Source organism: Lactuca serriola, chromosome 6, assembly GCF_051521515.1.
Source record: "Lactuca serriola cultivar US96UC23 chromosome 6, Lser_US96UC23_V15, whole genome shotgun sequence".
Classification (NCBI taxonomy): Eukaryota; Viridiplantae; Streptophyta; class Magnoliopsida; order Asterales; family Asteraceae; genus Lactuca; species Lactuca serriola.
The window spans coordinates 12,993,195-13,065,283 of NC_136413.1; the positions used below are offsets into that span (position 1 = coordinate 12,993,195).

The 72,089-nt window shown below is 34.8% G+C and overlaps 1 protein-coding gene across 1 annotated transcript; it reads right to left on the minus strand.

The window, feature by feature from the left end:
* Positions 1-22,344: 22,344 nt before the first annotated feature.
* Positions 22,345-23,741, minus strand: LOC145058561 (AT-hook motif nuclear-localized protein 24-like). Its single transcript, XM_079006452.1, has one exon. The coding sequence runs from the start codon at positions 23,406-23,408 to the stop codon at positions 22,539-22,541; it is 870 nt and encodes a 289-aa protein (XP_078862578.1). The 5' UTR covers positions 23,409-23,741; the 3' UTR covers positions 22,345-22,538.
* Between the last annotated feature and the right edge of the window lie 48,348 nt (positions 23,742-72,089).

The window sequence follows — 72,089 nt, forward strand, 5'->3', positions numbered from 1 at the left end:
CCAGCCGCGCAGGTCCCGAGTTCCAAATTACACCAACATGGGGTGCTCTCTGATTGTTGCGCGCGGGTGCCCGCGCAGCCGTTGCGCGACCGACCCCCAGCCGCGCAGATTCCGAGTTCCAAATTACCCCAACATGGGATGTATTCTGACATGTGCGCGCGACTGCCCCCCACCTGCTCAAAGTTTGCGAGGGTACCCGCGCAAATATGTCATTTCATAAGAAAATTTCGATCCATTTCATATGCGTCCTTTGCGCGACCAAGCTTTCATCCATGTGTATTTAGGCGGCCAAGAACTCCACCAACACATCATTGTGCGACCCATGTGTTGCTTCCATACCGTCCTCACGTGCCTCCTCCATCTTGATCCCGGTATGATCCTTCCTTACTCTCATCCTAAGCATTGAGGACAATGCTTAATTTTAAGCTTGGGGTGAGGTATTCTTATATTTTATTTTTATTGCATTTAGGTTGTATATAGTTGCATTTAGAGTTAGTCATTTAGGGCATTCATAAAAATTGCATAAAAAATTCAAAATTTTTTTTTGCATATTTTGTTTATTTCTTTTCTAAATTTCATACTTTTTAGATGCATTCTAGGTTAGGTTCATGCATTTTTGTTCTCTCTTGTCTTCTCATCCCTACAGGTACCATAGCGCTGAGTCATAAGTATTGAATCATAGATTGGTCCCGGGTCTTGATATGGAATTCCTTGTATTTGATGAATGGGACACGTTTTGAGCCTCAAAGACCACTTTGAGACCGCTTGTGTGGGGGTCAGATGCAGGTAGCTTGATTGGGTCTAGGTGCGGAGGGATGTGGTTGGTCATGCCAATGTGTGCGAGCAAAGACTAGCCCGGTAAGGTATTTTGAAGACATTGAAGATATTGAAGACTCGCATCTTGGTTTTGGAGGGAGTACCCCTTAGTACTCCCGAGTCTCGTCCGAGCCTTGCTTAGTTAGATTCTCACCACCTTTTTAGGATAGGTTATCATTTTTCTAGGGGTCTAGAGTAGATAGTTAGATAGATTTTGTTTATCACACCTTGCATTGAGGTGCTTGATGAACTTTGAAGTGGGTCCCCCAATTCACATCTTTTGGGACCAAGTCTTTTTGGTAACACCCATTTTTGAGTGATTCCCCACCCTTTTTAGTTGATCTTGGCACATTGTCAATGATCATTAGGTGTTCATATTAGCCTCCATCTATCACTCAATTTTCACTATTGGAGTCCTATGTTACTTGGTGAAATTCCTTAGACCTTCCAAGAAGCAACACAAAGAATGAAGAAATTTGAAAAAGTGAAGACAATAAGAGCCTATTAAAGATGATTCAAAAAAAAAACAAAGAAGAAAAATGAAGAAAAAGAGCAACACACAAAGAAGAACAAGGTTTCAAGTTCAAGACTTATGTTATATATCTAGTTTTCAAGAAGCAAAAAAAAAGACCCAATAACAGAAGTTCAAGATTGAAGATTTAGGTTGTTAGGTTTAGATTTAGGTTAAGCAGAGTTTTTATTATTTTATTTTATTTTTGATTTTTGGTGAGAAAAGGCCCCGACGATGAGACGGTAGACTGTAAAGGACAGTACAAGGGAGAAGCCTCTGAAACCGGATGTTTGCCCGGAGGCCGTGCTGCAAAACCCTATTTTGTTATTATACACTTTGGCCTGACAAATGTAGGAATCATAGTGTGTGAAGAGGCACCTTTCCTTCGTGCACTATGGTCTACATTGGTGATTTAAAGTGCCCCCACTGGACGCATCTCTGTTTCCTGTCTTGCACACTGCGACCACATCCAGCCGTGATTTATTCGCCCATCAAGTGGTTAAGAATGTGGTTTATGGCTCTAAAGTGGGGAACATTTTGAAGATGCGTAGGGTCCATGAAGGACTAATTCTGACCATGTTGACTGATGTTGACCAAGTTCTATGGTATCTTTCTTTTTTCCTTTTTAGATAGTTCATCCCGAGCTCATTTTTAGTCTTGTTCTAACTTGAGGACAAGTTAGGTTTAAGCTTGGGGTGATTTGATAGCTTATTTTATTAGTTTATTTTTAGATTTTTAGATCTTTTTATCATTAATGCATTGTAATTTATTTATTTTTCTTTAGTATGGATCATACCGGGTGCTTGTTATGTTGCATGAGATATTTTGTAGGTTTTTTGGTGCTTGTTACGGTTGCTGGTTGATTGGAGACGGGCTTGGTGGGCTCCCGATGCATTATTGGGCTTAGCGGAATCAAAGAAGAAGAATTGGGCTTTGAAAGTTATTGGCTTGGATTATTTGGGCTTGTGAAGATGGATCATAAAATTCTAATTTTGGGCTTGGAGCATCCATTTGGTGGCTAAATGATGATTGGTGGACTCAAATTACCTGGCCAAAGGGGGGACCAAAGGAATCTTTGGTAGTGGAAGGGTGGAGTAGTGGCTTGATGGACCAATGACAACACAACAACATTTGCGCGGGTGGAATTTTCGTTGCGCGGGTACCCGCGCAACTGCCCAGTTTGGGCATTTTGGTCATTTGGCTCACCATAACTCTTAGGGATTAGATCTAGAGGCTCATTAACGATTTTCCACCATTGGAGACCTGCAAGAAGCGATTTTGGGAGCTAGAAACCATTTCCTTTCATCTTTCCAAATCTTAGGTAGTTTCTTTATGCAATTAGATTATTGTTCTTGTTACTTTGTTGTCATGAGTGGCTAATACTCTTATTTGGTTGACTTTGGCTGAAAACCAATGAATGTTTGTGGGTTTTGAAGGATTTATGTAAATTATCAATTTATTCCATGTTTATGATTCTAGTTTGCAATTCTTATGCTTATTTGATGCTTTGATCATGAGCTTAGTATTTGATTGAGCAATGGTTGATTTATTTCATTGATTTTGCATTGGATCATTGAATTTATCTAGAACAAAGGCTTTATGATGGTAGAAATCATCTCTAGCTTATGAATCATACCTCCTTTATGGATGTGTAAGCATTTGACATCCTCTAGGAATTGGGGATTCCTTCATTCTTAAGGCTAATTGATTTCTTGGGATTAATTGCTTCAATTGATCCTTGATCTTAATTAAGAAGGTGTGTTGTGGGCTTCCCCAACCTCCATACTACCTATGAGGAATCTTGGCATATCATGCTTTATGATTGCTATAACCAATTTGGGATGAAGGATAAGCTTTGTATTAGATCCTAATGATAAACACACAAATGTTCATTGTGTTGAATTGCCAGTTAACCAATTATTCCCAACCTTTGAGCATCTCATCAACTTGCTTAATTGCAAGATTTATAATTATTCAAGTTCTTTTAGTTTTCAAGGAATCAAACACCCCCCCCCCCCCCCCCCCTTTTAGTTTAATTGTAGTTAGTTAGATTAATTTCACTAGTTCTATTGAATTGCATTGGTGATTGAATACAACTATTTCCTCGAGGATCGATACCCCTTTTTACCATTATATTACGTTTATTTAGCAATCAAAGGGTGTAATTTGCTTGGTGGGCTTGACATCCCACCAAGTCTATTTATAGCACAACTACGTGCCACACCTATTGTGCATGCCACACATACTTGAGATGTTGCTTCTCCTATTTTCTGCCATGTTTCGCAGATATGGCGGTACACGCCCCACCTTCTAGAAGGTGCGCACAGTGCAACCCACATGCGCGTGACGCTTCTCGGAAAATTTCATAAAATTGTATTTTCTTCATACGAGCTTTGTTTTCTACGTTCTTTATATCCCTGGAAAGCTCTCGACGAGATTAATAACTTTCAGTTAGACTTCGTTCCCTAATTTTGATTTATTTTTAAAGTTATATTTTGAACATGCTTAGATTTTATATATATATATATATAGGTTCCGTTGAAATTCTGAAAAAAAATAAAGATATTGAGATTCAACTTCGACCACACATTTCTCATTTTCCACTCTAACGCTCTAGCGTACCGACGCGAAAGGAGAATTATAATTATAAATGATTATACAGTGTTATTCATTCATTTTTCCTCCCCACCTTCCCCACCACCACAACCGCCACTACTATCATTATCGTCACTTCTGTCACCAACCACCCCCTACCACTGCCACCTCCGTCACCAATACCACTGCCACCTCCGCCGCCACCAACCACCATAACCATAAATGATTACTTAATCTGTGAAAAGACATATATGTATAATCATTTATAATTAAACATATTGTATAAAGATGTATAATTATATATGATTATGTCTCTCTACCTTATAATCATTTATGATTAGACATACCTTGCTGTTGTCGATACACTAGAGTGTTAGAGCGACATATGTGAAATATGTGGTTGATGTTGAATATCAAAATCTTTATTTTTTTTAGAATCTTAAGTACATTGTTCCCTATATATATATATATATATATATATATATATATATATATATATATATATATATATATATATATAGGAATGAGTTCTATGGAAAACAAATAACTAGGGCAACATCTACCGGAACCAATAATCAAATGGCACGTGTCTATTTCTTTCTTTACAAGTAATGTATTGTGGAAGTTATTGTTGAAATGATGTGTTGTTATGTTTTCATTGGTTCAAATATGTGTTGCCTAATCATTCATTTTCCATATAACTCTTCCCTATATATATATATATATATATATATATATATATATATATATATATATATATATATATATATATATATATATATATATATATATATATATATATATATATATATATATAAAAGATCTTTTGCGAACCAATATTTTCATACGAACTCCACAAACTTTTTCGTGTAAATTTTTTTAGCAAAAAAAAGTTCTTTATGGCATTAAGTCGGTCATATAGAAATGCACTCGTAAAAAAAACTAATAATAATAATAAACAAAAAAAAACAAAATAAACAAAATAATATTTCGAAAAGAGTGTGCGCACATGCATATATGCATTAACGTCGGATGTGCATTTCTTCGTCAAAAATAACTAACATAGTATATATTTTTTGTGTCTTATTTTTTATTTATTATTATTATTATTATTTTTGCGAATGCAATTTTATGACCGATTTAGTGTCTAAGTCATTTTTTTGCGAAAAAAATTCACACCAAAAATTTCGCGGAGTTCGAATGAAAATATGGGTTTATATATATATATATATATATATATATATATATATATATATATATATATATATATATATATATATATATATATATATATATATATATATATATACCTTTTTTAGATGATATAAGTACACAATACATAATTTTTTGGTATCGATACGATACATATGTGTAATAACGGGCATTGTAGGTATCTATGTCAAAAATATACTTGATGGCTATAGAGCTATTGATTGCATGTTATTATATTCCTGAAATTTCCGTGAACATTATCACCACCACCATTGAAATACCATTATTCCATGATCATCACATATCATAATTTCAACTTCTGAATTGAGTGTGTGCGTGCATTTGTCATTGTACAATATATATTTTTTCTTCTTAATTAGTACATGTATTGGAGGGTACACTTGAAAATTGATGTTATAGAGGAAATTCTTTTATGAAATTAAAATCTAGAAACAAAATAACTTAATGTTGAGTTATTTTGCTACATTTTAATTTATATTATGAGAAAATTACTTAAGTCACCCATAATCAATTCAATATAAACAAGAGCTACATTAACCTTTTTTGGAAATTAACAAAATACTTGTTTGTTGAATATCAAATCCAATAAACACGCAAGGAAATCGACAAATAATACTGAAAATTATATGTCGATTAGTTACGAATAATAAATTAAATTATTATTAATATGATTATAAGCTTCGTCCAGAAACCAGATCGATCATTCTCGATCTAATTGTTAGAAAAGTATAAGAAGACTGTACTGTTATTGGATGAAAATAAACGTAAAATATTAAAGTAAAACCAACCTGCTTTGTAGTTGATCGAGATTGTAGAAACCTGCATAGATCGGATTCTCGTCCTTAAAGGTTTTTACTTTGCTTCTATAGGTTGTAAGCAACAGAGTAAAACCCTAAGATTTAATGCAGACTTATCAGTTTTCCAACAACAATAAAAAACGATAAACACATAGTGAATACTTGGAAAGCTAGAAGAAATCGCCAAGAGAGGTAGAGAGCTTCGCAATTCTCAAGATTTAAATGGGACTTAGGAGGTCCTATTTATAATGGACAGAAACCCTAGAGGTTCCCAAAAAATTGATTTAAACCTGAAGCCTATATGACTTTTCCAAAGGATTCTAAAAGGTTTATAAAGAGAAAAGGTTTATAAGCTCACAAAATGTTTCTTTCCACACCAATATGAGATAGTAAAAATTTGCCAACTTGCAATATTTTCCCTATAACTTCCAACATTTTTTAAAGCCAAATGAAACAATATTTGACTACTAGCCACATGAACAACAAATAACAATGAAAAGTATCATAGTCGTCACCACAAATGACCAAAAGCCAATGTTGAGTTAATGAGTTGTATGTGATTACAGATTGTGCTAATCATCATTATTGAGATTTAATAATGTGGTTTTGGTCTTGAAAAAGAAAATATAGGTACGAGTCAAAGGGGAGCTATCTCTTGAGGGGTTTGAGGCACATTTATAGATGTCCACATGGTGGTCTCTATATCCTAGATTTCCGGAAGGCAGTATCAAAAAGCGAGATTTTTAGGCTGAAGGGTGTGGATATAATATTGGCAGCGGTTCGTCATCTCAACTACGAGGAACACCGGTCCTGGTTTACGGTTCCCACCATGATAAGGCCGAGCTTGGCTACTTTCTACCACATCTTTCTCCTCTCTCTGTCTCTCTCTCTCTCCAAATGACTATTTGCATATATATATATATATATATATATATATATATATATATATATATATATATATATTACTTTTTAAAATTTTATATTCTATAAATAATCACAACCTTTATCGTTTTCAACTACACCAATATCTTTATTTTTCTGTAAATCATTTGAAGATGTTTTCATCTTCGCCTTTCTACACTTTTTTATGTTTTTTTTTGTGTGTGCTTGTGTTTTTAAGTGTGTATATTTTTCAGTTTTTCAGCTTTAAAATTTTTATATAATTCTATTATGTGTTTTTTTACAATTAATGAAAATTTAAATTTTTATTAAAAATTAAATTGTTAAAATAGTTAGTATGGCATGTCATGGTGACTACATGTATGACATTGAACCATCAAATTATGAAAAAATAAAATGGCACTAAGGTGAAAATAGAGAAAATATAATAAGAATGGCACCACATCCTACACCAAAAATAAATTCATGAAAAGACTTTACATATTCTAGATGTATGCAAGGATAAGGTAGCTTCACTTGGGAAATCCAAGGGTCAGGGACGAGTCCATAAGTCCAAGACCAAATGTCTAGAGGTGGTCCAAAGTTAAGGTTAGCTATAGGACTCCAGCCCACTATTCTGTTTGTAAGCGTTTCATAGGCTTTCCCATGGTTTCTTGTAAACCTTAGTATCGGTTTTGTATCACATTTATAAAGAACTATTTAATTACAAAGCAACTGATTTTGTCGTAAAATAGTGTTATTTTGGTGATTATTTTAATTAGTTACATAAGTGCAAAAAGTGATGAAAAACAATTAACATTCCCACAATAAATTGTAAAGAGATATGCCAGATCCTTAATTCGTGAGTCGAAGATATCTGAATATTAAAGAAGGTTCAAGGCAAAGTAAAAGATTTAATCGGAAAATATTTGTCAAAATTGTTATCTAATTTTTGGAGGAAATAAAATGATGGACAAAAAAATAGGAAAAAGAAGAAAGGAAATTGGAAAGGAAAGATGTCAAGGAAATAACAATAGGCCGAAGCCCATGCTTAAAGTTAACTATAGTCAGATATGCCCCAACTTTGAATAATTTAGTCTTCAATAGATATGATCCGATCTATTAGACGAGCTTTCCCAAGGGTTGCACTATGGCTACTGCTGATTCTTCCACGTAGAATTTTAATAAATCCACTGAAATTATAAGTGATTATAAGTGTAATGACAACTATGTCTTCACTAAAATTTGTAGTGTATTTTAATTAATTTTTTTTTTCTGGATGCTGATTATCATGAGCCAATTATACCAAAAAACATTCCATGAACAGTTTATACATTTTTTTTTCTCTTTACATCTTATTTAACCGACATATATATTTTTAAAATTTCACCTCTCATTTTATTACCGAACTTTTTTTTCCTTGTGTAGTTATTTTTTCTCTTTGCTCCTAATTTAAGCCTATGGTTTGGTCAAAATTGCACGTTTGGTCCATAATTTTTTGTTTGCACTCGGATCGACCATGTTGTTTGATTTTGTTGCGTTTTTCGTCATTATGGTTTGGTCAAAATTTCACATTTTGTCCCTAACTTTATATATGTAAGTGACGAAAAACCCAACAAAATCTACCCATAGAGACTATCTAAGTGTAAAAAAGAAAGTTAAAGACCAGACGTGTAATTTTGATCAAACCATAAAACGATTTTAATAATTTACTTTGATTTATTTTAACCACTATTTTGGGCTTTTAATTTAACCACTCTTTTATTTTTATTAACTTATTTCTTACAAGTTGGATTGAATGGAAGGTGATACATAAACATTCTCATTTGATTGGTTGTTTATATGTTTGTTATTTGGATTTAACGGAAACCTAACCAATTAAATCGACCCAATTAAACCTGAAAACGATAAAATCGATCTTTATTTGGATTGGTTTCGGTTAATATTTTGAAATTCGAAAAACTAATCAAACCAAGTCGAACAATCTGATAATCGATTAAACCGGCTGAATAACATTCCCTATCATAATCAAGGAATTATTATATTTATTTTGATATTCACAATAAACATAATCATATCCGTCAATATTATAATTCCATATTTAGAATCAAAGGGTATAATACACAAGAATCATAACCTTTTTTCATTAAAAGGGCCAACCTTTTTTTTATTAAAAAGGGTCGGTAAAAATGACCAAAAAACATTATGGTGGCTTAAAGAAGGGGTATAAACTATAAAGTGTCGATGAAATGTTTTTATTGGTATAATTAGCTTACAATGTAAAAAATACTCTATAAATTTAAATGGGGCATTGTAACGACCCAAAAATCATAAAAATCAAAATTTTTCAAGAACAACTCATTTCATCTGTAAAGTGTATATAAAAACATTGTTTCAAAAGTATTATTTAAAATCAGAGAATCCCAAGATCCAATGTCATAAAAACAGGAAGATGTGCATGATCATGTCTTCACTTTCCCACGATCCTCTAAAGTACTTGAACCAATAAATTGAAACAGTAAGTCAAAGCTTAGTGAGTTTCCCCAAATTATTCTCACACAACACAAAAAGTAATAGCATGCAAATATGAGCCTTCAGCTTGACTGGACTGTCTCACAGGACCTATAACCTATCTGGACCACACAGGGCCTACAGACTATCCAGATCGCTATCCATGCCTTCGACATGACTGGATCGCCACACAGGGCCTACAGACTATCCAGATCGCTATCCAGACCTTCGACCTGACTAGATCGCTTTGTAGGGCCTACAACCTATCTGTACCGCCCCCGGTGTCTTGGCCTTCAACACAAAATAGGACCGCCTCAACCCAACCACAATATGTCGACATAAGCAAATACAGATAATACATATCTACCAATCAGCCACATACTAGCACGATACTATCCTATAACCAGTATAAATAATCTAGTGGGCCAACATTGGTGCCTTCGACCCACGCGTACAATGAGGAAAACTCACCTATCAGTCCGACGAGTAACAGAAAAGTACACAACATCGAGTACAACTCTAACACAACCTCTACTAATTATCTAAATGAACTCGGTGACCTTAAGCTTAGTTAATAATCCTAAAAGACCTAAAATACTCAAACTACCCTTAGGGCAACGTTGGTCAAAAGGTCAAAGTCAACAAACTAATCGAGTCAACCTAGCCGAGTCCACCCAGCCAAGTTAACCCAACCGAGGACGCTGGACGTACTCCTCTTGACCAAGAAGTCGAGGGTTTGAACGCGTACGCACAACGTACCATTTGGTACGCCCAACGTATGTACCTGGTCACCTCAACCTCTTATTAAGGACTTAATCCATCAAGTCCTTACGTCAAAATCAAGATCTAAGCCCAAAATGACATTATAAATCATAAAGTTTTCAACTTTATGAATTTGCGTGGCTAGAAGTGCATAATACCAACAAACCCTAACTTCTTAATCCATTAGGACATCCTAGCACATGCATGGGGAAGGACTAAGATCCAAGATTACATTTTTATGGTTCCTTATAACTCCATCATGGATAAAGTTTCCAATGAGAGAATAACTTAATAAAAGTTAGTAACGAGATAATATGTTGCAGAATAGTATGTTAATTTCAATGGATCTTTGTTAGCTCAACAATAAAAGTTAGATTGTGGAAAAGTAAGGAATGTAAATAGCATCAAGTTATATCAATAAGGATTAAAAAAGTAGACACTTAGTTGAATCGTAACATGGTTTACATGCAAACACAAGTTAGTAGATTATGAACAACATAAGTGAAGAGGGACTTGGATAAAGAATCAATCTGATAAATTTTAGATAGAATAGAGATGAAGAGATCTTATATTGATAAGTTTAGAGTTGGTACATAAACATGAAATGGAACCCTCTATTTATAGAGGTCCAAAAGTTACAGGGAAATAATAAACAGTTATAAAGTGTCTGACTTCGGTGACTCTAAAGAGTACACCTGACAATACTAAGTTTACACGAAAGCTGACAATTACAATCTTCATGTTCACATATGTCTTTGGGTCTTCATCTTGTCTTCGGGCTCCAAAAGATGACAAACAATCTTAGAAATCTCCTCTTCGGTTCACAAAAGCATTGGGTCTTTGGGTCCATTATTAGCCGCCGAGGGTCACTTTTTTGTTTCAACAATTTCCCCCAAAGTGATCTCGCAGCTAAGTTCTTCATTGATTGAGCTTGAGAAACTTGATAAGGATCCACCAAAATTTCCTAACTTCAAAAAGCCATTTGATCCTCCTGGTAATTTTAAACTTCACCTCTTCAATGGTGTGTTTGGATCTTAAACTACAGTCAAGGTGATCTCCAATTGTTTCTTGGTTAAACGATGAATGGCCGTGATTGGGATCAAGAACTTTGGAGTTGATTGGGACTTCTTGTAAACGATCCCAAGCTTTGGAAAATTAGTTCTACTGAGATTCATATCTTCATAACCCTCAGTGATTGTTGGAACAGGTTCAAAGGGAGGGAAGTCAAAATTTTGAGCAAATATCGGGTGGATTTCAGCGTCTATCTTCCGAAGTCGCATACCAGTGCGTTAACAAATTCACATGCCCTTTCAAATGCAACCTTCATCTTTGGATACTTCTTAGCTTTCAGTTGGAATACTTGGACAATTAAGAAAATTTCCATTGGATTCATAAACACGAAGTATGCTTGTGTTCTTATGTAATCACACCCTCTACAGGAAATGGTGTATTGAAAGAATTTACTTTTCATGAACCTTCTGGCCTTGTAGGTCTTCACTCCTTCTTCTTTATTATTCGACCAGATGTTTTCAAACTTATCACCATGCCGGGCATGAAAAAGATTCAGCCTTTCAAATTTCATGGGAAGTATTCGATCGTTAGGAATAGTGAGCTCAAAGGATTGAAAAACATGGAAGTATTTGGAGTTGGGTGAGATAGTAACATCCTAATACCCATCATGAGGCGATTCTGCATAAGTGAGACATGGAATGTAGTCTGAGTCCAAGAGTCTTTGGGTAGGATTCACCCATGAGTTAACCAAAGTTTCATCAAAAATGGTGTCGAAGCCTTGGGCTCTCCATATTTCATCTGTAAATTTTGTAGCCCTCCAATCTTGTTTTCTTTGAACTGTGGCTGGGGAATCATCAGAGTGAATTGATGAAACATCTTTCTCTAAATTTTGCAAGAGAGGATGAGTTTGAGGTGGAGGAAAAGTAGGAGGTGTTGAATATCGAGGAGATTCATGAGGAGTTGGGTCTTTGATGTACTTTGAAGAAGATTAATGTCGAGGAGGAGTGTTGGATTGGTTTACCGAGGGAGTTTTTGACTTTAAAGAATTTAAGGATGAAACAATTTTAATCCTTATTCCCTAGTTTAGATCACTTCCCCCTTTTGAGGAAGCAAGCTCCATCTGCTCCTCAAACCAAGCTTTTAAATCGCCATGATTTTAAAAGGTGGTATTGAACTGGGTTTCCATTTGAGCACTCACATACTTTTTGGTCAACATTTAAGGATTGAAAAGTGTTTGATAAATTCCTTTGGTAAGACGAAGGATTTCATCAACACTTTCTTTTTCTGTATGAGATCACCTTAACCCTTTGATAGTGTCTTGAAGAACTGAATAACTTGTTTCATAAGCCGTGTGAGTCTTACTGATGAGTTGTTGAGACTTGTTTTTTTTGTTCTTGTATGGCTTTCTGAAGCTCGTTCTTTAGATCCTTCACCTCGTCAATGGGAGTTGTGGCTTTAGGGATGAACTCCCGATGATCAATAGTTCTTTGATTATCCAGCTGACGAATGCCTATTTCCAACCGCAGAAGCAATCAGTCAGTAGAAAATTTCTCTCTTGTTTCCAAGGCTTGAACTCTATCGACTAGTGATTTCTGAGGTGATTTTTGGTATAATCCGGTGTGTATACGTCCAATGTAAAAGTATACATCTATTTTCCGACGTTTATGATTGGTTCCTTGGTTCCTTGTTAATTATGATTCTCTATTGAACTTCATCATATATATATATATATATATATATATATATATATATATATATATATATATATATATATATATATAATTTACTGTTATAAAAATTAAAAATGGATCGGAGAATGTATTAATTTGTTTGTTGGCATATATAATTTATTAAGCAATGTAAATTATGATTTGTTTATATATTGGCATATATCACTTATTAAGCAATATAAATTATGTCAAATCTTCCAACACTTTAAACAATCTTACCCACATCACTTTTTAAACAGATTGTTTTGGAGTTCCCAGAAATCATAAAAAAAGTTACTTCCAAGATGCATTACAAACCACAATACAGTTGTCCCTCGTGCAATTGATACCCACTTCGCCTCCATATTTGTGTGTGCATCACTTATAAAATATTCATTTCTTTACATTGATACCATGAAAACTTTGATTTCTAAACGGTCTAACGAAATCAACCCTCCTATTTTTTGAACTTGACAGACATATCTTATACTCGGTTTACTACACATATCATACCAAACTTTTAAACTTAATTTATTTTTCAAACTTTTTTCTAAAGCAAACCAAAAAAGAATTTAGCTTATAAGATAACTTTCTTAAAAAACTAGTTATTCTAACTTTGGAACTAACTTATTAAGTTTTATTTTTCAATTCTCTAAGTATATGCTTTATTGATTATAAAAAACTTAATCTTCCACCTTCTACATTATTTATATAGTTTAAATACTTTTCAACTAGTTTACCAAATGTTTTTTTTATCGATTAACAATTAGCATTATATCTATTAACTTACTTTTCAGCTAACAACTAACATTTTAACAAGTTCATCGATATATAAGAGATAGTTTAAATAAAAACAGTAAATAAAGTGGAGACGTGAATACATTATTTTTATGTTATTATTTTGCTCTAAATGTTGTATATGTATTATTATTGTAATTCTAATGTGAAAATTAAACGTATAATTATTCATATATTAATTACCGAATAATCACATATGACTATATATATATATATATATATATATATATATATATATATATATATATATATATATATATATATATATATATATATATAAAAGATTAGTGGTAGTATAATAACATAAAACTAATAGATTCATGTGGTCACTTTATTTGTTGTGTTCATTTGAACCTACACTACAAGAAAAGTTGGCAATAGCGGCGACACAAGGAATTAGCGGCAACATGTAATTGACGCGTTACATGTCACCACTAATGCCTTGCGTCGCCGCTATTGCCCACACAGTAGCGATCCACGTCAAATGAACCCTGTCTGTTTAATCTGTATTCCATCCAACAGTTGTAAAGGCCTAAAAAAATGCACTGACTTTTCCCTCCAGGGGTGTCGCTCCTAATGCCTCTTTGTCGCCGCTAATAACTAGGCGTCGCCATTAATACCCGTTGCCGCTATTGCGTTGCGTCATATAACCCCTGTCTTCGTTATTTCCTGTATCGTCTACCTCTTTCTCTTAGAAACCTCTCCCTACGCTCCATTCCGATTCCGACCAAGACCTTCTGCCTTGCTGCCACACACTTGCCATCGACTAGACGTTGATTACCGGCGACAGTAGGTTCTATACCGATGTCCAACGACCAAGTGAGGGCAACACAACTACATTAGGAAAAGTTAAGCAATCTAAGGTCGAATTCTTTCCCTAATTTCTATTATTCTTCTGTTTTGATGTTAGCTTTAGCATTGAAACCTGTTAATGTTTTCTAAGATTTTGTTTGGTTAGTGATTTTGAGGGCAACCAAGTCCTTCTGTGTTTTGATGTTAGTCTATGCATTTTGAATCATTATATATGTTTTCTCAGATTTATGCAACCTATTGCATAATTGATTTGTGTTTTTGTTCATTCTGGTGTATTGGGATGAAATTGGAATTAGACATGGTTTGTGTGATTTTGTATTTAGATGTATACTTTTGTATGAAATTGAAATTGGATGTCTAAAATGGTAAGTGCTATAAGGTTTGATGTTAGAAATTGGATGTATTGCTTAATTGTTTGAAATTGGAATTTGAATTGGATGTATTGTATGCTTAATTGTATGAAATTGGAATATGAAAATTGTATTGTATATCTAAAATGAAATGAAAATTGGAATTGAATGTATTGTATACATGTATGATTATGTGATATTTAGGTTTAATAGTTTGTTGTATAAAAGATGAAGTGATAAAGTTCTTAATTGATAAGTTATAGTTTTTGTATTTAGATGTTATTGTTTGTATTGGAAAGTGCTTAATTGATAAGTTAAAGTGTTTGATAAGTTGAAGTGTTTGTATTTACATGTATGATTGTATTAGATGTTTATTGTGTTTTTTTTTTCTTGTTAATATGGTTTCAAAGTGTTTAATTTTGTTAATGACTTAATGGTGGTCATTACAACTTTAGCTTAATTAGGTTATTAATAGCAACATATTAGATGTTTAGTTGGTTGATACTCTTTACCATGATGACCGATGTTATGGGCCTCAGGCACGGAGGTGATGGGGTCGGAGATCCACCACCTCCTATAGGATTTGGTCGCGTTCAGCATGAACAGGATGATAAGTCTTATTATGATATATTTATTAACTACTTTTTTTAACTTATTATAAATTATCTTGACTAATATTCTTAATTGTATTTTTTCAGCTGGACTTCCAAAGAAAAGAAGGGGTTTATCTAAAAACATCGAGTTGGGAAAGTTAATACGGGCAAACAAGGGAAAGCCCGTGGATTTGGATTTTGACATTGAGATCACATATTCCATTGTCGGGAAGCATGCTAATTGGTTTTCACGTGATATTGGGAGGTATATGTGGATGAACATACCTTTCAGCATATCTGGTTGGGACAATGTTTCCCCCGCATTAAGGAATGCAACAATTGTGCATCTAAAGGTAACTTTGTTAATATTTTAAGTTTAGTTGTGATTGATATTTAATTAACTAACTTTTTTTGTATTTGTAGAATAATTTTGATTTGGATAAGGTTAACTTGGATCCCGTGCGTGCTCAGTTGTTACGGAGCATTGATGCGAGTCTTGCAAAAATCTACAGAGCGCGAAAAAGTAAAGCCCATTCTTATTTTACAGATATCGGGAGCCTGCAGATATCCAAATGGCATTAAATAACCCCCCCACCCCCCCGCCCCCAATAGTATGTCACATGAAAATTGGGCGAAGGCAGTCGAACATTTTCAATCGTCTGAATTTTTGAGGCGTTCGGCGTCAAACAAAGAAGTATGTGCAAAATAACAAGTTGTGAACAGAGGGGGGTCGACCTCTTATAACAATGCTTGTTTCAAAGAAATAGGTTATGATATATTTAACTGTTCATTTAAAGTATAATTAATCTAAATTTTAATGTTAAATATGATATATCTCGAGTTGAAGCGTTTCGTAAGGCTAATACCAATCGCCAAGGGGTATTTAGTAGTCCTACAGTCGTGCAAGTCTCGCATGCCAAATGTAGATGTTAATTTTCTTTGGGACAACCTTCAACCATATGGTGGACATATTGGTGGAATATTGTTAAATTCTATCCAATGGAAGAACTATTGAATGATCATCCCACCTCAAGGATCTAGCACTAGTTTCTATTTTTAGTGTTAACTACGAAATCTATATAGAAGAGAGTGTTTTGAGATCGATGTTAAATGGATCTAAATGAAGGTTGATATGGCTAGTTTTCCTGACACAAATATTTTTTGATTCAACAATCTAGTCACGCATAACCTCTCCAGAGTTCCCATACATGGACCTAATCACCTTCTTCCTAAAGTGTTAGTCCCATCTCGAAAACACTACCACCATTTAGTAAGTAAAAAAAATATACGCTCTTAATCTTCCAATGTACAATCCACCTAATTCATTGGAGCTCATCAACTTGCACCAAACATTAAAATTGACTTTCTTATGGTCCATGGAAGAACCCTATAAGAAGCCATTTTAGATACTTTCAAGGTTGGAGATAACTTTTTTAGGGACTTTATAAAGTTAGAACATGAATGTCTAATGTGACAACCCGAAGTTTATTCCATCGCCATAACCCATTCTGTCCATAAAAACTCGTCTTTTGTGAATTGTTCCGATTTTGTTTGGGTTAAGTTATCTAAATTGATATTTAGATTTTTATCTCGTGAGTGTCCAAACCCCTTAGAAACTCATGAAAACATCCCAAATTATTACTTAGAAAATTTTTAGTTTCGACCATATCGGGTTACGACAACTTAATCGGGTGCGACCAAAAGCCACGTTTAACGTCAGTATCGGGTAGAATTCCATCGTGTCTCAAACTCAACCCATATATAAAGTTCAAAGGACTTCATTTGAAGCCTTTTCCACTCTCTCTCTACTCTCTCTCCTCAAATCCAAGTCCTTGGTCCAAAATCATCCAATTCAAGCCTCAAATCGTTAAGGTAACTACCCTAACTCATAGATTAGCATCCTTAGCCTTCAAATTCGTGTTCAAATCATGAAATAGGACCATGTTCATGTGTTTACGACCCTAGAACAGTCCTAGGCTGTAAACTCACATAGATGGGGTTTTGGAGCCCCAAAACCCTCCCAAATCACTTATGGAGCTTGGAAATGACTTAAGGGCTTATTTGAATGGACTAGGAACACCATAAACTCATCATTTAAGGGGTAAATATGAGTTTACGGCCCAAGAACATGCTTGGACCGTAAAAACCATTTTATGGGCAGTAAAATCCTTTTTAGGTGTTAAGATGCCCCTTAAACACCTCCTAAGCCTTGGAATAAAGTCTAGAAGCAACCACAAATGAGTTAGGAGCCTATCAACCTTAGGAGTTCACGGCTGTAAACCCCCGAAGGATGGGTTCCTAGGCCGTAAACTCCTATAACTTAGACAAATGATGCCCTAATTTCACCCCATGGCTTGAATAATGAGTTTGAATCACATGTGATTGACCTAGGACCACCAAAACACCAAAGGAATGGGTATGAGGGAGATTATGGCCGTAAAATCCTATTTTACTACCGTAAACTCCTCAAATGGTCCATGTGTTGATTTAATCCCTTTCCAATGCCTTAAAACCAAGCCTAACATTAACCCTCAAGAGTTGTAAGACCATTTAGCACTCTAGAACACCCCACCATGAGTTTATGGCCGTAAACTCATGGGGAGTTGGTCATTAGGGTCGTAAACTCCCTTAGGAGTTTACTCTTGAAGAGTAAACTCCATATCCAAGCCATACACATCCATAGATGCCACCCGGGTCACTCCAAACACTTGTAATGAAGTGTTTTCGCAACTAGAAGTGTATATCCTCAACTAATTAGTAGTACAAAGCCTAATTAGATACAAATGTGTATCTTTTCATATTACATACGAACCTCGCACGCGTTCAAGCCCCGAACTGACGTTTAGCATTCAAACCGACACATTCCGCGACCGGTGAGTTCATACACCTACTCTTTTTCCGTGTTTTTCAAATGTTTTCAGGGGGGAATACAAACAAAAGTACAAGGAAATCTTGTACTCAAACACATTATTTCAGTTCAAATGTTCATATTCTGTATGTTCTTAATATCGAAAATCGTATTAACCAATAGTTCGAATTGCAGAGTTAGCCTTCAGACTAATAGTAGATTTCTTTATAAAATGTTATAATCTATGTTTCATTTTATAATCTTACGAAAGATTCATACTAATCATAAATTAGGATTTATACTAATAAGATACGCCCTCGAAAGTAACAAAACGACGAAAGTAACAGAACGACTACGAAAGTACGCCTTTGGATGACACCAAGACTTCGGAAATATAGCTAGTGTACGCCTTGAGTGTCACCAAAGTTTCGGAAATAACTCAAAAGTATGCCTTTGGATATCGACAGAGTTTCGAAAACATACGCCTTTGGATGTCGACAGAGCTTCGGAAATACGACTAAAGTACGCCTTTAGAAGTCACCAGAACATCGAATATACAGCTAATGTACGTCTCTGAGTGTCTCCAAACATTCGAAAATACTGATAAGTAAAGTAGATATTCGACATTCGAGTGTAGGATAACCAGGATATCAGAATACCTAGCTAATACGACAAGTATGATAGATACTAGTACATAGCATTCCGAACCAAGAACTAACCACGACTTTTAGGAAAATAAGGGTTTTTCCTGGTATAATGAACTGTTCCTAACCAAACTGTAGAATAAACGAATAACTAAACTTACTAATAAGAAAATATGGGATTTTCTTGGATAATGACATTTTTCAGAAAAATCAAAGGAAACTGTTCTTTTACAAAAATAAACCGCTTATGAACTCACCAGCTTTATGTTGATTTTCAAACTGCTAGTATTCTCAGGTCCACATTAGACAGGTACACCGCGATCTTTTGGAGAAGATGGAGCGTATAGAAGACTCGTCTTTGCTTTTGTTCATATGATATATACATATGTATAACACTTGTAACACTTTGATTTCAAACAATGTAATAATTCTATGTAATGTAATGTTTTGTGTTTACTACGCTTACTATGTACATTGGTTGCGACATACATGATGTCCTCCGCCCCGGAACGTTTCCGTCATCGGTTTCGGGGTGTGACATCTAAGTTTCCCAAAATAGACTTAACAAGAGTTAAACGTTCTCCCATACAAAGAGTTCTAGCTCTGCAGGAAGAAAGTCTTTTTATGGAACTTATCACCTAGAGAGATGGCGTGGAGAGTAGCCGACATTCCAAAATAGGAGAATAGGAGGTCACCTTGAAGGTACTTCATCTAACGAGCCATGAAAGACACCTCAAGCCTTAAAACACTGATACCCAAAACCTTATTCTTCTTATGATTAACCTTAAGACTTGAAGCAATACAAAATCACATGAGGATTGTGTCATGAGGTTTCTAGCATTTTTCCCTTAGACAATTTCTCCAACCAAATAATATTATATGCATATTAGGAAAAAGGAAATATTAGTGTTGAATTACACATATAAATCCTATGAAAGATCCCTTTATGCAAGGCCTCCTCTTACACAAATTTAAGATCCTTGATGGCAATATTATAAAGGAAATGGAGGCGACGGTTTCCTTGTCTCGTCACTTTTACCAAAATGAACTCCTTGGTAGGGCCTCCACTGACTTGAATCGAAACCTTGGAGGAAGAAAGAATAGCCTTTATCCAAATTCTCCAAATAATTCTGAAACCTATTTGGCACATCATGCATGTTGTCCAAATAGCATAAAATTATTGATTCAAAGCCATTGCTATAGTTACCCTTAAATATGAGTAACTTTCATTTCATTTTGGACATATATAATCACCTCGTTTACAACCAAAGGATTATCTAATATGTTTATCCCACTAAAAAAATTTATTTGCTCGTTACTGGCCACTAAACCAATAGTGTTTTAGGATCCCAAAAAGTCAAGATACGCCTTGAATTCCCATTAGAACCAACATTATCTCATTTAAATGACATGTTTCCTCATCAAGAATGAATGAAACCATCATTAATTTTTTTTTTGTTTCCTAAATATAAAGAGTGTTGATCATATGTTTCTGAAAATATCTTTAACCCATTCTCTTTTTTAAATACATTATAATTATGTTGATATTTAAAGATAGAAATATAATCGTTGAATATTAAAAGCACTTTAGTCTATCATGGCATCATTAATCATTCAAGAAAAAACATCCAACTAAAAACCATTTTTGTTTCAAGTATTTATTATATAGTTGACTTCTTGGAGGTTAACAATGATTAACCGATTTCATGTAATTTTTGACATAGAAAATCGAAATATATGAATACATATATTTGATATAGAAACAAAAAAATAATTGAAAAAAATATAAACAACGAAATAATGTACTAACCTTCTACTGCACAATAACGAAGATTTGAAGCAAAGAATGACGATGGAAGTTATAAACAATAAGAATGATGTTGTAAAAGAAGGTTTGAAGAAAAACAACGATTGAAAATAAATATGAGCCGCAGATTCAATGATGAATTGTATATGTATGTGATAATTTGAATCTAATTTTTTGGTATTAATGGTTTCCTAATAAAAATAGTTTTTTATATTAATGTTTTAATAATATAAACAGATGTACATTAGTGGTTGATATTAATGCCTTAATTGAAATGGTTTGTTACTAATATGTTTTTAAAGCTAACCATATTAAAAGCTTTATAACCGGAAATTCAATTCAATATTTTAAAATATGAGAAGATTTTATTGGAATTATACACATTTTATTTCAACGGACGTAAGTTTATTTTGTTTGACAATTGGAAAGTTTTTATTGGAATTAAATACAGTTCATTTGGTGTAGATGATGTCAGCAATTTAATCAATTTAATCTAAGAGTAAAAAACATAGAATTAAAATACAATCAATGACCCAGATTATTTAAGATGATGTCATAAGATTTCTCTTTTAATAATATTTAGAGATTAATAAAAGTTTGTTAACTTGAACTTGGAGCAATTAAAATTAACTAGGAATATACAAATCTCAAACGTAAAGTAGTAAAATTGACGTGAAACATTCGCATTAAAAACTGTTGTTAATGAATAATATAGTACAATATTATGCTATATTATTTATAACACATTTTTTTCTTATGTAATAAAAGGTGTTGGAACATTTTTATACCATTGGGTTGGAGATTCTTTAGCAACTCTAGCAACACCTGTTCTTTGGTTCTAAAAAGCTAACAGATATTTTTAATGAATAGAAAATAAAGGATGAAAGAAAAGCATATATTATTATATATAGGTGTACTTAACTCGACAGATAGGAGTCGCCAGTGGAAAACAAAATGTTTTGTTTGTAGGCATTGCTTCATAACAAAGCAGCCCATCTCTCTTTCTAAAAATAACCCAACAAAGCTAGACAGACTAATTAAGTGCAAGTACATTAACCCTTTAAGAAAGTGAACTCTTGCTGCACTTCATACAACCTGCTCTCTTGGCTCTTGCACTTCAAACAGGCTTCAAAAGATATGATCTTTCATAACTGTCGTAGAGTTGAATCACAATGTATAATATGATTATTGCTAATTTATAGGTGTTAGTCTTTATTCTATATATAATGATTCAAGTTTTGTTAAAATATTATTTGACCGTCTAAAACCATATTATATATACTGTTAAAAACAAACCTAATTAAATGGTTATGATGACACTACTCTTGTTTTTAAGGTTCAGGTTTTATAGATTATGTCATTCTTCCTCTTTATGCGATACAAATTTTTCAAAAGACAAATTGTACACCATGTAAATGTTATTCATATAGTTCTTCAATTACCAATTAAAGGTATTATTTTCTATATGTAATTATATATTGAGGGTACTAAGACTTTGTAATCCACATATATATCGTGCACGAATCAGTATATTATCGGTTCACAACATGAAGAATGAGGAGCGTATTTTTATTTTTTTTATTATTTTTAATTTTTTTGTTTTTATTAAAATGTGATTGTTTGATCTTATTAGAACCAACCAAACTACGACTCACCAAGAATCAAAATTTTGAAAACTTCTCTTACAATTCAAATTAATACAAGCATATGTATGTCATCGTAACATTACACACAAATCAAGAAATCCTAAAAACCATGAAATTTAGTACAAGAGTTGACATAAATTAACAACAAAAGAGGAAATTAAAGAATCGAAACCTGAAAATTTGCTTAGTGACATGCAGTTACACAGTTTGTGATCTTAGAAAGATGGACGACCACCGCCGTTGTTACCCCAATAAGCATCATTCGGTAACTGAACTGAGTTGAGTAGATTCGGTGGCATGCCTTGAAATAGCGACGGATCCCCCATTAATTGTTGTTGTTGTTGTTGTGATGATGGTGTAATGGCTCCCGGAGATCCAAGTGAGCCACCTGGCATCGGCAGAGTACTTTCTTCATCTTCAAGAGGGAGTCTTTCGTAGGCGGCGTTGCTAAATGATGCCGCCATGATAACCACCGGCCCCGCAGCTAAAAGCGCTCCAACTACACTGCCACCTACTACCTGCCCTTGACCACCAGCTAAGTAAATAGTCAACCCTGTAGCCGCAGGCGGTGCTGGTGGAGGCAGGAAAGAACCAGACAACGACAGAATCTCAAATCTCCCGTGTAATGTCACAACTGCCCCTGGCGAGGCAGGTTGCCGGAGTGTGACATTTGTGACAGTGCCAGTCCCACTTATGATACAGACACCACGTTGCCGGCGGCGTGCAAAGGTGCTGATGCTGTCCATCACATCACATCCATCGGAAACTTCCATGACGTGGGTGCGCAGAGCATTTGCGCTGTCCCTGGTGATTATAATTGGTGGTTTAGGTTTGTTTTTTGACCCTGATGGACGTCCTCTGGGCCTTCTTCCCATTTCTCCGTCTTTGCCTTCACTGCTGCCACCACCGCCGCTGGTGTTTAATATCTCGTCGTTGTTCTTCTCTTCACGGTCTATTTTGTGGCCAACCATGTTGAGACCACTGGTGCCGCTTTGTTCATCTTCGGAATTTTGCTGTTGGAACTGGTGAAGATTGAAGTTTCTTGTATGAAACGGAGGTGGAAGAGAGTGTGTCGTAGGATCCATCTCCGATCGGTTCTTGTGATTCAAGAACCAATTATATCAAACAAATATTTTACCGTAGAAAGATTGAACGATGACCAAGAACACCGAATTGATTAATTCTGAGCTGAACCAAAGTGGGTAGCTTGGATTAGTGGTGACGGAGGTGATCTAGATTTTTAAATAGGTTCATACGAGTTCAAATCTATGTTTCTTCGCATCATATGCTTGTTATGTTTAGGGTTTGTAAGGGTTATATGTAGTGGTTTTTTTGTACCCATGTGTTTTACTCCTAGAAGAGAACTCATGGGTTTGGGGTTAGGGTTAGGGTAGCTAAGGCTAGATTAGATCGAAAGTGATTTATATCTCTAGGTATATTATTTATAAAGTGTAATTTGGACATGTAGACTTTGGTTTTAGTTAAAGGAGTTTATAGATATAACTATTTGGGGAAATAAGATAAATGCTCTATGATTTTTTAAGATTGATTCTTTGTCTTTAAATTATTTCATTGGTTGGACGAGGAAACAAAGTCATAAGTGATCTGTCTTTTTAGTCTGTGTTACCTAAATTCATAGGTAGAGATGCCACATAGCAGCTATAGTTTTTTTTCTTGTTGGTATTTTTTTCAGGCCTTACATTAATGGTTCCTATCAAATCCGGGAAGTTAAGAACCACATCAGCTCCACGTTCCTTAAAAGCTGCTGAATTGTATGCCAACAGCTTTCTGCGACGTATCGTACGTCCCCAACCACAACCTCTTAGCTTTATTATCATGATTCCGTGAATGTATCGTAGCCCAGAATTTTCCTGATCGTCGTGGCATAATGCCTATGTACCTCTTTTCCTACAGTCATGGTGGAAGCTAGTGATCCTTTCCATCGGAAACCACCATTTCGTTGTAATGACCAGTTTGCAGTTGCACCCATTGTTGGAAAAATTGTTGAATTTTCTGGCAATTTTGATTGGTGGTGTTGCAGTATGGTAAATTCTTTTCGGAAAATGATGAGTTTGATCACGGATTCTTTGGCTGCATATTCCCAAAAACCCAATTAAATTAGTTAGGCTTTTTCAATTTCATATTAGCTAATGAAATTAAGACATTTGAATTTTTTTTGTTTCATTGCTAAAATTACTTCCAGATCAATCAAGATCATAAAGAAAAAAGAAAAGGTCTTCATCGATGGAGGTGATGATTATGCAATCTTGACGATGACACCGACCACGATCCCAACGATTGTGATGCTTTTGACCACAGTTTCTTAAATATGACATATTTGAATTTATAGGGAAGGATCTCTCGTTTTCATTACAGAAAACACTATATTATGAGATTTACCCATTAATATTGTTGAAGGGCAAATCATCGATTGTGTTTCTTTGGATTTCTTATGCAAATTCTGATTGAATTTCTCCGGAAATAATGTTATTTGGAATTGATTGTGTGAAATGTTGAAGGAGACAAGACTGGGAAATTTGGATCAATTGACTTTTAAGTTTGATTATTTAGCTGACTTGGTTTTTAAAACTAGTAAAAATAGTTCTTATATGTGCCATGTGGCATCTCTACTTATTAATTTAGGTAATATGGACTAAAAAGTCAAGTTGCTCACGACTTTGTTCCTTCGTTAAACCATAAACATCGTTTAGGATTAAAAGAATCAACCCTAGAAAGTTCGTATTACATTTGTATCATTATCCCCAACTATTTATATAAATTAATGACATCCATAATATATTAAATTTATTAGAGTTTAATGGAGTAAAACATCATCATTTCATTTTTTTATATAATTCTATATTAATTTTCCTATAATACAATGAACTTTATAAATTGATGAAATATATCATACATACTTATAAAACTAGCATTTTTTCTTGAATCTCATGCATTTGAAACCTCATTTTTTAACTTTCTTCCACCACATTCATTTGAAATTCTCATGACTTTTCAATTTCTTTATAATAATATTATAAATAAGTTAAATAATGTTCTGTAAACAATAAATGGTGTTTTATTACAATGTCTTCATCCCACATCGATGGTGACTGTAAACTAGAGAATGTTTCCTCTTCTATAAATAGAAAATGTTGTGAAATGTTTCAAAGGGACCAAACCATGAGAACTTCCTCATGCCTACCTTTGTAGGATTTTGAATGTATTATTTAGTGAGATTGTCTATATTGGCAAGTGTCTAGTTAACTTTTAGAATTCCAAAAATGGTTTTAAATCGATTTTTTTCAGGTTTAAACAACGTTTCGGTTAGAAAAAAATTTATGTAGTTGGGTATATTGAGTTGAACCGGAGCTGGATCAATTTGGACCGATAAAGGAATCATTTTTCTTTCACAACAAACATTTGAAACTCCCATGATTTTCCAAATTATATCTAATAATATTATAAATAAGTTACATAATTTTATATAAATATAAAGAAGCATCTACCTAAACCTAAAATTATAACTGTTTGAAAAATCACTTTGATTCAAAAGCACGAAATATATACAAACCGGGTTTCACTAGAAAAAATATCTAGTTTGGTATATTTAGTTGAATCGGTCCGAGTTTGATCTATTTGGACCATAAAATAAGTATTTTCCTTTCACTACATACATTTGAAACTCCCATGATTTTTCAAATTGTTTCCAATGATATTTTAAAAAAGTTACATAATGTTATATAAATATAAAAAAACATCTACCTAAACATAAAATTATAATTGTTTGAAAATTCGATTTGATCAAAAGCACGAAATATATACACAGATTATATTTTATAAATAAATTCTTTTTATAATGAACTTTTGAATCTTAAAAATACGTATAAACAAACTTTCTATATTAAGTACCTAACTAAATTTATGATTTTAGAATTGAACAAAAAGTTATTCAATAAAAACTTACTTTTTTTAATAGCAACTTACAAGATTATAGAAAAATTGAACTATTAAACAATAAAGAAAGGGTAAACAAGAGTAAGGGGTTTTTTACTAAATAAGTTGAATAATGTTTTATTAACAAGAAAACGTGTTTTATTACAATGTCTTCATCCCACATCGATGGTTCTCAACAAGAGAACGTTTCCTCTTCTATAAATAGGAAATGTTGTGAAATATTTTAAAGGGACCAAACCATAAGAACTTTCTTATGCCTACCTTTTTAGGATGTTGAGGGTATTTTTTAGTGAGATTGTCTTTATTGACAATTGTCCATTTAAGTTTTAGAATCCCGAAAATGGTTTTGAACAAGATTTTTTTAGGTTCAAACAAAGTTTCAGTTGAGAAACCGTTATGTAGTTTAGTATATTGAGTTGAATCGGTCTAAGTTTGATCAATTTGGACCGATAAAGGAAGCATTTTCCTTTCAGCACATACATTTGAAACTCCCATTATTTTTCAAATTGTTTCTAATAATATTATAAATAAGTTACCTAAACATAAAATTATAATAGTTTGAAAAATAAATTTGATTAAAAAACACAAAATATATACCAACCGGGTTTCAATAGAAAAAACATTATTTAGTTTGGTATATTAAGCTGAATCGGTCCGAGTTTAATCAATTTGGACCAATAAATGAAGCATTTTCCTTTTACCACATACATTTGAAACTCCCATGATTATTCAAATTGTTTATAATAATATTATAGCTTACATAATGTTATATAAATATAAAAAAAACTACCTAAACATAAAATTATAATTGTTTGAAAAATCACTTTGATTCAAAAGCACGAAATATATACTCGATTATATTTTATAAATGAATTCATTTTATAATGTCATTTTGAATCATGAAAATACATACAAACAAACTTTCTATATTAAGTACCTAACTGAATTTATGATTTTAGAATTTAACAAAAAATTATTCAATAAAAACATAATTTTTTATAGCAACTTACGAGATTACTAAAAAATGGAACTATTGAACAATAAATTTTTTGGATAAAGTTTTATTTTTATTATTTAATATTTTATTTAACAAAATGAAATTATTGGCAAATAAAGAAATGAATTTAATTAAAATGTCTTCATCCCACATTGATTGTGAGAGTAAACAAGAGAATGTATTCTCCTCTATAAATAAGAAAGGTTGTGAAATATTTTAAAGAGACTAAGCCATGAGATCTTCCTTGCATCTAACTTTGTAGGACGTTAAGTGTATTTTTTGGTGAGATTGTCTTTGTCGATAAGTGACCAATTAAATTTCATAATTTCGCAAAATGATTTTGGACCGTATCTTTTAGATTTGGATCAAGTTTAATAAGGATCTGAGTGTCTTCTCGCTGAGTTAGGCAAACTTGCTTTCATTGGAGGCCGAGTTTAAGCAACATGTCGAGTATTTGGTTGTGTTAGCCAAGTTTTACAACCCTGTATGTAATACAGTTTAAAGTTTTAACCTTATAAAAGACGTCATTATTCTCATATGTTCTACATAATTATGGTAATATTTATGATAAAAAACATTTTTTTACTATTTAAGATAAAAAGTTGTCTCTATTATCATATGTTGTACATAATGATAATATTTAAGATAGATAAAAAGATGTCTCTATTATCGTATTCTCTACATAATGATAATATTTAATACAAACGCTTTAATTTAATATAAAATTATTATTTAATAGATAACAATAACGATTTATTTATTTTGAATTTTTTTTCTATTTTAATCTTATAACTTTGTATATGCAAAACAACTTCAAGTTCCAACTTTATCTCTTATAATATAGTTCAACATAATACCAATACTAAAAATCATTTTTTATATTTTTTATGAAATTATTATTTAATTGTTAATAACAATGATTTAGTTATTTTTAATATAAAATATTTTTTATATCTCACGCAACACGGGGACATTCGACTAGTTTTTAATAGTTAGGTGGTTTCTTTTTTTCTCTTTAAACAGTTTAATGATCATTAAACTTTATATCCATTGAATACCAAGATAACATCTCATAATAGTAGAGTTTAATCAATTAAATGTCAGTTAAACATGTTATATTATTCAACTTTCTAATTAAACTATATGTGAAATACATTAGTAATTATATATTATCTCATTCCAAACTTTTTCTAAAATGTATACAAACATAATTTACAAATATATAAATACAATTTACAAGGAACCAATGGTTAGACGGGTTCATTAACCCGTTAAACACACGAACTTATATGGTTCCACAAATCCATAATTGATGGAATTGTATTCTTCGTAGTACTTTCGAAATTCCGGTACCATGCACAAGCAATCCCTCACTTATCTCGTGTCACTCTGTGTGTTCTAATGGAAGTAAATATTGTGAATTAATTAATAATTAATATTACAATTATATAAAAAAAAAGCATTACCACGTCATTTTCTCCAACGTTTGGTTTTTAGTTTTTATTCATTAGAACATGTACGGGTATTTTTTTCCGTATTATTTTATAACTAACTGAAAAAACCCGGGCATCGCACCGAGCCGGGTTTTTTTTTTTTTTTTTTTTTTTTTTTTTTTTTTTTTTTTTTTTGTTTGTTTGTTTGTGAAAAAAAGTAAAAGTTTTAATTGAAAGGACCAAAAATGTCAAAATGGTTAAAGAATTAATGGGGTTGGAATTAGAAAGTTTTTAGAAAAGTGACCAAAGTTGCTAATTCTTTAAAGTTTATGAAAAAATGTAAAAGTTTTAACTGTAAGGACCAAAAATGTCAAAATGGTTAAAAAATTAAAGGAGTTGGAATTAAAAGTTTTTAGAAAAATGATCAAAATTGTCAATTCCTTAAAGTTTTGTAGCCAAACTTTGAATATTAAAAGGTTTCTAAAAAATATAAAAAATTTGATTGAAATGACCAAAAATGTCAAAATAGCTAAAAAATAAGGGGCAAAGTTGACAAAACACATACAAGTTTTGAATTAGGAAACAAAGTTCTAATATATATATATATATATATATATATATATATATACTCACAACATAAAAACCGATCATTAGTGCGGTTAAAACCATACAGGATCGTCGCTAAAGCAATAGCAGCAACATATCGACATTTTTGCTAAAAAAATGGCAGCTAAAGAAACTTCTCGCCACTAATGATCTTGTCGTCAGTAATACCTATTAAATCGCTGCTAACAGCCTCGTCACCGCTAGTACCCGGATATTGCCGCTAAAAGCATCGTCGGTAAAGTTGGTTTTTACTTTTACATTTTAAAATCGACAATTTTCTCAGGTGCAGAAAACAGCTACGTAACGACATTAAATATAGAAAATACGAAACATTAAATGCAGAAAATGATTACATAATGACATCCACTTCAGTACCAAAAATGTTATAATTTCATACATATACCAAAACAATAACAAAAGTATTATCAACTTATGGCATAACAAGTAGAACAAAACATAAATTAGTCCGACGTGTCATCATCTTGGTTCACCCCTTTTCCTCTAGAATCACCAGGTAATATATTCGCCGCAAACCATGTTAGAAGTTCCGCACTACATGCTGCATCGTTGAGCATTGACTAAAAATTCTCCAACTATGTAATAAATAACAACATATAAAATTATAAGTTAAACTATCAACATAAACCAAACTACCAAACTAACAAACTAACAATTACCAAAATATAAGGAAGCTACAAATTACTAACGTAAGCCAATTAACTATCAAATTAGTTATTACCAAACTAACAAACTATTTAATTACCTTCAAAGCTAAACAAACAACCAAACTAACAAACCAACCAAAAGATAATTACCAATTTATCAAACTATCAACAAAAACCAAACTACCAAACTATCAACTTACCAAATTACCAAAAAAAAACCCAATTACCAAAGCCTTTAACAAATAATCATTATCCGCGACTTCCCTCCCTAGTACGACCAACATACTTCCATGTACGCCCCGCATACTAGGCTCAACCCTAAAACTGCCATACTTCCAGAGGGCATAACTTCTTCGTTCTAAGTCCGTTTTTGATGATCCTTATATCCACGGAAAGGTAACGAGAAGCTCTAGTGTAACACCCGTAAAAACCACAAGAAATTTAAACTTTTAAAATCAACCCAATTCATAAATTGTTTACAAATCATAGTTCCCAAAACATTTTCCAACATCAGAGTCTTCCAATATCATAAGTCATAAACAAGAGGATGTGTACAGTCACGCATTCGCCTTCCTACGATCATCTGAACTACCTGAAACCACAACTAAAAACCGTAAGCCAAAGCTTAATAAGTTCCCCCAAAGTACCAACACATAAGCATATAACATATACAATAACAACATGTAATGGGTCCACAACTAAAAGATTGGATTACCCTTGAGCCTAGAACATAAGTATGGCTTGCCCTCGAGGTCGATAACTTATGTCTGGCTTGCTACCTAACAAAATCAGTCATCGGGCTGAAATACCATTAAGCCCTCAGTACAAGTCTGGCATACCACCCGGTCCTCAACTCATATATGGAATTCTCTTGAGCCCTCAGTATGAGTCTGGCATGCCATACCCGGCCCGCCACTCATATCGAGAATGCTTCTGAGTTTGTTGACTACCGCACGAAGCAGTACAACCTCAACCCAACACAATATGTTGACATATAAAAGATAACAACATATATAAATAATCATGCATATAGAATCATAGGTAGTCCTACAGATCTACCAGACTAGCATATGGACAACTAGCATAATCAAGCATACATATTCCATACTCAACATATTAGTGAATATCAGGATATCAAATTAATGGGTCGGCCTTGGTGCCCTTGACCCGCAAGTACAGTGAGGAAAACTCACTTCACAAACTAGACAAAAACTGATGATGTCTCGACTCCGAATCTCAGCTCTAACCAAAACATATTCCAATCAAATGATCAATCTCAATCAAAATCCCAAAATACCCTTAAGTCAAAATTGGTCAAAGTCAAATTTGTTAAATCCACTAAGTCAACTGAGTCAACCCAGCCGAGTCAACTCAATTGAGTCACCAAAGAGTGAGTTCGCGGGGCGTACTCCCTATGTGCATTGGGCGTACTCACATGTAGACCACCATCGGGGTGGTTGACTTCGTACGCGAGGTGTACTCTAGGTATGCGGGGCGTACTCCCGGAAGCCCAAGAATCTCATTTTGTGCTTAATGGCATAAGCACTCACATCTATTTTCTGATCCATTGTTAAAATACCCTCAAGAGTCATAAACTGTCCAACTTTATGAATTTGCATGTCCATTAAGTACTTAACTCAACTTCTTAATCCATGAAGACATTCTAAATAATGGATGGAGTAAAACCAACCCTTTGGAACCCATTTTTATTATTCAAGACCCTTCCAAAGGTCTAAAAGCACAACTTAGTGGGTCAAGAACATGCTATGTTCATGAATCATCGTCTTGGGACCAAAAAGTGACTTAAAAGAGCAAAAACCTAGATCTACAAGATGGAGTGGTAAAGATGTAAGCTTTATACCTTCAAGATGTTGTAAACCAAGAAGAAATCCCAGATCCAAAGTGCTCTCAACTCCAAGATCTTCTCACCACGTTCTTCTCTCTTCAAAACCACTCCAAAACTTTCTCAAAGGCTCAAAATTTGCTCTCTCTTGCTCTAGGGTTGCTTGAGGGCCGATCTCACAGAAGGAGGCTGGGTAAGAAGAGGATATGAGTCCATAAGATTGCTTAATTATGAGCCAAAGCCCTAAAATTAGGGTTTGCATGCACACCACATACGTCCTGCGTACGAAGTGTATGCCCAGTATACTAAGGCGCACCTTAGTACGGTTAGAGTACACATGTACGCACAACGTACTCATCTAATCCCAACTTTTACGAAAATGCCACTATTGGCCCTTTGCACTCTTTCTTAAATTAGGGACCAAAAATGCAATATAATGAAACTATAGAGTCGGAAGTTAGAAGTACTTTAACATCGGGATGTTACAATTCTTGGCCGCTTGATCTAGACTACGTCCTCGAAGTCAGCTGCAACGAATAATTCAGGATATTGCTCCCGTATCTCAGCCTCCGGCTCCCAGGTCCACTCGGAGCCTCTCCGATGCCGCCACTATACCTTTTGCCAAAGGTATCTCTTTTTTGCGCAAAACCTTCATCTTCCTTTCCAAAATAGCTACCGACCTCTCGATGTAGTTCAGGCACTCATCAACCTGAATATCCTAAAACGGAACTACTACCTCGCTGTCTAAGATACACTTCCGCAATTGAGAGATATGGAAAATGTTGTGGATCTGACTGGGCTCGCTCAACAATTCCAACCTCTAAGCCACCTTGCCAACCCTGGTAATCACCCCCAAAAGGTCCAATAAACTAGGGACCCGATTTCCCACTCTTGCCGAAGCATATTACACCCTTCCAGTGTGAGACCTTTAGGAGCACCATATCGTCGACCTGAAACTCAAACTTTGATCGGCGCCGGTTGGCATAGGTCTTCTGCCGACTCTGAGCAGTCTGTAGTCTCTGCCTGATCTTCTGAATAAGCTCTGTGGTCTGAATGACTACTTTGGTCCTTCCTATATCCGTATGACCAACCTGATGGGTTTGAGCTATAAGAACATTCCTATGTGCACATACAAACCCTAATGCTTGGATCTAGGTTTCTCTAATTGAACATGCAATGTATCCAAGACTTTGATTGATAGATCTAATGAAAAACATTCATATCATAACACATGAAATCAGATCTGAAAAATTACCTTGAATTGCTTGCTTGAATCTTCTTGTCCTTGAGCTTAGAGTCACAAATGTCACTCCTCTAATGGCTTACAAACACCAACTTAGCAAGAGGATGATTAGAGAGAGAGAAGGGTAAGAAAAGTCGGTCAGGGTTTCTTCAATCACAAGGGTGCCGATTTTCTTAGCCCTAAGGGTCTATTTATACTTGTGAGCCTCCTAGGGTTTCACCCTTAAACCCTAATTGGATAACTTAGGCCCTAAGCAATCCAATCTCCTTATTGATAAGCCTTGGACGATTTCTAGGCCTTTCCTAACCCTAAAATCGTCCACTACCTTAATCATAAGGAATCATAGCCCAAAGTACAATTAGCATACAATTGACAGTTTATGCCCCTTTATTCAATTAATCACTTTAAGTCACCAAATTAATTCCTAATTAATTTATGACTTATATTAATCAAATAACAATATTATTATTCCTTATATTATTCTCATAATATATAAATAATATTTCTTCTCTCATTATAAATCATCCTGTCAAGTTGCTATGGTGAAAGCAACCCAAAAGGACCATGCACAATCGGGTCAAATACTTGTCAAATATAGTTGCAGCCTTTGACACTATTCCAACAGTCTCCCACTTGGATAAATCTTGCAACTATATACACAATCATAATCCGATTAGCAATCGTAGCTCTCAAAGACGCTGTCAAACTCTGATCTTATCAGTCTTGTCCTTTAGATAAGGGATCGTACAGTCCTCTGTTTAGATATCATGTGGATAATTCTATGGAATCAACTGTCCAACAGTTGGTTTCTCGATCTCAGATTTATTCGACATAGAACTTAATCGAACACATCAATTTAGTTCTGACCGGGCCCGACACATAAGTGAAATCAAATCATCGAGCGGCCGAGATATCGCTTTTACCCTTTTAGGATAAAAGTAACAGATAAACTTCGACTTATATGCATTTACTTATTCATTAATCAACTATACACAACAATGCTTTTAATAACATCAATTTACTGATGTGGTTTCGCATTATCAATGTACAACCAATTAACAAATAACAAACCATATATCTAGGTTTTAAGACCATATGATATTATCGTCTTGCGATCAACCTTTTCATCACATTCCATAAGGTGATTCCAGCAAGCGCGGGTTTGTTCCAATGCTCTAAACTAGTTCATACGCACCCATGAACGTTGCAGCAAACTTTTGCTTAGTCTAATACCATTTAGACAATCTACACACCAATTCATGACAATCTTCATTCATACCTACTTCCAACATATGAACGATTGTGGATTGTTTGAATAATTCGATTATTCTTAATAAACTCAATTATTCTGGAAGTCAAAACATGCAAAGTGAAACAATAGCTAAACAACTAACATAAGACAGTAACATTACTCATAAATAATACTCCTTTATTTAATCATCAAATGTTAGTTACATTTATCTATTACACGTTTCTAATACTATCTAATCTAAACTAATATCATCCTTCAGCCCAATACTCCTAGCATGCTGCAAGTGCTTAACCCTACTCAGTCCCTTCGTAAGCGGATCTGCTGGGTTATCTTCTGATGATATCCTCCTAACCACGAGGTGTCCTTCTTCTACTCGATGTCTAATAAAGTGATATTTTATGTCGATATGTCGAGATCTACCATGATCCCTTGGTTCCTTGGTCAAGGCAACCGCTCCTTCATTATCACAGAAAATTTCCATAGGCTCCTTTATGGCAGGCACAACTCCAAGATCACCAATGAAGTTCTTCAACCATATTGCCTCCTTCGACGCTTCGCTCGCTGCAATGTACTCTGATTTACACGTTGAATCAGCTACGGTTTCCTACTTGGAACTTTTCCAAGTTACTACTCCTCCATTTAGGGTAAAGACCCAGCCCGACTGCGAACGGTAGTTATCCCTGTCGGTCTGAAAGCTGGCGTCACTATACCCTCGCACCTTCAAGTCATCACTCCTTCTGAGGACTAAAAACCATTCCTTGGTCCTCCAAAGGTACTTAAGGATATTCTTGACCGCAATCCAATGGGCTCTGCCAGGGTTCCCTTGATATCTACTAACCATGCTCAAAGCAAAGGCTACATCAGGGCGAGTACAAGTCATGACATACATGATTGAGCCAACTGCGGAATCGTATGGTACTCGGCTCATTTCTACTATTTCAGCTTCGGTACTCGGACTTTGAGTCTTACTCAACTTGGCATTACTTTTTATCGGTAATTCTCCCTTCTTCGAATTTTCCATACTAAAACGTTTTAGTACTTTATCTAAGTAAGTGTTCTGACTAAGTCCTATTAGTCTCTTACTTCGTTCTCTCACTATCCTTATTCCCAAAATATAGGAAGCCTCTCCGAGGTCCTTCATAGCGAAGCACTTCCCGAGCCAGTACTTAACCTCCTACAGTGTCGGGACATCGTTTCCTATCAGTAGTATGTCATCGACATACAGAACAAGAAAGCTGACTATACTCCCACTGGCTTTGACATATACACATGATTCATCTTCGCTTCGTACAAATCCAAACTCTTTGACTTTCTCATCGAAGCAAAGATTCCATCTGTGAGACGCTTGCATAAGTCCATAAATGGACTTCTCAAGCTTACACACTCTATTTGGATGCTTCGGATCAACAAAACCCTCTGGCTGAGCCATGTAAACATCCTCAACCAACTTCCCATTAAGGAAAGCAGTCTTGACATCCATTTGCCAAATCTCATAATCATGAAATGCGGCAATAGCTAGCATCACTCTAATAGACTTTATTTTCGCAACTGGTGAGAATGTCTCATCATAGTCAACTTCGGGAGTTTGAGTAAAGCCCTTCGCAACCAATCGCGCCTTATATGTGTGTACATTTCCATCCACGTCGGTCTTCTTCTTGAAGATCCATTTGCACCCAACGGTCTTACGTCCGGGCACATTATCAACCAAATTCCAAACTTGGTTATCCTACATGGATTGGATCTCGCTGTCCATTGCCTCCTTCCATTTTGCAGACTTCGGGCGTACCATGGCTTCCTTATAGCTATTAGGTTCATCTAGATTTATTAGTGTACCATCACTAATATATGTGTCCCCTTCGGTAGTAACATGAAAACCATAAAACTGGGGTTGAACTCTAACTCTTTCGGAACGTCTAAGAGGTAAGGACTCGTCAATCGGTTCAACCGGAGTTTCCTCCTCGGGTTGAGCGCCAGCGGTAGAGGTTCCTTCATCAATCGATTCTTGAATCTCTTCAAGCTCTATTTGCCTCCCACTTTCTCCTTGGCTTATGAGTTCTCGTTCTCGGAAAACCCCTCTTCTCGCGACGAAGACAACATTGTCATTCGGTCTATAGAAGAGACATCCAAAGGATTTCTGCGGGTAGCCGATGAAAATACATTGCTCACTACGAGGTTCGAGCTTGTCATGAGTATCTCATCTTACGAAAGCCTCGCAACCCCAAACCTTGATATGTATTACCAGGGAGCTTTCCTTGTCCACATCTCATGAGGTGTTTTGGCAACCTTCTTAGTAGGGACTCGGTTAAGGATATGGGCGGCAATGTCTAAGGCATACCCCCAGAATGAGATAGGTAGTGAAGCACGACTCATCATAGAACGAACCATGTCCAACAAGGTTCGATTATGCCTTTCTGCTACACCATTCAACTGCGGTCTCCTAGGTGGCGTCAATTGTGAAACTATTCCGGATTCCTTGAGATAGTCGTGGAATTCAAGACTTAGGTACTCTCCTCCTCGATCGGATCGAAGCATCTTGATTTTCCTGCCCAATTGATTCTCCACTTCATTTTTGAATTCTTTGAACTTTTCAAACGTTTCTGACTTTTGCTTGATTAAGTAAATATACCCATATCTACCATAGTCATCGGTAAAAGTCACATAGAAGCGGTTCCCATCCTTTGTGGTTGATCTAAAGGGTCCACATACACCGGTATGTATGAGGTCCAATAAACCCTCACCCCTTTCCCATGTGCTAGTGAAGGGTGACTTGGTCATCTTTCCAAGTAAACAAGATTCGCATATGTCATCTTCCCTAAGGTCGAATGACTCCAACACTCCATCCTTTTGGAGTTGGGTTATGCGCTTCTTGTTGACATGTCCAAGATGACAATGCCACAAGGATGCTCTATCCATACTATTGGAAGAATCCATGCATAAAACATCATTTCCTAGATTATCTACAATCATAACAGTTTCATAAATTCCATTACATGGAATTGCTTCAAAATATAAGACACCATTTAGATAAGCATAAATTGAACCATTCTCATTATTAAAAGAAAATCTAAATCCTTGTCTAAACAAACCATGAAACGAAATGATGTTTCTTGCCATTTCTGGCGAGTAGCAACAATTATTCAAATCTAAACATAATCCATTACTAAGCACTAGAGAATACACTCCAATCTTGGTCACAGGCGACGATCTTCTGTTCCCCATGATTAGATTTATTCTTCCACGCTCCACATCCCTATTTCTTCTTAGTCCCTGCAATTCAGAACAAATGTGGTAACCACACCCGGTATTTAGGACCCAAGAAATAGCATGAGATGAATCATTAGATTTAATTGTGTAAATACCTGCGAAAGACGACTTGATCTTTCCTTCCCTGATGGCTTACAGGTATTCTGGGCAGCTTTTCTTCCAATGCTCTATTTTGTGGCAATGGTGGCACTCTGCCTCCTTTGGGTTAGGGTTGGGCTTAGCAGGATCAACTTTGGTCCCACTAGAAGAGGAACCATCTCGGGACTTTCCCTTGCGGTGGCTCTTAGACGGAGCCTTCCTCTTCTTACCCCTTCCTTGCCCAATTGCCAAAACAGGAGCAGCGGGTGGATTGGGAGTTGGTGCAACAGACTTGTCCTTGAGGCTGCTCTCAGCAACCCTTAGGAGACCTTGGAGCTTACTTAGGGTGACCTCTTCCTTGTTCATGTAGTAGGTCATCCTAAATTGATTGTAACACGGAGGCAAGGAATGAAGCACCATGTCGATAGCCAAATCTTCCCCAAAGTCGACATTCAACTTGCGAAGACGATCGACATACCTTTGCATCTTTTGCAAGTGTACGGTTAGAGATTCTCCATGTCCCATTTTAGCGGAGATCATGTTAGTGAAGATCTCGTAACTTTCCTGCCTCGCGTTTTGATGGTATCTCTCCAATAAGTCTTGATGCATTTCGTACGGATACATGTCCTCATAGGACTTTTGGAATTCGGCGTTCATTGTAGCTATCATGATGCAATGAACCTTCGTCGCATCACGTTCATGAGTCTCAAAAGCAATCATTTCAGCCGGAGTAGCGATTTCTGGATTGATCTTCTTGAGCTTCTCGTCAAGGACATACTCCTTGTCCTCGTAGCGAGCAATCGTGCGAATGTATCTTATCCATTCGGTAAAGTTCGTTCCATCGAAAGTCACCTTTTGGCAGAGGCTCATCAATGTGAATGAACTAGCAGCAGCGTTGTTCGCGTTCGACATCTACAAATAGAAAGGACAAAGATTGATTAGAATTTAAATCCCTAATTATCACCCAATATGAAAAATTAGGGCTAGGATCCAACAACAATGTTTACACATTAGAAAAGGGATGCCGTAATCCAACATGCAAACAATTTGAAGGTAAGTGAACGACGATTCACTAATTCTCCACCATGAAAACATAACCTTAAGTTTTAAATGCATTTAGAATTCCTAGATTTCGATGAGATTCATTGAACTTTTCAATGGCATGTTTAAATCTCGATATGCCCCTCTCGTTTGTGACTGCGATACCGAGGATCACAAAGTGGGTGTGAATAACCATGCAAATCTACACGGTGCCTTCATTGTAACAATCACATATTCGATGTGCCGGTAAACCACACACGCTCCACCGAACTATGATAAACAATGAATCACCCTTTGCCACCTATGCTTAGAACCAATTAGTGTGCCGGTAAACCACACACGCTCCACTAACTTCTTAGCAAGGGTGAAAAGTGTAAATTCATAGGATTGCATCAATTCACTTTTCCTAAAGTAACTAGGATTGGGAATTTGAAAAACATGTAGTTACTTTGTATTTCAATATTATACTTTTAATGAGGAGATGAGGTTGCCCTATCCTACCCGTTCGGCTAACGACCCTCCATCGATCAAGCAAGCGGTGGGTGTGAGTGTACACCCATTAAGCGCCATTTTATAGGCCGCAACCTTATACCCACCTTATAGACCGGCTTCGTGAATGTGGCCTACTAACGGTAAGACTAGCATTTTAATTATACATATATATATATATATATATATATATATATTAATCTTTTAATATTATATTAGTATAGGGTTGAATTTTAAACTTGTAAAATTCTAGGGTTTGAAATTTAAATTGTCTAAATTAAACATTTAATCACAAAACATAAATTTCAAAACTTGAGGACAAGTTTTAAACTTTTCAAAACATGAGGAATCTAATAACAAATAATTCAAATTAACCATTTAATCTCATAATTATCCATATTTGATTTATTTAAATGTTTCTTGCAAAACAATTTACCAATTCAATTAAAATAATCAATCAATTATCACATAAGGAAAGTATTATTCAATTAATTGGTAAATATCTTGAATTAGGTCAAGGATATACTCAAATATATGTTAAAATCGGATTTATATTGACCCATTAAGATAAAGGCAAGTTTCCATAAGATAAACAACAAGAAATCCCGAAACTAGCTCCTTCTGACGCTCGAACTCGCCGAGTACCACAATGTACTCGCCGAGTACACAGTGGTACTCGCCGAGTTCATCAGGAAGAAGGACAAAAAAACGATTTTGCAATCAACAATCAAGCAACCAATGCATCAATTCAATAGAAACCAATCAAGGCTCTGATATCACTGATGGGTTTGAGCCATAAGAACATTCCTATGTGCACATACAAACCCTAATGCTTGGATCTAGGTTTCTCTAATTGAACATGCAATGTATCCAAGATTTTGATTGATAGATCTAATGAAAAACATTCATATCATAACACATGAAATCAGATCTGAAAGATTACCTTGAATTGCTTGCTTGAATCTTCTTGTCCTTGAGCTTAGAGTCACAAATGTCACTCCTCTAATGGCTTACAAACACCAACTTAGCAAGAGGATGATTAGAGAGAGAGAGAAGGGTAAGAAAAGTCGGCCAGGGTTTCTTCAATCACAAGGGTGCCGATTTGCTTAGCCCTAAGGGTCTATTTATACTAGTGAGCCTCCTAGGGTTTCACCCGTAAACCCTAATTGGATAACTTAGGCCCTAAGCAATCCAATCTCCTTATTGATAAGCCTTGGACGATTTCTAGGCCTTTCCTAACCCTAAAATTGTCCACTACCTTAATCATAAGGAATCATAGCCCAAAGTACAACTATCATACAATTGACAGTTTATGCCCCTTTATTCAATTAATCACTTTAAGTCACCAAATTAATTCCTAATTAATTTATGACTTATATTAATCAATTAACAATATTATTATTCCTTATATTATTCTCATAATATATAAATAATATTTCTTCTCTCATTATAAATCATCCTGTCAAGTTGCTATGGTGAAGGCAACCCAAAAGGACCATGCACAATCGGGTCAAATACTTGCCAAATATAGTTGCAGCCTTAGACACTATTCCAACACAACCTCCCTCCAACAAACTGGGGTACGACATCTTCGACCATACAAGACCTCAAATTGCGGAGCATCAATGCTGGAGTGATAACTGTTCTTCTAAGAGAACTCTGCTAGAGGTAGGTAGGAATCCTAACTCCCACCAAAATCAATAACACGGGCCAGAAACATATCCTCAAGGGTCTGTATAGTCTGCTCACTCTAGCCGTCAGTCTGCGGGTGATATGCAGTGCTAAAATGTATCCTCGTGACCACTTCCTCGTGGAACTTCTACTTGAAATGGGAAGTGAACCACACATCTCGATGTGAAATAATAGAGATTGGAACCCAATAACGAGCAATAATCTCCCAAACATAAACATCGGCCAACTTTTCGGCCAAAGAGCTCTCCCGGATGGCCAAAAAGTGGGCACTCTTGGTCAATCGATCCATGATGACCCATATAGCATCAAAACTCTTGTCCGTCTTTGGAAAATTGGTGATAAAATCCATGGTGATAAGTCCCACTTCCACATGGGAACCTCCAGAGGCTGCATCATTCCATGTGGCCTCTAATGCTCGTCCTTGACCATCCTACAGGTCAAAGACCTCTCGACATACTAGGTTATCTCCTTGTTCATACACAACCGCCAGAAACTCAATCTCAAATCTTGATACATCTCGGTGGCTCCCAGGTGTATAGAAAAGCGAGACTTATGAGCCTCCACCAACATTGTCTGTCTGATCCCGCCTGAAACTGGAACCCAAACCCAACCACACCGGGTCAATAACCCTCAACTATTTGTGACAAACCTATGGATCTCACTCCTAATCCTTTCATGTTTCTAATTCTCTTTCTGAAATACCACTTCCTAAGTCTCTCTGATCAATCCCAAAAGCAGACAATCAATGGATATCCACATACACATCTCTCCAATCGAAGACTTAGTTGAATTGCGGCTCAAAGCATCCACTAACACATTCGCTTTACCCAGATGGTAATGGATCTCGCAGTCATAATTCTTGACCACGTCCATCCACTTGCTCCGTCTCATGTTCAGGTTCGGTTGATCCATATGATGTCTTAGACTCTTGTGATCCGTGTAGACAGTACATCGGACCCCATAAAGATAATGTCTCCAAATATTAAGGGAAAACACTATTGCCCCTAACTCCAGGTCATGTGTGGGATATCGCATCTCATGCAGCTTCAGCTGCTGTGAGGCATAAGCGATCACTCGTCCTCTCTGCATAAGCATCGCCCCTAAACCGGTGATGAATGACATAACAAAATACCACAAAATCCTCAACTCCCTCTGGGAGGGTCAAAACTGGGGCCTCACATAACCTCTGATAAAGAGTCTCAAACGCTGACTGCTGCTCAGGGGCCCATCGTAAATCCACCCCCTTCATCGTCAGACGAGTGAGGGGTATCACAATCTTGGAGAAGTCCTGAATAAATCTCCGATAGTACCTTGCCAAACCCAAGAAAGTCCTGGTCTCTGAGGGCGATTTTGAAACCTCCCACTACATCACAACCTCGATCTTGACCGAATCAACCAAAATCCCTTCCTAGTTAATGAGGTGCCAAGGAACTGGACCTCTAGTAACCAAAAATCACACTTCAAGAAGTTGGCATAAAGCCGTTCCCGCCTTAAAACCCCAAAATCTCTTGAAGGTGCTCCTCTTGCCACTCTCTGGTCTTGGAATACACCAAGATATCATCAATAAACACAATGACATATCATTCGATCATCGACTTACATACATGATACAAAAACCCAAAAACACTACAGGTGCATTGGTGAGCCCAAATGGTATAACCACGAACTCATAATGCCCATAACGAGTCCATAACACAGCCTTCTCCACGTCCTTCTCTCTCACCCTCACATGATGATACCCAGACCTCAAATCTATCTTGGAGAACTAATATGCACCCTTCAACTAATCAAATAGGTCATCAATCCGCAAAAGGGGATAACAGTTCTTTACCGTTAACTTGTTCAACTCCCAATAATCAATGAACATACGGTGTGAATGATCCTCCTCTGGGAAAACATTAGCAAACTCCCTAAAAAATGGAACCTCTAAAACTGATGTCAGCTCCCCAACCCGGGTATCAACCACATAACCCAGATAACCCGCACACACGTGCTAAATATACTGTCGAGCCCTGGCTGTCGAACAAAACCCTGAACCAACCCTAGTGCCTTCTCCATAGATAACCCATTATCCTCCACTTGGGGTTCAAACTACCACTCGTTAGACCTCGCAATCAATCATGGCATAAAACCTACTCAGCCAGTTTATTCCCACTATCACGGATACATCCCCCATGGGGATAAGGATCAGATCAATGGATAAGGACCGACTTGCGCCCGAGTCAAATAACACATGAACAAGAAAAGAGATCACTAAGAACATATTGGTCACGAAGTCTGGTGTTGCCATGGCCACCTCTGCCGTGAGCTGGAAAGCGCAACCTCGAGCCCTCGGGGGCTCCGCCATGCCCTAAGTCCCATTCGTGATCCTTAGAGTAGCGAGAGTTGGATCCTACGTCGACCTAGCAGCAAGCAATGGACAGTTGGCCTTCACATCACCAACTTAGTCGCAGTGGTAGCAAATATTGGAGCTGAGTGTTGGGGCCTGATGACGGCGATCCCTCGCCATGTGGCCCTGCTGGCCACAATTGTGACATCCAAAAGAAGATCTGCAAGCACCATCATGAACCTTGCCGCACTTCCCCCAAGTTTGGCCGCTCCAACCCCCAAATCTAACATTAGCGGCCTTGAACCGCTTCGGTACAAGCTGAGACAATTTCGAGGCCTGCCACTGTTCCCTCATCTGAGCTCCATTTCAATCTCCTATTGCCTAGCGGCCTCCTACAATCCAATAAGTGAACCATAATGTTGAGTGGATACAAATTGCCTGATATCCGTCTTAAGCATGCTCAAGTAACGGGTTATTTGAGCTTTCTCAGAAGTAGCAAAATCAATACAAAACATGGCCTTCTCTGTAAACATCTTGGTGATCTCTGTCACCGACTCAGTGTCCTGTCTCAAATCCAAGTACTCCTGGGACAACCTCTCACGCTCCACTAACAAAACATATCTAGAACGAAACATCTCGAAGATTTGATGCCAAGTCACTTTAGTCCTCTGCTTAGGAGAATACGAGCTAGTAACAAGTCTCCACCAATCCTTCACTCCGGACCGTAGAAGGTTTAGAGCGCACTTAACTTTATGGTCAGCTGGGTAAGAGCAAGTGAAGAAACATCCCTCGCTGTCAGAAAGCCACCTCATGGCTATGATTGGATCCTGAACTCCATCGAATGTCAGGGGCTTCGTATTATCAAAGTCCTAATACTAGAAGGCTCTCCCAGCGCCAATCCCGGCAGTAGCAACGACTACGGTGGCAGCAGCAACATTAACCTCAGAAATTGCAGCGTATCGCTCATCAAAGTACTCCACCATAGCGGTTGTAATACACCCAAACATCTTCGAAATCTACGCCCGAAAGAGGAAAACAACCTCCTCCTGAAGGATCTCCCTAACCCGATCCTTAGTCAATGTTGGTCCATTCTGTCCACCGGCTCCTGATCTTGATATGGATTATGCCTCAAATCATCGTGTCATCACCATACTGAAAATAAACCAGGGATATATCAGATAAAACACATATCATACCAGGGGAACCAACTCCCAACAAATCCCTAGGGATTGTGACTTCCCTGGTACGCGTACGGGTCATGTGCTTCCAGTAGTATAGGCCCATACTACATTCCACACCTACCCGTATTTGTCTCAGAGGATCATCACAACACCCCTAATAATACACACTAGCATACACATACACTCAATCTTCACTTCCTAGATGAAGGCTAAACATTAAACGACTTGGTCAACTGACCCCACACAACTCATCCATGAAACTTCTACCAACTCTGCAACACTCGTGTATGCTAATCATACATAACACTGTATCCTATAGACAGTTGAATACTTGATTCTACCGTAAGCCCGTGATTAAACAAGAATAGGAAATAAGGCTAAACCAAACATTCTAAGGCTATAAAATCTTAGTCATGTACAACTATGATGCATACACTAAGCAAATATAATTATGATGTCAAGTCCATATAAGAAAGAACCCTAGGCTACCATGCATCATATAATCAGGAAATTCTCTCATAAATTCCTCAAGATCCCTAGCTTATCACTAGCATGTTGTTCTAACATATCACAATATCAAATAACAGTGTGGTAATTTGGGGTCTACTTACTGGCTTTGGATTATCGTACACTTCACATCTTCTTAGATTATTTAAAAAAAAATGGAAAAATCATTTTTAAAACCTTTTTCTTTAGTTTGAGACTAGATTCACATGAGTGTTCCTCCAATTCACTCAAACCAAGGCTCTGATACTAACTTGTAACTCCCATAAAAATCACAAGAAATTTAAATTTTTTAAAATCAACCCAATTCATAAATTGTTTACAAATCATAGTTCTCAGAACATTTTCCAACATCAGAGTCTCCCAAAATCATAAGTCATAAACAAGAGGATGTGTATTGTCATGCCTTCGCCTTCCCACGATCATCCAAAGTTCCTGAAACCACAACAAAAAACAGTTCGCCAAAGCATAGTGAGTTCCCCCAAAGTACCAACACATAAGCAGATAACATATACAATAACAACATGTATCGGGTCCACAACTAAAAGACTGGATTACCCATGAGCGCACAACATACGTCTGGCTTGCCCTCGGGCCCACAACTTATGTCTGGCTTGCTCCCTAACCAAATCATTCACCGGACTGAAATACCCTTAAGCCCTCAGTATAAGTTTAGCATACCACCCAGTCCTCAACTTGTATCTGGAATGCTCTTGAGCCCTCAGTATGACTCTAGCATTCCTTACCCAGCCCTCAACTCATATCTGGAATGCTTTGGTATTTTTTGGCTACCGCACGACGTAGTACAACCTCAACCCAACAAAATATGTCGACACATAACAAATAACAACATATATAGATAATCATGCAGAAAGAATCACAGGTAGTCCTATAGATTTACCAGACTAGCATATCGAAAACTAGCATAATCATGTATATCTATTCTATACTCAACATATCAGTGAATAGCAGGATATCAAACCAAATGGGCTATCTTGGTGCCTTCGACCTGCAAGTACATTGAGGAAAACTCACCTCACAAACTGGACAAAAGTTGACGAGGTCTTGACTTTAAATCTCAGCTCTAAACGACACATATTCCAATCAAATGACCAATCTCAATCAAAATCCCAAAATACCCTTAAGTAAAACTTGGTCAAATTCAAAGTCAAACAGGTCAAATCCACTAAGTCAACTGAGTCAACTCAGCTAAGTCACCAAAGAGTGAGTACGCAACGTGTACTCCTTATGCATGTTGGGCATACTTGTTGGATTTTGAGCACTATAATACTCCTATGGTGCACATGCAACCCTAAATGCTTTGGATCTATGTTTTCTCTAATTATACATGCATTTTGTTTTTCCAAAGCATTCACCCTAGCTAGCATACAATTGAAGCTATATAATAAAAACTTAGTTTGGATGCTTACCTCTTGAGTAGGGTAGAGTTCTTGACCTTTGAAAGCTTGACCACCTCACGTGTGATGCCACTAATGGTTCACAAACACCAATATGCAAGAGGAGGATTAAGAGATTAATTTACTTATCTCAAAAATATGGTGTAACTGATTTTGGTTCATGAGGGTTCTATTTATAGTATGGAAAATGCTAGGGTTACACTTTGTAAACCCTAATGCTCCATGACTTTTCACATTCTTATGCTTCATGGGGTTAACCTCCATGGACTATCCATGGATTAACTTATTGGTTTAGCCTGTCTAAATAATCATGGATCATTGGCCCACACTACAAGAATCATTGATTTACATAATCAACTCCCATATATTTAATTAGTCTCTTTTGACCACAAAATTAATTCTTGATCAATAGTCATTAAAAATTAAATATGATAGTAATATATTATACTTGTAATATATTAATAAATCATAAATAACCTTATTCTCAGAAGTCCATCCTGTCAAATTGCACTCATGAAGGCAACCTAAAAGGACCATGCTACTATCGGGTTAAGTACATCCCAGTTATAGTTATGAGCTTAGACACCAAATCCAACAGTCTCCCACTTGGATAAGTCTAATAACTATAGTTGTCAATGTAACTTCAGGATCCGACTTAGATATCGTAAGCTTTCAAAAGCCGATGTAAACTCTGACCCAGTTAGTGACGCATCCTTTAGATAAGGGATCATATAATCCTCTGTTCTCAAGATATCAGCTGGACAAATACATAGAACAATGTCATACTTATTGTCCAGCTGTTTGTTTCCCGATTTCCAATTCATCTGACATAGAACATAACAGAACACATCAGTTTAGTTATGACCAGGCCTGACACATAACTCAAAACAGAATCATCGAGGGGCCCAAGATATCGCTTTTAATCCTCTTAGGATAAAAGGGAACATATAAACTTCAACATTATATACTTGTACTAACTACTCATTAAATCATGCACAACGATACATTTTATAACATCAAGTTACTGATGCGTTTTCATGTCATCATTGCACAACTAATTTATAATCAACAACTCATATATCTAGCTTTGAAGACGTATATGATATTATCGTCTCACGATCACTGATGATAAATTCCAGGAAGTGATTCAAGTGAGCACGGGTTGATCCAATACTCAATTTTTTTTTCCAGAAGTACTCATGAATGGTGTAGAAAATTGTTGCTATGCCTAACACCTTATACAATCTACAAGCCAACTCATGACAGTCTTCTTTCATACTTACTTCCAACATATTATTGATTGTGGATAGTTTGAATAAATCTTATTATTTTGAATCAAAACATGCAAAGTGAAACAATAGTAAATGTTTGACACAAGACAGTAACTTTACTTATAAATAAAACTCCTTTTATTCAATCATCAAATGTCAATTACAATTTAGCTAATACAAGTTTTGGTTTATCTAATCACTAAAACTAATATCGTCCGTTAGCCCAATGCCCCTTGCATTATGAAAGAAGAACACAGGAAGAGTGAACGCATAGTGGGTCAAGTGGCTTCCTTTGATTATGTTAGCTGGGGATTATTGATCCTTCATTGGAGGGTGTGGGTTCCATATTGAGGCGGAGCACATCAGGTTTTGATGGAGGAGGCGCACAAGTCGAGGTTCTCTATTCATCCAAGAGTGACAAAAATGTATAGAGATCTCCAGATTGACTATTTATGGCCATGCATGAGGTGGGACGAAGCATGGTATGTGGAGAGATGTTTGACTTGCAGGAAGTCAAGGCTGAGCATTAGCGACCCCACGACAAAATGGAGCCGTTGGGTATTCCCATTTGGAAATGGGAAGAGATTACGATGGATTTTATCACAAAGTCACCTCAAATGGTGCTCGGAGTGGATTTGATAAGGGTCATCATGGATCGCTTTACAAAGAGCACACACTTTATTCTAATTCAAGAGAGTATCCCTGTGGAGATGTTAACAGACATCTACATTTAGGTGCTTGTGGCAAGTCATGGGGTGCCAATTTCAACTGTGTCTAATATGGTTGTTCAGTTTACTTCCAGGTTCTGGAAGAGATTCCATGAGGAGTTGGGTAACCGTTTACATTTTAGTAAAACTTGTCACCTACAGACTGACGGTCAAAGTGAGCGAACTATCCATACATTAGAGGACATGTTGCGGGCATGTGTATTCGATTTTGGTGGAATTTGGGTTATGTATCTTCCTTTGGCAGAGTTTTCGTATAACAATAGTTATCACACCAACATTGATTGAGCTCCTTTTGAGATGTTCTATGACAGTGGCGGAGCCAGGATCAAAGTAAAGGGGTATCCCAATTTTTTTTAAGGGTAACCCAATTTTTTCCCGGGGTGCTTGGGTTTCCCCGGTTTGGTTTCGGTTTTAAACCCAAATCTTAATCGAATCATTAGCTAACCTCAAGTCTTGTTATATAAACATGAAGTTGAAGTATATTTTGATACTTGAATCGATGTGGGACTCAAAGTAGATATTAAATAAATCATGAGGATAACCGGTTTATATAATAGAAAAAATGGCTGAGTTTACATGTGTTTAGCGATGTAGGATAGAATAGCTGGGAAAATAAAACAAAAGTAAACAAAGAATATATAAGAAGCGAGAATTGATCTTGAGACCTTTACTTCAATAAGCCAACGCCTTAACCAGCAAACCAAGTGTTTTTTTTGTGTTTATAAGTGGAGGGATGCGTATATATACACTATACCGAATTTTTTTTGAGGGATACTTAAACAAAAATTACACTACCGAAAAATTTTGAGGGGTATCCCGGGCTACCCTGGGATCCCCTTGGATCCTCCCATGTTCTATGAGAGGAAGTGTAGAACCCTGATATGTAGGGATGAGGTCGGCCAACGGGTTATGGGATACGGAGGTAGTACTTCGGACGACCAAATTGATTCAGCAGGTTCATGGCAAACTTCAGACACCACAGAGCCGACAGAAGAGCTACACAAATAGATTTCGGTTGGACTTGGAATTCCAGGTTAGGCACTTGGTACTCCTGAAGGTGTCACCTTAGAAGGGTGTCATTCGATTCAGGAAGCGGGGAAAGCTAGGACCCAGATATATTAGTCCTTTCAGGGTGTTACCTCGGGTAGGCAGAGTTGCGTATTGCTTGGATCTGCCAGAGGAGCTCAGTCAGTTCATAACACTTTTCATGTCTCTCAGCTAGGGAAATGCTTGGTCGATGATTCTACATTGGTTCCATTGGAGGACATTCTGGTTGATGATCGTCTGAACTATATAGAGAGACCAGTGACTATCCTTGACAAGAAGATGCAGACTCTTCGAAACAATATATAGAGAGACCAGTGGCAATCCTCGACAAGAACATTCAGTTCATAACACTTTTCATGTCTCTCAGCTAGGGAAATGCTTGGTCGATGATTCTATATTATGGTTTGGAACTAATATAAAAGCTTGTTTCTCAATAACCTTAAGTAATCAACCCCAAAATCACGTTTCTATGCGATTTTATGGATTTTATGGCATCAGGTTAGAATTCTTGAACACCTAATTCATTGATTGGGTTTTGATTCATGTTTTATCAGATTTGTTGTGTTTTTGTGATTTGTATTTCATCAGATTCTGGTTTTGAGATTTCAGTTTATTCAGTTTGAGCAGGGTCATTGACGATGGTTATGGTTTCCGATTGAGGTTCAAACATACATGATATATATATATATATATATATATATATATATATATATATATATATATATAAATAGATAGATAGATAGAGAGAGAGAGAGAGAGAGAGAGAAAGAGAAAGAGCATATGACAATTTCAGTAGAGAAGGGTCCATATGCATTTCTTTAGTTAAATCATTATTGAAGATGAATGTGAAAAGAAGATGGGTTTCATGGAAGAAGAAGTTTGTTCCCTAGGGGATCTTCTACCGAAATGAGAGAAAGGGAAAGACATGATAAATCTGATGGAATAAGGTGAAGGGGGTGGGGGCCATTTCTAGTTTTTAATATTATAAATAATCAGTTAATAATAAAATAATTAAAAAAGAAATCAATAAGGGTATAAATGTCATTACTAATGTGGTGAAGACTAAACTTGAAACAAACTCAAATAACAGAGACCGTCCGAGTTAAAAAAAAAGTTCTTAGGATTACCCTAAACCACATGGACCATCCATGTAATTTACCCTAATATTTAATTTGCTTATTAAAAAAGTATCTAAATGTATTCATATGTATTTATTTTATATCTTTACTACTATATTAAAACTAGTTTTCAAATAATTATATCTTTACTACTATATTTAAACTAGTTTTAAAATTATAAAATAAATTAATACAAATACAACGACATGAGTTTGATATAATTTAAAATATAGATATAGATATTATAAATATAAAAATATATAACGGCACATATTTTAACTTATTACAAGCAATTGACAAAAATATAAAAAATAATATATTTTTTGTTTAAAAACCTATCAACATGTTTTGTATATAATTTTTTTTGTTGTTTTGTTCAATTTCTATCAATATCAGTATGATCATTAACTTTTTGGTCGTCGTCATTTATGTTTGTATCTTTAAGCTATTTTAATGTTTGAGAAATTAAAATATATTATTATTATTATTATTATTATTATTATTATTATTATTATTATTATTATTATTATTATTATTATATATATATATATATATATATATATATATATATTAATTATTCTATTTAAAATTATAAATACTTCGATTCATGTTGCTTTATTCTTAAAAAAAAGAATATTGATTATATATAATTAGAATATTTCTTAAAATATAAATTAACTATTGATATGTTTGAATCTTTATATATATATATATATATATATATATATATATATATATATATATATATATATATATATATATATATATATATATATATATATAGGGAAGGGTTATTTGGAAAACAAAAAAACCCTAAAGAAACCCTAAAAATCATAAAAATGCATAAAAAAAATATCAATACATCACAAAACTTTTTTATCAAAAAATCGCAGCATTTATTACACTTTCGCTGAAAAAAAATAAAAAATCATATTTTTTTTTTGTAAAAATTTTTTTTTTTTTCAAATTTTTTTTTCAGCGATTTTGACCTAAAAGCTGCGATTTTTTGATAAAAAAAAATTCAAAAAAATGTTTTGTGATCTCTAGATATGTTCTTTTTGGGTGAGATAGACAACAAATCCACTAGAACTTCTTTGGTAACTCTTTATTAATGATTTGCTTGTGGACCTTATCATATGTAAAAGACCAAAAACAAAAAACAAATATGGTCATTAATATAAATATGTAATTCAAAGACATACCTAGGGTTGATTTTTTTTTAAGATCGCAAAGCGATGTAAATTCAGCCTTTTACTCGCCAACCTTCTGAGAGAGATCCCAGGTAAGCTGTGCAAACCTGCAAAAAAATTAAATTTGATTCAGGACATTTTTTCTTTCATTGTCAATAAGAAAGAATAATTTTGAAGTACTATGTTTTCTACAAAAGAGTGTCAAATATTTAGATTTTAATTAGGTATTAATATTGTGTTATTTTAAGGTCCAAAACCAAATTTAAAGACATTATAGTCATAAAACACTACCTATTTATTTGGATTTTCCAAAATTTGAACCACTTGGAATAAAAACAATTAGCAGGAGATAACGTAACTTTTAAAATCATAGAACAATCAGAACTTGAAATTCTTCATCATTAATACGTAAACCATTATGAATTAAAAAAAATCTAAATAAACAAAATTTTGATATTTTGAAATCCAACATTTCTTTGAAATAAAAAATATTGTAGATAAAAAAAAGATAAGACAAATCATATAAAAATGGAACTGAAACATCCAAAAATATGGCCCCAAAAATTTCCATTTAATAATAGCTAAAATAGTATTTTCCCATAACATCCAAACATTTGAACAACACCAATGTATCAATTTGCCATAAATCAGAGTAAAACATCATAACTGAATCTCAATGGTGTGTGTGATGTAGTCATCCCAAGTTCTTTCCTTTGAAACAAGAGGTACCTAAAACATAAACTGAAAATCGTAAGCACAAAGTTTAGTGAGTTCCCCCAAAATACCTCATACCATACATATCATTAAATAATGAGATACAGGCCCCGTCTACACTCAGATAATAATGAGATACGGGCCCCGCCCACACTCGGATAATAGTGAGATATGGGCCCTGCCCACACTCAGATAAGAATGACATACATGCCCCACCCACACTCATATAACGGGCCTCGCCCAAATGACATACATATATAAGCACATACAAGTATCACACAGAAAACAAGTATAATAACATAACCAAAAAAGGATCGGCCTTGGTGCCTTAGACCCGCTGAACCTGGTGAGGTTACTCACCTTGAATTGAGAAATGTAGCTGAACGGATCCTGACTCCGAGTATCGACTCAACTCAACCCCTAAATATAAAAGATTTCCTTAAGTACAACACAAATGCCCAAAATCCCCTTACAGGTCAAACTTGGTCAAAGACTAAAGTCAAAGTCAAAGTTAACGGCCTGAGTTGACCCAACTCGTCGAGTTTTCCTTCAACTTGTCAAGTTTCTCCATCAGTCTGCAAAGTCAGGAAAAACCAATTCAACTCGCCACCAGAAATCCAACATCTTAATTCATTAAGCCGAACTTATCGAAACTAAGAGCTTCCTAATTCAGATCTTAATTGTGGCTTCAAGAAGGGTAAAGTTTCCAACTTTACCTCCAAGAACTACCAAAATAGGTTCAAAACCCAAACCCTAGGCTTAAAAGGGTAAGGACTTAATCATTAAGCATTACATTACCAAAGGCACAACCCCAAACTGTAGATCTGGCCCTAAAAGCTGAATGGCCACGTAAAGTTTCCTACTTTACACTCATGCATGACAATAAGAAGCTCAAATGCCCAAAAGAAGCCATAAGAAGGACTTAATGAATTCATGAAGTCCTTAAGACCATAAAGCTGGAACCTTTATGGCAAAAGAGCTCATGGAGATCATATATTTGAAAGGATAACACTTGGGAAGACCTACACCCTCATCAACCACCCTAACATGGCTAAAAGCATAAAAACTAACCCAAAAGGAGATCTAAGCCAATATTAAGCAAGGTTAGAACTTTATACCCGAAATCTACTGGAGATGGAGCAAAGAATCAAGATCTGAAAGCTCCTACTTGAACCACCACCTTGCACTAATCTTTTCTTCCTTCAATGAGCTTCAAACACACCAAAAGACACCAAAAATAAGCTCACAACACTAAAGGAGGCTCTAGGGTTTCGAGAATAGGTTTAAGGGATATGGAGGATGGAAATGAGGCCAACACCAGGGACTTAAGGTGTTTAAACAGGGTGCAAAACCCTAAAATTAGGGTTTCCTTCCCAGCTGCCAACTCGCTGAGTTGAGGTATCTCAACTTCTCGAGTTGACTCATTAAACCTTGCGACCAAAAACAACTTCGACACGTCGAGTTGAGGCTTCCAACTCGACGAGTCCTCCAAGAAAATGCAAATAAATGGAATTAAATTAATACCAGAAACCAGGCGTTATAGGAATAGACCTTTTGGAGCCAAAAATATCATCAAGATCCCCAAATCCCCTCTTAGTGCCTTTTATTGTGCCGATTAGGCTTCTAGCAAGCTGTTCTGGGTTAAAACTCCCTTAAACCATCTTATCCATTTATTATTTAGGAAAACGGAGAGATAGAGTGGAAAATCAAAAAAACTTCCAAGTTAGTGTGATGAATTCAAAACTACCTTACATAAAGGGCCTCTGGTTACTTAAAAAATAAAACCAATCAAACACCAATTTCATATTTTTATAAGCAAAACACTACATAAATAGAAAGCACAAACACTACCATCTTAAACACCAATTTCACATTTATATAAGCAAAACACTCCATAAAAAGTCTTCATATGCTTTACAATTTGCATAAAATATGATAATAAAATTGCAATCAAACACATGACCTTTATATAGTAATGCTATGCTTTATAACTGTAGAGTACAATTGTAATTCAAATGGTCTAATAAGGTAGTATTTTTTATGCATTATCAATTGATGGTCATCTACTTTGTTGAATGGAAAATAGGAATGGACAAGATTACTTGAACAAAGGCTAACACCCTTTGTTGAATTTCCATCGAGCTTCAACCACAACCAATTCTCAATTTTGAAAAAAAGGTAAAGAACAATCCTCCATAATAAGATCAAAAATCTGCATCAAATATGATCAAACAAAATATAATTTAACTAATCAGCTCATGAGAAAAAAAATGATGGTTTACTTATGCTTACTCTTCTTCTACAGGAAGAATTTTCTCTTTTACTGATTAATAAAAAATTGCAATAAAGAAAACCCAAACATTAAACAAAGTTAAATGAACAAAATATAAACCTAGCTGCATATTATGGTAGTGCATAGACATCTGTCATACTCTACTTCAAATTAACAAACGATAGTCATAAATATCATTTTGGAAGGAGAATATCATAAGCGTTTGAAAGAAAGAAAGAAAGAAAAAGCTTAAATCTTTAAAACCCGTTATTATCCATTTTAGAAACAAAAAAAACCCAAAAACATAACCCTGTGAGGAAATACATCAAACCTCTTATATGCAAACACCTTAACGTCTTAAATCTTTCGTGTGCAGGTATACTTATAGACAAAAAAACCAGAGAAATCTATGTCAGGTGTATATAATTCATGATTCTTACCTTCCCGCCGATCTCCAGAGAGGAGTAATGACTTTTCGCAAAAAGATTCACAAATAAGAATACTAAAAAATGTTAAGATCATGAACTTGTAACAACAAAACTGGAGGAAAGAAAGATAATACCAAAAGATAGAAAGGGGACTCTAGTGGTGGTTGCTAATGACGAGGAAATAACACAATAAGTGCAACTATACAGGGGGTTGTGTTGGTTGAAGATGGAAAAAAGAAATGGTGTATGGGTTTTCATTGTGCCTGTTTGTAGGTATAGCGAGGAAAAGATGGAGAATAGAGAGTGGGTTAACGTTAAAGGGTATGCATGGATCGTGTATGGTGGTCAAGCCGCAAGGATTATGAAGTACCAATGGTTCATGTTTAGGGGGCATACCGACCGTGACGGAAAGAACACAGGGTGGTGGAGTTCTAGGCTTAGGTAGGGCTTTCAGATGGTGAACGTTTGGGTGATGATGGAGGTTATACATATTCTTTCAGATTCCGGTCAATTTCTACGATTGAAGAGAGAGGGGCGAATCCTTGGGCTGCGAGGGAACGTTTGGGTGGCATAGGTTTGATGAAGATATGCACTGAGATTGAAAAGCATGTGCCTTATAAAGTGCATTTCCTATTGATTGATTCAACAAACACTAAAAATAAGGGACTACAATTTAGCTTTGACCGATTCATTTTGCAGATAAGTTTGACGTATTCATTTTGTAGATAAGTTGCTTTGATATGAAACATTTAAGGGATAAAAATGCATAAAAAGTTTGTATTCCATGCTTTATACTTTGTACTATATAAAATGAAGACTTTCTTGTCCTAAAATAGGTAAATGTAGTTTAAGGTGTGTGTGTGTGTGTATATATATATATATATATATATATATATATATATCAGGGACGGTTCACTTGAGATTAAAAAAAACTAAAGATCTTAAGATTTAATATCAATTATATATTTTCTCATTTGTCGCTCTAACACTCCAGCGTAACGACAACAACGATGTATACCTAATCATAAGTGATTATATATATATATATATATATATATATATATGTGTGTGTGTGTGTGTGCGTGTGTGTGTGTATGTGTGTGTATGTTTGTGTGCATGTTCACAAATTGAGTAATCATATATGATTATGATAGTTGGTGACATAATAGGTGGTGGTGGTAGAGGTGTTGATGGTATAAGTGACAGAGGTGGTAGTGGTGGGGCTGGCTGGTGTTAAAGGTGGTAGTAACGGTGGTGGCGGTGGCGGTGGCGGTTGTGGTGGTGGGGATGATTGCAGAGGAGACAGGAACATGTGGTGCTATAGATTAATTTATGATTATAACAGACTTTCGCGCCTGTATGTGTAGTGGTGTTGATTATGATGACATGTGCGGAATTAGAAAGATCTAGTGAATTATCATACAAATTCAAGAACACAAGGAGTAAATAAATCTTTGTAAGCTCTTATTAGATCTAGAAAGATTATACAAATGGGTTTGTATATAATTTCTCTCTCTAGTCTAACCCTCCAAAATGGACTCTTCTTTTCATAATGGGAGTCACTCACTTCCTATTTATAGGAAAGACTCAACCCATTTACACATACAAAGAGGAAAGCCTAAACACTACATCCAAGCATGACTTTGCACCCTAACATTCTCCCCCTCAAAGTTAGGATTGGATGTCCGGCTTTAATCTCCAACGAGCTAGCGCGATCAAGACCAAACTCCCCCTCGAAGTAACACCGGTCTTCAAATCCGCAAATGAATATTCGACAAACCCGAGAAGCTTCGAATACCCATCATTCTCCCCCTTTTTATAATCAAAAAATGATTATAAAACCCACAAAGGATGAGAAGCGCCCGAGGAATAGTCTTCACGATACTCCCCTTGATGTGTACCAAAAATGAATCACCAAAAATCTTGCACGGAAGAACAATCACGAAAAAGCCACAAAAAAAATTTCCAATTTATGAAAAATTTTGACTTTTTGAGTGAAAGTTGCAAGATTTTTCAAAATCCGGGTAGAAGTTGTCACTTTCTGAAACTTGCAAGGACCCGTTACACCAAAAACAGTCAAATATGCGAAACTCTAGCCCATTTGCAAAACCGGGCATGAAGCGTAAATTCACACAAACTGCAGGGACCAAAACTGAAAATTTTGTAATTTCTCAGCTTTTATTGCCCATATGCGAAGTTGGGTATAAACTGTCATTTCGTGAGAAGAACAGGGGTGCAAACTAAAACTTTTTGTGTTCTTCCCCAAATCACCATATGCAGTAAAAGACTTCGCATCTTAATACTTCGCATGTGACTGAGACATGAATGCGAACCATGTTTAAGAAAACTTCGCATCTTTATCCCAAGTAACCAATATGCGAAATTGATTGAGACCCAAATGCGAAACCAATTTTTATACACTCAAATGCGAAGTGAAGTTAGAAACCCAGATGCGAACACAGATTGATTTCACCCATATGTGAACTCAATGAAGATCTAAATGTGAACTCCACTGATTTCAAATGCGATCCCAAAAAAAAATTCATATGTGAACCCATATTTTTTATTCACACAAATGCGAAACCAATCCATAAATGCGAATACTCGGTTATTATATTTTCGCAAAATTACAGCCTTCAAAATTACATCCATCAGCCATTCATTCGCTTTTCATTCAATCCAGTCGACATCCAAGCTTCGATCATTGATTACAATTGACTTCCCAATCACAAACCAATATTCTTCCCAGTCGACTTTGCTTTTACAGACCCATCGACTATCGATCCCAAATCAACCCTTATGCGAACTGAAATACGGTATTAATCAACTTCGCATTCTCCTTCAATTTCCAAAATCAAAGTTTCGTTCTGTTGTAAACATTGATTTCCCAGTTCGCACATTTAAATCAATTTTCATCTCGTTCCATATTCCCATACCCTTCGTACATTGAATTCAACTTCGTCATGTCGATGAACTTGGAAAGCGATTGTACAATCATTCAATCTTTGAACAATCTCACATAGAACGATTTTTTAAAAAAATCGAGTTCTCTTACTGAATCATCCGAACCTATCGACATCAAAGCTTCCGTCATCAAGAACAAGAACATCGACCATAATGATATCGATTGACTCCACACAATGAACTCAAGGACCAACCAAAATCAAGCAAACATCCAATATGATTTTGAATCAAATACGTGTCGCATTCAATTAACGATTTACCAAGTAAATATCGATTACAACTCAAATCGAGTTTTGATTCAATCGATTTTGACTTTCAAAAGAACTAGCGATCAACACCAGTCGACATCAATTGAGTCTCTGGCTTTGAAATCAGGTCATCAAACTATCGACTATCATCAATCAATCAATACCAATCGATTTTCAATTTTACTGAATCAATAAACTGAAAATTAGATTTTGATTTTTAGCTTTTGATGCTGATGAAGAACACAATTGTACAACCAAATAAAGCTGGTGTACAAGTCAGATGACGAACACCTCTCGACGATTTGAATGAATCAGATGAAGGATTTTCACGATTTGGACTCAAATATCTTAATGAACAGTATTCAAAAATATTATGGGCTCAGCGAACAAATTTCAAGTTTGGGCTTCTAACTTGAATCGAATCAACGAATGAAGATTTTGATTGGACTAAAGTTGGATAAGATGAACAGTAAAAAAATTTGAGAATGATTTTGGAATTATGAGAATATGATTTTGATTTTTGAATTGATCTTAAAAAAAAAATTGGATCAATCAATGAGATTGAAACGGATTTGATCCAATGAGTCAAATCGATCAAAAATGAAAAACGAAAAACACGAATTGAAATCATGGACGTTTTGGAATCCATTTGAGAATTTGAGATACCTTTTTAACTAATCGAGATTCATTTTCAACGAATGAATCAAATTTGGAAGATCTTGGTTCTTTTGTCGGAATGAGAAAATCTCCAAATCGAACATTGTACCACCCACCATGCGAGATATACAACTCGTTCTTCGTGTTCTCTGTGTTCTTCAACGATCCAAGAACATCTTCAAAAGAACCACCAACACATTTGGGTTTTGACTTCAAATTCAATGCAACCTTTGGAGATTGTTGCTTTGGAACCCAAATTTGCTTCACGGATTTTGGCTTCACAACATATGACGATTTTTGTGAGTAAACCCGCTTATTCTTCCGATTCATCTTCTTCTTCTTCTTTTTCTTTCTCATCTTTTTGCATCTTGAAGACTTGACTTCATGAACAAACCCACTTTCAACAACATGAACATTTTGAGTTTGAATCAAATCTTTTGGAGTTTGATATTTGTGAATTTCTTGAACCACCGGCTTCCGATAAGGAATCATTCCTTCAAACGAATCACAAGAACACAAAATATCATCGGTTTGAACTCCAATCGAGCAAAAAACTTTTTCATCATGAGAATCAACTTGAACTCCTTTTTCTTGAACATCAAGAACATCAAGAACATGATGATCATCAAGAACATCTTCAACAAACATAAGAGCTTGAAGATCACTTGGGTTTTCAACAAGAGAAATGTAACTCTTATTAAACAAGTCTCTTTCGTCTCCTTCCTCTCGATTCTTGCTACAAGCTATCATGAACATGGAAAGATCATACAAACATTCAATCTTTGAAAGTTGTTGAAATATCAATCTTCCATGATCATCTTTTAAACCTCCATAAGAAACCAAAGAATCCCATGAAATCAAACCTCCTTTCAACAATAATCCATAGAATTGAAATTCGTTGACTTCGTATTTCACACCTTCAATGATTACAATCCAAGAATCATACTCCAAAAGCACCATGATCACCAAAACTTGAAGATTTCTAGAGAGAGAAAGTGATTTTGAATGAGTTTTCTAGAGAGAGAAAGTAAAAATCACTTGAATTCTAGTGAAGAAAATCGAATTATGAATAGAATCAAAGATGAATTCGATTTCTAGAATCCAAAAACTCTCTAAAACATGAAGATCAATGAACAATAAGAATCACCAAATCAAAATAGCCATCAAGGATCAATTCTTGATGAAAATCAAGAACACCTGCTCTGGTACGAATTGTAGTGGTGTTGATTCTGATGGCATGTGCGGAATTAGAAAGATCTAGTGATTCATCATACAAATTCAAGAACACAAGGAGTAAATAAATCTTTGTAAGCTCTTATTAGATCTACAAAGATTATACAAATGGGTTTGTATACAATTTCTCTCTCTAGCCTAACACTCCAAAATGGACTCTTCTTTTCATAATGGGGGTCACTCACTTCCTATTTATAGGAAATACTCAACCCATTTACACATACAAAGAGGAAAGCCTAAACACTACATCCAAGCATGACTTTGCACCCTAACAGTACGCCGAAGGGTTAGAACAACATATGTGAAATATGTGGCTGAGGTTGAATTTCAAGATCTCTATTTTTTAAACCTCAACGGAACCTCTCCCTGTGTGTGTGTGTGTGTGTGTATATATATATATATATATATATATATATATATATATAGCTAGCTTATAATATGGATGGACAACTATTGTGCGGACGTGTGGACAGTGCTATTCTACGAGAATTACTGAGAGAATAAGTTGTTTAGTAATGTGAATACGTTCAAGCTCACACAACTATCGTCATTTTCATGCATTCTCGCTAATTCTTATTCATTCTTGTTATCATGTGTCGTTTTTCACTCATTTTCATTTTTACAGAATACGACCCAATAAACATTTTTACAGAATGAGAATAATAATAAAAAGTCTATAATAACCTTGTAAACGATTTAGATTATGTGATAATGACAATAATTATGTAAGATTGAACGAATTCACATTATCAAACGACAAATTTTTTTTTGTCATTATCACAAAATAGCAATGTCCACACGTCCGCACAATAGATCTCAATCTACATTTGAACCTAACTCTCTCTCTCTCTCTCTCTCTATATATATATATATATATATATATATATATATATATATATATATATATATATATATATATATATATATATATATATATATATATATATATATATATATATATACACATCAGTTTTTGGAATATGAATCTTAGTTGCCATACTGTCCGAATTACTCATATTTTTATTTTTATTTTCTATCTGTGTCTGATGTAAAAAATGAAGAAATCATTAAAAAGACAAGTAGTAGGGTGGCAAGTAGTTGACAAAAGGTTAAATACTATATAATATGGTTTTTTAAAAGAGATCAATTATGCACCTTGTTTAATCATATAAATATTTTTTGATGATGGGAATTAACATTATTTCATCTTATTATAATCATATAAATATTTTTTGATGATGGGAATTAACATTATTTCATCTTATAATATCATATATCGATATTATTATTAACCCTTCGTACATTTAGAAAAGATAGTAATAATAAAATGTTTATAAATGTCAAATACCTTTTATATATATATATATATATATATATATATATATATATATATATATATATATATATATATAAAAGTTAATTTGAGACGAACATAATTTCGTGAAACCGTGAGAACAAATTTTAGTGAAAATATTCTAATATTTTATTTTTCGTAAAAATAGAATATGCAATATATTCTAACATTATATGTTCTAGAATATTTAAATGTAAAATATGTTAAAATTATTGGTTTAGAATATTCTAATATTATACACATTTAATTTTAATAAACACTAGAATATTAGTATATTTCTTTAAAAAATTGTCTCACGGTCTAATAAAATTAAGCCGTTTTACATGAACCTAACCCTATATATATATATATATATATATATATATATATATATATATATATATATATATATATAGGGTTAGGTTCATGTGAGAAGACCTAATTTTACATAACCTAAATGTGTGTTGACATATATTGTGTGGACGTGTGATAGTGTTGTTCTGTAAGAATGACAAGAAAATATATTGTTTGGTAATATGAATACATTCAATCTTATATAACTATTGTCATTATCCTGCATTCTCATTAGTTAAATCATAACGTTTATATTGACAAGTGTCATGTTATTAGACCTCATTATTAATATTATATGTCACTTATCATCTCATTTGTCAATCTATTAATTATCAATTTAAAATTTCTCATTTCAATTACATTAAGTTAATAATTGATTCTCCATTTAAATTTTCACTCTAATTATATTAAATTAATAACATTAGAATAAAAAAATAAATAAAATTAGGACAGATTATAAGGTGATATAACTCACGTATATATTTAAATCAACAATTATAATTTTATATAACTAACAAATACCTCTTAAGTAATAATTTATTTATATAATTGATTAATAATTTTGATTTTTTAATATAACAGTTTAATTATTTTTATAACCGTGGTTTTCACGGGTTATAAACTAATATATATATATATATATATATATATATATATATATATATATATATATATATCTTATTCTAATAAAAGAATAAATTTATTCTCTTTTTGTCATATGTCACCATATTAGACCATCTAATTAATGTAATGTCACTTGTCAATCTATTGATTTCTTCATTTGAAATTTGAAATTTGAAAATTTTCTATTCTAATTACATTACATTAATAACATTAAAATAAAAACTAAAATAAAATTAATACAGATAATAAGGTTACATTAAATTAATGGTTGTAATTTTATATAATTAAAAAAAAATATATCTTAATTAGTTTAAAATAATTGATTAATAATTTTAAGTTTTTATTATGAAAGTTTAATTAATTTTGCAAGCGTGATTTTCACAGGTTATAAGTAGTTAATTATATGTTGATTTTTAAAAAAGTGGTCAATGGGGTGTCCAAAGGGTGTCTTATTAACAATATATATATATATATATATATATATATATATATATATATATATATATATATATATATAACTAGGTTCAAGTATTGTAACAAATTATTGTACATCTATCGTATGAAATGAGAATAATAAAGAAAATATGTTGTTTGATAATATAAATATGTTCAATCTTACATAACTATTGTTATTAACACACATTTCACTAATTAAATTGTCTGTAAGGTTATTATACACTTATTATTATTATTATTCTCATTTCTGTCAGAATATCGTCAGAATGTTTTATTGGGTCGTATTCTGTCAGAATGAAAATGAGTGAAAAACGATTTTTGAGAACAAAAATAATAATAATTAACGACAATGAATGAAAATGACGATATTCTTGTAAGGTTTAATGTATTCGCATTATTAAACAACTTATTCTCTTAGTAATTCTCATAACATACAATAGATGTATAATAATTTACTCCAATAAATGAAGGTTTTTTTGCCACATATCCCTTCTTCTTCATTTGGACACATGACATTTTCTAAAAATTTTAAAATTTTCTATTTTCCACTTGTTATTTTATTTTATTTTTTATTTTATTAAATTAAAATTACACATTTAATATGTAATGTAATATATATGTAAGGTATTTATTTGAAAGGGTTTATATATGTAATGTATTCAATATATTAAAGCCTCTTTAATTTTAATAATTAAAAAAATTTCTCATTTTTCTTATAAATTCAAACTTTTCAAATTGTTAAAATTTTATATTTATTTTTTTAAATAAACTTATGTAATAAATGGGTCTCACACCTACTTAGTTTGAATAAAATAACCTAAGCCTCTCTCTCTCTCTCTCTCTCTCTCTTATATATATATATATATATATATATATATATATATATATATATATATATATATATATATATATATATATATATATATATATGTTTGGATTTAAGATAGCTTTCGTATGAATCAATTTCGTTGACTGCTATTTTAAAAGGTAATCATTTTCCCAATCAATCCATTAAGAATTCTGCTTAAATCGTACAAATCTTTAATCTTTCTTTTTCAAACTTATCTAATGTAAGATAGCAACTAATCAGAAAAAGAACCCGGGTACACATTATATTAAAAAGAATCATTGTACTAACGAAATCTAAGAACTACATCCAAAAATATCTTTTAATATAATATTAATTTATGTCTTTATAATCAAGTTTTTGACGTATGGTGGCTCCGAACACAAACTCTCTCCAGAGAGAGAGAGAGAGAGAGAGAGAGAGAGAGAGAGAGAGAGAGAGAGAGAGAGAGAGAGAGAGAGAGAGAGAGAGAGAGAGAGAGAGAGAGAGAGAGAGAGAGAGAGAGAGAGAGAGAGAGAGAGAGAGAGAGAGAGAGAGAGAGAGAGAGAGAGAGAGAGAGAGAGAGAGAGAGCGGGGGGGGGGGGGGGGGGGGGAGACAGACAGCATCTTTTATATTTACAAGGTGGTGAGTTTCAGAACCAAATCCCAACAACAACAAGAACAAGGAGGTGGTGAGAATCAGCAACGAGTCCGCCGGTTGGAGGGATGGGTGGAGAGTATAGTCCACTCCCTCGTGTTCCACTCTTTCTGTCAGCGCCACCTCCGCGTCCTTTTCCTCAACTCCACAGACTCCATATCCAACCAATTCTTAGCTAAAAGAATATAATCATAATTAGTTTTTAATAAGAGTTAAACATTCAAAACCAATTATGGTTCCTTCAAGTCACTTTTTCAACTAAAATACACATTCAAACAACACTTTATACACCATAAACGAATTGCATCACATGTATATTATAGTCGTAATTGGATCAAAATTATAAACCTATCAGTTTTAGTAAAGTAAATAAATAAACTTTATCTATTTTGCCAAATAGCTTTATATATATTAAGTTTATGATGTTTTACAAGAAGATGATTGGATGGTCAAAACCCCCCATCTTTGTGCATGTGTATGGAACTTTAGACCAACAACTACCACTTCTCAAACACCGTGCCTTCTGCCTTCTCTATCCACATGCTCACTAGCATGCCTCTCTTTCTTATTTTCCTAGTTTTTCCCAAACAGCGTGGGGACAACACGTAGTTTCAAACGTTTTTATGAAACTTTCGGTTACAAATGCATTTGTCTCTGTTATTTAGTTATATATTCCAAATTTGTAATATGACAACATTTACATATTTGTGTAAAATTCATTACCCCATTCCATATTTCAAAATTCCAAAGTAATCCAATAATTCTTTTTTATCAACTTTAATATGATGATAGAGGAAAAGCATATTTCAATCTTTTGTTCTCGTATGTTTTTCAATCTTATTTGGGTTTTATGTTCAAGACATAAATCATCCCCTCTTTGTAATCGGTTCTATGGTTGATTTTTGAGTATTGAGAAAGGTGTAACAAATAGAGGTCATATGTTATGTATTTGTGTTATGCATATAGCATTTGTAAAACTTATGTATGCATATGTTGGTTGTTGACTTGTAAGGTTATTTCGCGTCGATATTTTTGATAATTTAACATAGTTAATAAAAAGCTTGACATTAGTTAGTTGTTTTTGTGTCTATGGGATTTGTAATATTGTTTATGTTCAATTGATGTATTTTGAAAACTATGGTATGCTTGTATTTGTAATCTTCTAGGAAAATGTAATGAAAATATGGTGTTGAACCAAGTACCTAATGAATGTGACTGCATAGGGAGATTTTCCAATTTTTGCTTAGTGCTTGTATCACATTTCAAAATTATGTTGTCTAAAATGAAGTATGTTTTAGTCAAAGTATACAACAACATCAATAGCCAGGGGCATAGCTACCTTATGCTAAGGTAGGTCCTAGGACCTACCTTTTTTCTTTTTTAATACAATAATTATATATAAAACTACATAAGGAACTACCTTATTTTTACCAAAAAACCTATATTTTCATACTTTTTCTGTTTCATTAATATAAGGAACCACTTTTATTTTGGTTCTAGATTCGCCACTGTCAATAGCAATTACAACATATCCCATGGAATCTCATTAAGATTAGGTAGAAGGAGGTAGATGTTGAATATTCCCTTAACAAAGGTAGAGCCATTACATCACTAAGATGACCTTTGACACGTACATAAATGAGAACATGTAAATCATGCAAACAAGGGTAGCGTAAGTCAAATTAAGTGATGAAACAAATATATAGGAAAAATCATAACGATATCATATGAATATAAGAACCTACAAATGAGGTAAACAAGGGGATAATAAGTCAATTGTATAGTAAAACAATACATGAATATTAATGGAAAGGGGATATCAGTAATAAAGATCATAAAACAAAAACATAGGAGGATAGGCTAATAATCCACTCATGATCATATATTCAACCTTCACACCCTCACAATTAAGGCCATGTCCTCCAAAAGAGAAGGTCCCTCCATATTTTGCCTTACATTATCCTCCTACTTCCATCCAGAACGTCTAATGTGGTATGACACCAATCCACCTACACCTTCCAGGTTGGAAAATATGCATTATCTAGCCTATTAGTTCAACAAAGAGGCCGAACAAACTATACCAACATTGTCATTACCGCCTACAAATAGTACTCAACACTATACTCGAATAAAATACTTTCTTAGTAAAAAAAAACAATATCATATAAATTAGGGAAAGAACTCCAGAAATATTATTATATAAAAACAAACATTAACTACTAGAGGACAATACCATTGTTCAGAAATACGAAGCAACCAAAAGTCTCCCTTAAATACCTCTCTCTTTTGGACAAGAAAGTAAAAGAAAAAAAACACAAATAAAAAACCACCAAGTTTTTACTTTGTAATTAGAGCGTATTATGGTGGATACCTTGATGAAATTCCTGACCAAGATCTCTATTATTTTGTAGGTGTGACAAATTACAGAGATCATAAAAAAGGTCCACCCTTAAACCCCCCCCCCCCTACACACACTCGACGAGTTGAAGGACAACTCGGCGAGTTGGGTCAACCTGGACGGTTGACTTTGACTTTTGACTTATGTCTTTGACCAAGTTTGTCCGAAGGGGGTGTTTGTGGTAACATGATTTGGATTTAAGGAAAATATGGGCTTAGGATAAGACCCATATTGGTTGGGCCTAATTTGGAAAATTGGCCATTAGTGGGCCTTTGAGGATCTTTTGGTTTTGGGCCTCAGTTTTAGTGTATGTTAGGCCAGGGGTAAAATAGTCATTTTACCCCAAGTATGGATATTGGTTTAAGGCATGGAACCTAATTGATAATTGGGTGTGTTGTTAGTATTGACTACTCGGAAAGCTGGCAGGGCAGCAACTAGGGATTTCTTTTGGGGGGCTTCTGCATTCAAAGTGAGTTTTTCCTCACTATACTTACGGGTCGAAGGCTAGGGATGTCAACGGCGGCAAATAGGACGGGGAGTGCATCCCCCACCCTCGCCCCCAAAATTTCCTAGTTCCCCCGTTCCCTCCCCCAACCTCGAAATGTTTAGCCTTGCTACCTCCGCCCCAGCCCCCGATTGATTTTGGGCTGTCTTTTTTTTTTTTTTTGGCTAAAAGTAGTTGTTATTTACACTAAAAGAAACTATTTTTTAAGTAAACAATAATTATTTATAGTAGAATTTTACATGTTAAAAATAAAAAAAATTATGGCATCTTAAAAACATTATAGTAACAATTTAAAAACATGTTTTTTTTGATGAATTATGGAAGCTCAAAATCATGTTATAGTTTGTTATATTTATATAATTAATATATGTAAATATTAGTGTAATTTATTAAAGGGGTCCCCATGGGGGTTTCGGGACGAGATTGCCTACCCCCGCCCCCAGTTTTTAAAAAAATTTCCCCCAAACGGGACGGGGCCCCCACAAGAACGGGATCCCACAAGACTTTTTGACATCCCTATCAAAGGCACCAAGACCGACCCTTTTGGATTGTTTTCCTAGTTTATCGTATGCTTGTATGTTGTAGTGATATGTTAGATCAGTATCCTAGTAGATAGGATGTTGCTATGCTGTCACGATCTGTTAGATCTGATGGGTTTTGAGCAAAAGAACATCCTATGTGCACATGCAAAACCCTAAAGCTTTGGATCTAGGTTTCTCTATTGTACATGAAAATTTATCCAAAGGTTGTAAACCCTAATCTAGCATGCAACAAAACAAATTGAATATCAAATAGACAAGTTAGATGAATACCTTGATTGTTGATTGTAGATCTTGAAGCCTTGAGAACCTTAGCACCCCAAATGTTGTGCCTCTAATGAATCACAAACACCAAAAGTAATTGGTTGGAGCAAGAGAGAGAGGGGAGAGGGAACAATCGACTCCAAGACTCCTAAGGTTTCAATGTAGTCAAAATCTCATGCCCAAGGGGTCTTTATATATGTGTGGGAATTAGGGTTTCAGTCATTATCCTTATCTGGTTACATAGCCACCAAGCAACCCAAGGATAATTCTAGAACTCCCTTGGACGAATTCCTAAGGCCTTAACCTTAGAATTCGTCCACCCTATACTCTAGGGTTTCCTTACCTAATTTTGCAACTATCATATAATTACAAGTTCAATCCCCTTAATTCAATTAACCTCTTTTGACCACAAAATTAATTCTTAATTAATTCTTGACTAATGTTAATTAAATAAATATGATTTTTCCTTTAATATATTATTCTTATAATATATTAATAAACCATAACATCCACTTTCTCTATTATTCATCCAGTCAAGTTGCTTTGGTGAAGGCAACCCAAAAGGACCATGCTATAACCGGGTCAAGTACATACCAAAAATAGTTATGGACTTAGACACTAATCCAACAAGATCGATATCCTAGTAGATAGGATGATGCTATGCTTAGTGATCTATAAGATCTGCATGTTTGTCTGTTGACTGGTTATATGTTAATTGTTATGCATATGTCGACATGTGTGTGTGATTGAGTTGAGGCGGTCCTGCTTTGTGTTGAAGGCCAACATACCTAGGGTGGTCCGAATAAACTGAAGGCCTGCGAGGTAGACCAGTCAGGCTGAAGGCCCAGAGGACGGTCCAGAGGCTGTAGGCCCGGTGAGGCTGTCCAGACATGTTGAAGGTCCTGTGAGCGGTCCAGGCAGGCTGTAGGCCTAGGGAGGCAGTCCAAACATGCCGAAGGCTCTGTATACATGCTGTTATTTGTACATGTTATATGTTCGGGTGTCGGTACTTTGGGGGAAACTCACTAAGCTTCGTTCTTACAGTTTTGGTTTATGGTTTCATGTATTTCTATAGATCGTGACAAGGTGAAGGTGTGACCGTACACATCCTCATGTTTTGGATTTATGATTTCTGGGAAACTCTGATAATGTGAACGTTTTGAAAACTATGTTGAAAGAGATTCTGGTTTTTAAATAATATTTTGGGAACAACGGTTTTTGTAAATACTTCTATAGAAAAGGGTTGTATGAAAAGTTTAAAATTTTATGAAATTTTTTGGGATGTTACACAACCATTAATCCTTATTATTATTATTTTTTTTTTTGAAACGGCAAACTAACTAATCTACTCCTAAATAACCATCTATGTCTCCACCGATACTTGAACTCCAAACCTCTCATATGAGATGGTCACTCCATACCGCTAGGCCATTGGCCCTTTGGTAACCATTAATCCTTATACTACCCTAGGAAGAAAGCTTGATAATGTATATGGAAAAATGGAGCTTAAAGTTGTTTCTTTTTTTACCCATCACGGCCCAATGTCCCAATTTTGAATCCTCTTAATTCGGTGTTTCCATCTCAAAGAACTCCAGAACTAGTATGTGCTAGTTAGACAGGTAAGTCCATTTAATGATGGTGGATGGTCAAAGATATAAGAACTTTACAAAGTCCATTTGGAATATGATTTTATAGGTAATATTCTCTCTTTATTTCAGAAATCAACTTAAGGAGATGTTTTTTCATAGCAGTGCAGAATCACGCTTTGGTTCATGTCAACCTTTTTTGTAGTTCAAGATTCTATACAACAGGTATCTGTTCAATCTCCATGCTTGTGTTCTTCTCAATTTGTCTCTTTTAATCTCAAATAGGTTTCATTCCAAGTTGTTAAGTGTCAATATCGTTTGTAATAGTTTTAGTTCGTTATTAATTAAAACAAATTTAAGTTTTATTTCCATCGGATGTATTTAATATATCTGAAATAAAGAAATTTGAAGGATTAGAGACATACGACTTGTGGTTGATGTTGTGGGGAAGAATAACAGTGGAGGGTTTGTGTACATTTCAAGGACTTCATTAGAAACTTCTAAATATCACATTCCAGTCCTCAATGTATTGACATATTATAAAATATTGCCCTCATATTTTAATGTATTTTGCTTTTATGGGCATTTGTTGACTAATATTTCAACTACATTAAATTGGTGACGAATATGTTATATGTATTTGATTAGATGATAGTCAATAAAACTAAACTTAGAAGTTAGTTAAGATGTGTTTAAGATTAAATTTGTTATATAGACATAGATGACTCTTTTTTTTTATAGAAAAATGTCCTCACCATTTTTTTATTATTCATCTATCATACTCTATGTAACGACCCAAAAATTTCAAATAATTTTTTCATTTTAAATTAGCCAAACATTCCCATAAAATGTGAAGTAACATTAACCACTGTTTTCAAAATTCATAACATTAACATTTTATTCAAAACATCAGAGTGTCCCATCAAACAAATGTCGGAGAGTGCACGCCGTGCCATCAAGCCTTGCCTTTGCCCTTATGCTCAGATGTACCTGAAACAAATCAAAAAACTGTAAGTTAATGCTTAGTGAGTTCTTCAAAGCATACCCCATACACAATCCACATAAACACATATCATATTAGCTATAAAAACAACATATACCACATAAGCCATGCATACAACATATAAGGATGTCGTGGGCTCGTCCCCAGGGTCTTACTCCAGGATGCCATGAGCTCCCCACATGGTCTTACACCTAAGTGCCATGGGCTCTCCCATGGTCTTTAATAGGAAAGCCATGGGCTCTCCCATGGTCTTTAGTAGGAAAGCCATGGTCTCTCCACATGGTCTTACATCCAGGTGCCATAGGCTCTCCCATGGTCTTCCATACAAGCATACCACATATATAACTAGCATACTTCCTAGCACATAACTAACTATCATGCCTCAAATATAACTCTACCTAGTGTACCACATATCATAAAATGGGCCGGCCTTGGTGCCTTATAAAGGGTTTTGAGCATTATAACACACCTAAGGTGTAAATGCAACCCTAAATACATTGGATCTATGTTTTCTCTATTATACATGCAAACTTGAACTTTCCAAGGTATCACCCTAACTAGCATACAAAACTTTGATACTTGGGTAATAAAACAAGTTAGATAACATACCTTTTCTTGTAGCTTGTTGCTTGGAGCTTTAAGAACTTAGCACCAATAGTATGAATGCCTCAAATGGAATCACAACACATCAAAGACAAAGGATAACTTTTGAGAGAGTCTCTTATGCTCCAAATTCATCTCATGGATTCCAATGACCACTAGTGCATATTTTTGGATGCTAAAGGGTTTCTTATATAGTGTAGCAAGATTAGGGTTACACCATGTAAACCTTAATGGCCATGACCTTCCATATTCCTTAGGATCCATGGGTTGTCACATGAGTTTAGCCTAACCTAAAGAATCATGGATCATTGGCCCACACCATTAGAATGAATGATTTACCAAATCAATCCCCATATATTTAATTAGTCTCTTTTAATCATAAAATTAATTCCAAATTAATTCTTGATCAATACTAATTAAATAATATGATTTCATATTAATATATTAGAAATTATAATATATTAACAAATCATAAATAACCTCTTCTCAAAAGTTCATTCTATCAAATTGTCCTGGTGATATGCAACCCAAATGGACCATGCTACTCTCGGGTCAAGTACATACCAATTATAGTTATGGGCTTAGACACTAATCCAACAGTCTTCCACTTGGATAAGTCTAATAATTATTATTGCAAGTGTGACTCCAACACCGACTAGCAATCGTAGCTCTTAAAAGCCGTTGTCGAACTCTGACCTAGTCAATGACGTGTCCATTAGATAAGGGATCATATATTCCTCCATTCTAGATATCATATG

What these genes read in the sequence shown, in the direction of transcription:
- LOC145058561 (XM_079006452.1), bottom strand. Translation starts at nt 23,408, where the DNA reads ATGGATCCTACGACACACTCTCTTCCACCTCCGTTTCATACAAGAAAC.